General features: G+C 40.7%; 2 non-coding genes across 2 annotated transcripts; one reads left to right on the top strand and one right to left on the bottom strand.

The window, feature by feature from the left end:
- Positions 1–24604: 24604 nt before the first annotated feature.
- On the top strand, positions 24605–24711 carry LOC148846238 (small nucleolar RNA R71). Its single transcript, XR_016102707.1, has one exon. It is a non-coding gene; the product is annotated as a small nucleolar RNA R71 (small nucleolar RNA).
- An 11174-nt stretch (positions 24712–35885) lies between these two features.
- LOC148846237 (small nucleolar RNA R71) lies at positions 35886–35992 on the bottom strand. The gene has a single exon (XR_016102642.1). It is a non-coding gene; the product is annotated as a small nucleolar RNA R71 (small nucleolar RNA).
- Positions 35993–72089: the final 36097 nt, after the last annotated feature.

Below are 72089 nucleotides of genomic sequence, written 5' to 3'. Positions count from 1 at the left end.
TGCCGCGAACTTGAAGGGTAGTGCGTACTCTAGTTTCGTGCCACTTAGGTCATACAGAACGATTCCGGCTCCGCTGCCCTGCTGGTTTGACGAGCCATCTATGTGAAGGATCCAGGGCTCCTCATTCCAATTCGCACTTGGCCTAACTGGGAGAGATGCCGCACTAGTTGCAACCTCACGGTATTCCTCATCCAAGCTGGGGGCCTCGTACTCGACCGGCCTGGGGACTTTGGAGCTGAAAGTGCATTCTGCGATGAAGTCTACTAAGGCTTGGGCCTTGATAGCAGTTCATTGCTTGTATTGGAGGTCGTACTCGCTGAGCTCAACGTCCCACTTCATCAGTCTACTGGAGACCTCGGGCTTGAGTAGAACTTGCCTCAGAGGTTTGTTGGTGAGGATGATGACAGTGTGATCTTGGAAGTACGGACAGAGCTTTTGGGCTGCAATGACTAGTGCATAGGCCAACTTTTCTATCTCTGGATATCTCGTCTTTGCTCCCTGCAATACTTTACTAACATTGTAGATAGGTCATTGGACCCAATCTACCTATTTTATCAGTACCAAGCTGACCACCTCGTCACTTGCCAAGTGGTACAACTCAAAAACATCGCCCTCCTCGGGCTGGGTTAAGACCGGTATACTAGCGAGGTACTTTTTGAGCTCGTCAAATGCGAGCTGGCACTCTTCGGTCCATTCAAAACCTTTGCTTTTAATTGCCTTAAAGAAAGGCCAGCAGCGGTCTGCCGATTTGGACATGAAATGGCTCAGAGCAACCATTCGGCCATTCAGCTTCTGAACCTCCTTCAGTTTCCGGGGTGGTCTCATGTCTAGGATGGCCTTTATTTTGTTCGGGTTGGCTTTAATGCCACGCTGGTTAACACCGAAGACACACTTATTGGGGTTCAATTTCATGTTAAATTTATGCAAATTTTCAAAAACTGAATGCAAGTCTTGTACTAAATCATGCGAAAATTGGGTCTGGATGACCATGTCGTCTACATAGCATTCTATTTTTCTACCAATCAATGGCTCAAACAATTTATTCACAAGTCACTAAAAGGTTGCCGTAGCATTTTTCAACCCAAAGGGCATGACCTTGTAACAATACAGGCCGAGCTCGATTATAAAGGCAGTCTTTTCTTCATCAGCTAGGTCCATCCTGATATGGTTGTAGCCCGAATAGGCATCTAGGAAACTCAACAACTTGTGCCCTGAGGTCGCATCCACCAGACGGTCAATCCTGGGGAGTGGGAAGCAGTCCTTTGGGCAAGCTCGATTCAGGTCGGTGTAGTCGACGCACATGCGCCATTTACTGTTAGCCTTTTTTACTAGAACTGGGTTGGCCACCCAGCTCGGGTAGTGGACTTCCCTGATGAAGTCGACTGTGAGGAGCTTCTCGACCTCCTCGTCAATTGCCCTCCATCGGTCTGGGGCTAAGTTGTGTTTCTTCTGTCTAATGGGCCTAACAATTGAGATTACAGGGGCTCCTCTATGGAAGCACCAATCTAAAGTGTTCGGGTTAGATCCTCCACTGATGTCAGGATGGAGACAGTCACTTCTGTGGGTGCAACTTGCTCCTCGCACTGCTCTATAGGTCACTCCAGATCAAGGTCGTTGGCCACCTTGGCTTTCCCTTTAAGGGTGGTGACGTAGCACTTGCGAGACTCAAGCTGGTCACCTCGCACTATCCCGATTCCGAAGTCCATGGGGAACTTCATTGCCAAGTAGTAAGTGGAGACCACTGCACGTAGGGTATGGGTGATCAGCTGACCTACTATGACATTGTATGTGGAGGGGGTTGCGACCACTAAGAAGTCATGGTTGAGCCTCACAATGCTAGGCCAGGTGCTGACTTCCACAAGTATTGTAATCCTTCCCAGGGGGTCTGACTTCCTCTCCACTGAAGCCTACTAGGGGAGTGTTTGCGGGCTTCAGGTCGCTTTCTTGGAGCTAGAGCTGGTTGAATGCTGTTTTGAAGAGGATATCTACCGAGCTGCTAGAGTCGACGAGGACACGCCTGACTTCAAAGTCATTAATCTTCATTTTTATGACGAGCGCGTCTTCATGGGGGTAGTGGACCCTACGCGTGTCATCCTTGGCCTCTTCGGTGGGTTCTTTTCTTCCCTGGCAGCTTCGTGAGCTGATGTCTAAGCTACAGCTATGGTACAACCTGCGACAATCGAACCTCCAACGATTACGTGGATGGTCCCCCGAACTGGTCTCTTATGGGGGCTGCCTCTACGGTTGCTCTGCCTGCCTACTGGATTCGGGAGCATCCTTGTTCTACTCACTCCCCCTACCAACCTCTGCTGAGCTCCTCTATCTCATCGTGGAGGTTTTTACAATTTCCGGTTTTATGACCGTGGTCTTTATGGAAACTACAATACAATTTTTTTCCCTACACTAGGATCGACTTTCAGCCGAGGTGTCCACTTCACATACGGGGCATTCTTGATCGCCATAAGGATCTCGGCCCGCTTTGAGTTTAGGGGCGTGTAGTCCGTTCTTTCGGCTGCTGGAGCTCGAAAAGGTTGACTCAGCCTTGCCCTCTGATCTGGGTCTTTTTTCTTCTTACCGTCCCATTGAATCGAGGACTCGCTTTCCCTTTTTCTCTTTTCAGGTGCACTTGCGTTCTTCTGGTTGATTTTCTCCTCTGTCCCTATAAACTGATCTGCGAGCTTGAGGAACTAGGTCACAGTCTTGGGCTGGTTAACTACCACATGCCACTTGAATTCTTTATGAGTGATGCCTCGCTTGGGCACGGTGAGACAAACTGTGGGGTCCAAATGGGGTATTTGCAAACAAGCATCATTGAACCACTTGATATAACTCCGAATGGACTCCCCTTCCTTCTGGTCTATGCCAAGGAGGCATTCTTGAGTTCTTGGGCACCTCTTGCTGGTGACAAAGTGGGAGGTGAAGACTTCCATGAACTGCGCCCAGCTTCTTATCGATCCAGGCGCAAGGTTTTGGTACTTTGTGCGGGCCACCCCTTTGAAGGTGGTGGAGAAGACCACTCACATACAGGGTTCACTGGCCCTTGCCAGGTGCATCTGGGACTGAAAGGCATCCACACGGTCGTTTGGATCGAAGGATCCGTCATACTTATCCAAGGGAGGGAGCTTGAAGTCCTTTGGCATAGGGACTGCAAGAAGTTCTGATAACAGAGGGGAAGAGACTGAAAGGTGAGGAGTAGCTTTTACTTCATCTGTGCTTACCTCCTCCTTACCCTTGAGCTCAGGCAGGACACGGGTAGCGGTTCGGCGAGCTCATCGGTGCCTCCACTGCTACTTCATTGGTTCGGCATTGGTGCTGCTGGCTTCAGTACTACCGAGCTTGATGGGCTCGGACTGCTGATGATAGCTGTGAACCGAAGGGCCCTACCTATAATCTGTGGCTAGGACCTCGGACTGGTTTTCTAAAAGCGGTAGCTCGAACTAAGAGCACTGAGGTGATGCGGGCCTAATTGGCCGGGAGGCCCCCGACCTACCTGTAGGCTACGAGGCGGGGGTGACTAGTCTCTCCTTCCTGCTGTGGGATGAGGCTTGGATTTTGGAAGGATTCTAGGTTTGAGAGGCCTCTCCCCGGCGAGGATGTTCACTACAGTTGGGCCTGAGGCAGTGAAGGGAACGGCTGTTGGTACTGGTACTGAGAAACTTGATGCAGTACTTGCTGCTGGTAGAGTTGAAATTGCTGGAACAATTGTATTTGAGCTTGCATGGCTCACATCCACTGCACCAGGTCTTCAAGCTAGTGAGGCACATTCAAGTTGGGAACTCCGTCCACGGAGAGGGGGACGGTGAACTGTCCAATGCATATAGTGGGGAGCTGAGGTTGTTCCCCAGAAGCGTTCTGGTCGGCACCACGTCCGGCATTACTAGAGGAAGCCATGAATGCTGAGTTTTTGAGAGGGAGTTGTGGAGATTAGAGGAAGGCTTTTTGAAGCGGTTCCCATAGATGGTGCCAAATGATGCATGGCGATCCGGGCACTGCTAGCTGGCAGATGCTTGGCTTCTAGTTGGCAACGGATAGTACCTGAGAAGAAGGTGAAGGATTCCCGGGGAGCTCTCCCAGTGGGAATACTTTGATGCTTTATGTTAGAACACTCGAGAGAGCTGTGAAGGACGCAAAGAGAGATAAGAGTGCAGATAGCACTAGATCAATAAATTCAAGGTTAATTCAAGATACAGGATGCAAGATACCTTCGCCCCTTCGACCCTGGGACCTTTAAATGCAGATGTTCTTGTCAAATCGGGTGTAACTGCCACTAGCTCTCTATCGCAGCCATTATTTGCTAGGGCTGCATAGGTAACTGTTGTAGAGTATTGCTCAATTGGATGAGAGACACGATGCAGAAAGGACAGATACGCCACTACCTATCAAGAGACATGGGTCCAGTCTGCTAGGTTGGCAAGGACTGCACCGTCAATCAGGAGACGTGATGCAGTCTGACGGGTATTGTCTCATCAGATATCGCTTAACAGTGAGCTATCCCATAATGAGCTGCCCTGTTGCGAGCTACCCCATAGCGAGCTGCCTAGTAGCAAGCTCCTGGATGTGTCCTATGGTGATTCTGCCTGAGGTTGCCTTTGGGGTAGTCTTCTTGCCTAAGTATTGGAGCGAGCTGGTTCTCTCAGCTCGTGAGCTAGGATAGACTTGTCTTGGAGTATTCCCTTTCCACATACTGGGGTCCATGAGTTCGCCTAAGTCACGTCCACGTGTTGCCTTCTTAGGAGGTCGGGTCAAATCACCCTCCATCAACTTTGAAGTGTAGCAGATTTTGGTGGACTTAGGCAATTCGGCCGATATTCTATTTAAAGGGATTTTCGACAGGCTACAACTGAAGAAAAGATGACTTAGAGCCAACAAACACACCCTTAGTAGGATTCAACAAGGAAGAAGTCAGACCCCTTGGTTGGATCACGGTACCAATAGAGGTAGAAACGTGGTCGAACATAATGAGGCTCGGGCATACCTTTCTGGTGATCGCGACTTCGTCCCCCTATAACGCGATGAAGTTCCTAACAGATTATGGAGTAGGGGTTGTACAAGGTGACCAGCTCAAGTCCTGGAAGTGCTATGTGGCTGCATTGAAAAGAAAGACAAAACTAGCAGAACATGTCAAGCTAGATCAACTAGCGGAGTACACCGAGGAGTGAGCTGCCCCGATGGAGGAGGTAGTTCACATATCAGTTTCTGAGACCAATCCGACGAAGACACTCCAGATTAGTGCCCTAATAAGCGAACCACTTTGAACACAACTAGTAAGTTTCTTACTTAATAATTTAGTTGTTTTTGCCTAGTTCATAGAAGAAATACCCGACATCGACCCTAGTGTGATTACTCACAAGTTAAATGTGGACCCTTTAGTCAGGCCAATTAGACAAAGAAAATGCAATCTCACCTCGGAGCAATGGAGGGTAGTCAATGAGGAGGTCAGGAAGCTCCTTGCCACAGGCTTCGTTACGGAGGTCCATTACCCGAGCTGGGTGGCCAATCCTGTGCTGGTAAAGAAGGCCAATGGAAAATGGCGCATGTGCATTGACTACACCAACCTAAACAGAGTTTGCCCAAAGGACAGCTCTCTCCCTTCTTACAATAGACCACCTGGTAGACGCAACCTCGGGGCATGAGTTACTAAGCTTCATGGATGCCTACTCTGGCTACAATCAGATTAGGATGGACATAGCTGATCAGGATAAGACTGCCTTTGTAACCGAGCTCAGGCTATAGTGTTATAAAGTCATGCCCTTTGGTTTGAAGAATGCTGGAGCAATTTTCCAATGACTTGTAAATAAAATTTTTGAACCTTTGATCGGTAATAAAATAGTGTTATGTTGATGACATGGTCGTGAAGACCCAGTTTTCCAATTCTTTAATTGATGATTTAAATGCAGTTTTTCAAATTCTAAGGAAATTTAATATGAAACTTAACCCAAACAAGTGTATCTTCGGGGTCACGTCGGGCAAGTTCCTCGTTGCATAGTGAACCGATGTGGCATTGAAGCCAACCCAGATAAAATTAAGGCCATTTTAGAGATGAGGCCGACCCAAAAAATAAAGGAGGTTCAAAGACTCACTAGCCGGATAGCCACTCTCATCCGGTTTATGTCTAAAAAAGAAAGAAGATTTTGTGTGGATCGAAGAGTGCCAACTCATGTTTGATGAGCTGAAAAGGTATCTGAATACCACCCTAGGTTTTCACCCGACTTGAGGAATGAGACGAGCTGATGTTGTACCTCTCGGCGAGGGACAAGGTGGTCAGCTCGATACTAATTAAAGAAGTAGACCAAGTCCAAAAACCAGTCTACTACATAAGCAAAGTTTTGTAGGTTGCAGAAACCAGATATCCCAATATCGAGAAGCTCGCTTACGTACTAGTAGTAGCAGCTCGAAAACTACGTCCATACTTCCAAGCCCATACTATTGTCGTATTCACCAATAGACCTTTAAGGTGCATTTTGCTTAAGACCGAGGTATTAGGGAGGTTGACGAAGTGGTCAATCAAGCTAAGTGAATATGACATCCAGTTCGAGCCATGTCCAACAATCAAAGCCCAAGTCTTGGCGGACTTTGTAGCAAAGTGCATGTTTAGCACGCTAGCCCCTGAACTGACTGAGCCCACTAACACATCGGAGGCATCGACTAGTGCGGTACCGGTCCCGAGTAGGATAGGACCTACCTGGAATGAGGAGCCTTGGATCCTCCACGTAGACGGCTAGTCTAACTAGTGAGGAAGTGGTGTTGGACTGATACTGTATGGCCAGAGTAAGGTGAAAATGGAGTACACTTTGGTTTGGATTCGAGCCAACGAACAATGAGGAAGAATACGAGGCACTAATTTTTAGGCTCAACTTAGCAAAGAAAATGGGTGTGAAACACCTCGTCATGTGTAGCAACTCTTAGTTGGTAGTGAACCAAGTCAATGATGACTACGAAGCTTGCGATTCAACCAAGGCAGCTTACCTGGCTAAGGTTAGAGAAGTCCTACCACACTTTCATTCTTGCATCATCAGGTAAATACCAAGGTCCAAAAATGCTGAGGCCAGTGCCCTATCATGAATGGCAAGCACTAGTGACAACATGGTGCGAATCGTATACATAGAAGACCTACCTCGGTCTAGCATTCTCGGGGGGCTAGAAGAGGTCACTCATGTGTTACAAGCGGAACCGAGCTGGATCGACCCACTCATTAATTATCTGCTCCATAGGACCCTACCCGCTGAACAAAATGCAGCTCAAAGGGTAGAGCATCAGTCAGCTTAATACGTCCTTGTTAACGGAAAATTGTATAGGAGGTCCTTCATGCTCCCCTACCTACGTTGCTTGCGACCTTCAGAAGCTGAACTAGTACTTTGCAACATCCATGAAGGACTGTGCGGAGGACACTTGGGGGTAGAGTGCTCACCTAAAAAGCACTAAGATAGGGTTATAACTGTCCTATTGATAGCTATAAATATAACCCTAGCAAGTGCACAAGTTATCAAGTAGTATAAAAATATCGTTCCCACGAGGATTTACCAAAATAAGTATTAGAACTATAGTCTTCCCTAATTATTTGGACAATCGAATTTCAGATTTGAGAACAAGAACTAATGAAAGAACAGAAATAGAAAAACAAGAGCAGAAGTAACAATGCTGAAGTATGTAATGATTGGTTGAATTCACTAGGGCTTTTGGTCCACCTAACCATTCCAATGAATATTAATGGATGAGATTATCCAAAATAATTTGTCATTCCCATAAGCTGAAGTTTTTCAAATTTTATTTAATAATCTCTCTCAAGATATACTAAAACTACTTCTATCAGGTAACCCCTCAGTCTCTCGACTAAAGTTCTCAAGATAGAAGTGCATTAAGTCCAAGGAAAAACTATTATATTCAGATGAATCATGTGTATATACCCCTATATACCATTCAATTCACACCATGAATTATGTGGTCGGCTATGTGAATTCATCTCTCGATTCATTCACATACGCCTGATCAATTAAGAGATGGTCACTCCTAATAGCATTAAGCAAGATAATTCATAGACTATATGAAAATCACGATCTTGAATAAATCAGAATAAAAATATATTCATTGATATGATTAGGCTTTCCACAACCCTAACTACAGATAAATTAGTTCATACTGTTAGATAGTTTTGTATGCCCTTAGCTTCAATCAAAATGATGTACTTTATGAGTTTATTATAAAAGAATAAAAGTGCATATTTGATTCATGTTCCCTTGGTAGGTTTTTGTGTAATACCATTAAACTAGACACTTAATGAGACTCGTGTTAGTTTAGAATGTTCACAGCTAGTGGGATGGTCTGGGGAGACCTATCTTGACAAGGCTGACACTGTGGTGCCACCAAGTGGGTTGGGGTGGCTTGTCTCCACTACCGGGGTGAGACCCTAGGCACATACAGTGTAGGATTAATTGGATCTTTGAACTAGACCAGATTTCCAGTATTGCCCTGGACCTTGGAGATTGATGGGCAAAACTGGAAAGTTACACCCGACCCCTAGAATCGATTATGATACTGCACTAGGTGTCGAATTGGACTATCTTTGGTGTACCAATCAGTGAGATCCTTATCGGGGGTCAAAACCTGGGTATGTTGGGACAGTCTGAGAATTCATCTCACTGGGTGATCATAGTAATAGGATCAGCCCCTTTGTCGGACAAAGGTAATGATCGGGGATTCACTCTCACTGATGGAAACCAAGACTGTCGGCAGCCAATTTCAATCGTTGAGATTTTTTTTTGCAAAATATATTTTATATGAGATATAAAAGTATACATATTATGGTGTCGAAATGATTTGCAAAAGGTTTCAATTCCCGGGATCCATACAAGAGAGAGTGCAACACTGTTCTTTGCGGTCGAGGGAGAGGTCCTCTCTTGTCGGGCAGTGTATGATCATTATGGGCTGAGAAGTTAAGTTTAACACCATTGAGGATAATACCTGAGGGGCTAATCTTGCATCTGCCCACAGTCCCTGGATGTTACAAGGTGGCTTGGCCCAAGGACCACTTAGGGTAAGTGTTGGGCCCATAGAGCCCCTCAGATGGTTTTCAGGGGGTGCACTGTCCATAACAGTGTATTTGGCCAGGCCTTATAACAAAGGTTGGGCCGAACCCATGTGCCTGATGTGTAGATCAATGTTTGGGTCCCACGCCATACAAGGAAGCCCAACAGGGCAGCAGTTTGGAAGGCTAAATGAATACATAACCTTAAATGGGCCTTAAGCCCATTTCGAACTGGGCTAATTTGATTAGTCACTTAAGGGGCGAATTCTAAGATGGATCAGCTGATAGGATTAGGCCAAGACACTATCCACTTAGAGAGTCTAAGATCTAAATGAGATTTAGATCTGGAAACCTCCTAATTAGATTAGGAGATGGCAGATCTAATATGTAGATAAGGTAAGGGTTATCCCTTATCACTTAAAGGGACTTCTAATCCAAATATGATTTGGGTTAGAAACTCCTAATGGGATTAGGAGCTGATCCCTTTAAGTCTATAAAAGGAAGAGGGGGCGGCAGCCTTTAGACATGAAATGCAATCCAGAGATCCTTGTCTTCAGAGCTGAGATTATTAGAAGAGAGAATTCAGCACCCTGCAAATACTCTCTTGCCGCCTCCTACCTGTAGCCGCCGCCTACAGCAGTTCGATCTCCAGTTCTTGGGAGAAATCAAGTTTTGATCTTGATACCAATCTTTTGGAGAAAAGATTGGTGGAAGTTGTATTCATAAGCCGTCCAGTTGATTCTTGAGAAGGGTCAAGTTCTTTTGGAGAACACTGTTGATTCTACTCCACCCTGCACTGCGCCATCTTCAGTGGGAGCAGATTTTGGATCCTTCCTTGGGCATGAACACCTCGATTGGGAGATACTACTTCTCTGTATCAGGTATTATCCCTCCCTACTACTTTTGGTTCAGATCTGGTTCAGTTTATGATTCAAGAATGATCCTTGAAAATATGATTTTCTAAATGGGAAATTCGATTCCCAGTTGAAGGGAGAGAAAAATTTTTGAAATTCGCCCCCTTATTCCGCAATCTTTGGGTATCCATGTGATGGATTTTCTATCCCTTCTGTGGTATCAGAGCCATGGTTCAAATCTTGAACCATTCTGTTTCAGATCTGAACCTGCGCAAATAGGGAGAACGCGTTCTACCCAATTTGCGCAGATATGGGTTTTGGGAAATTTGTTTCCAAAATTGATGGGCAAACATTCTGAAATTAATTTTATATAAATCTGATTATTGTTTAGAATAGTTCTATATGATTTTCTTGATTTATGGGCTGTTCGTACAAGAGGAGATCGAATTCTTGATTTGCGTAGGGAGAACTGCAAGATTTGTAGTTTCTTGATTTATTTATTACATTTAGTCTATAAATAATTTTTTTTTTTATTTTTAGACTCAATGTATAGGCATTCGATCTGATGTAATTATTAATAGAAATAGGATTTCTATTTAATTTTATTTTGGATCGAAGATGGCAGCGTAGAAAGGGAGATTTCGTAGATGGGACATTCGCTATCTGCGATTTGCAGTTTGCGAAACTACAATCTGTGATCTAACCTCTGTTTTGTAGGATGGAGTGTGCGAACAGCCCTGTTTAACTGATTCTTGATTTTCTTTTATTAGTTATTTAATTTCAGATTATTTTCTTGAATTAAAGATTTAATTAAAGATCAAACCCTAGACCCATTCGAACCAAGATTGGTTCAAAACTGTTTGGACCAAAACTAGGGTTTAATCAAGGCTGAAAGTCAGCCCTTTTTTTTCCCACTAATGGGCCTGAGGATTGATGTTTAATAAAATGGTTAATTCGGCCCACCCTATAAAGGCCCAGTTTTAAATAGTTAAAACTGTTAAAAGCCCACTTCAAAGCATAAAAGCTACATGGGCCAAACTAGGTAACCCTACTTCAGCCCATATACCTAGATAATATTAATGGTTAATATTATGCATTTACAATGGGCTTCAAATGGGCCTTACAGATAATCAATTGATTGGATCAATTTATCCCTGCATGAGATGTTTGGATGTGTGATGTGTTGCGTGCATGGGCCATAAGTGCTTGGCCCATGCTCATTCGACAGTGGCTCTTGCGCACACCATGGCTGAATGCACATCATTGCCATGGTGTCCCTTTTGGTCATTGGATGACCTCCCTCAGTGGTGGGCCCCACACCTCATCAAGAGGTTACGTGCGGAACCCTAGCCGATTTAAGAACCATCAAAATCTGACTTTATGAAAGTCAATGAGAGCTACTTTGGTTTGACCTAAATCAAACTAGGGCGTAATTAACTGTTCCCTCCAACTAATATGAGTGCACGTGATAGGGAGATTCATATGATGAACTCTCTAAAGGCCTTCCATCATTAGCATGAGGATGGGTCCTTCAGTAATGAAGAAATGCACCAGAAAATGGGCTATCTATTTGCTATTGGGCTTGTCTAAGTATTTCATAAGATGACAGGGGCGTCATAGACCGATGTGGGAGGGGATTCACCAGAAAATGGGAACTCTCTCACGGTACCTTGGCGTTTACGAACATGATGGGTGAGCACTCACTGGACAGAAAGGTTTACCTGAAAATGGCTCTGAACCTTGTCTGATAGAGGCAAAAGGGAAAACTCATATGATGAGTGGATATGATCCTTCACAGAAAGGTGGTGGGGTTATGTAGCTGAAACAGTTGGCTCCATGCACCCTATGTGATTTCTCACATTTCCAGAGACCACCCGTAGTCTCCATCAGTGAGAAAGGAGGTAAATCTCAGAGATGCATAAATGGAAATGGATCATGGATTAAAATCCATATCTATGAAATGAACATGAATCAAATTAGGTTGTGGACTGATGTTTGCTCTTTTATCAGAAAAATGGAAAATAGATCATTTGCAAAGCTTCTTGACGACAACAAGCTTAAGGGCCCAAACTATGCCGACTGGTACAGGAACCTTATGTTGGTCCTAGCCTCTGAAAAGCTGGACAAAGTGGCAAAGAATCCTACCCCAAAGCGTCCAGGTGACAGGGCTTTTGAGGCCTGAAGGAGAGACTAACAGGAATGGGAGGAGAAAAACTCCCTTGCCCAGTGTTACATCATTGCCTCCTTGGACAACCCAATACAGAGGCGGTTCGATCAGATCGAACTTGCCAAGGACATATTGGACAGCCTTAGGATGATGTATGAAGAGCATAATCGTTCTACTCGACAAAAGGTCTTGAAACAGTTCATGACCGCACAAATGTCCAAGGGCCAACAAGTTCACGACCATTGTCTTCGGATGATGGGATACATCAATGAACTGGAGGCTCTTGGATCCGGGCTGGACCTTGCGACCCAGATAGATGCTATCCTTAAATCTTTGCCTCTTTCCTTTAATCCGTTCATCATGAACTATAACATGAATAAGCTGAATGTCAACTTGCAAGAGCTCAGTAATATGTTGCAAAGAGCCAAAGAACTGATTAGAAAGGATGAACCTGTAGCTATGCTTGTTGAAGATAGCAAGATGGGCAAGAGAAAGAGGAAGGCAAAGAAGCCTCAAAAGAAAGCCACTAAGGGTAAGAAGTGGAAGATAGACAAAGCATTGGATGCCTGTCACTTCTACAAGAAGACCGGCCACTGGAAAAGGAATTGTGCTGGCTACCTGGAATCCAAAAAAGGTAATTTTGAATCTTGTGTTATTGAAACCAATTTATTGGTAGCTTCTGCATCCTGGTGTATTGACTCCAGGGCTTCAACTCATGTGTGTAACTCACTGTAGGTGTTCAAGGTAAGCAGAAGGCTGAGTGAAGGAGAAGTTACACTCTACTTGGGGACTACTGCAACTGTTGCAGCCGCGGCAATAGGAATCGTGGAGTTAATTTTAAGAGAAGGAATAATTGTACTGAAAGACTGTCTTTATGTACAAAAATTAAGGAGAAATTTGATTTCTGTCTCAAAACTGTGTGCAGATGGTTATTATGTCTTCTTTAGTAATACGATTACTATTAAAAGAAATAACAGATTCATCGCATATGGGGAACTGGAGAACGGTCTCTATGTTCTACATCCTTTTCTAGAAACTAAAATAACCTAAACTATGTCGGCTGAAATCCCCAAGAAGAGAGCCCGTGATACAGTTAATCCCACGTGTCTGTGGCATTACCCACTTGGCCACATCGGTGTTGACTGAATCACAAGGTTGGTAAAGGATGGTCCTTTGGATTTTCTAACTGTAGATCTTCCCACATGTGAGACTTGCATACAAGGCAAGATGACGAAACGGCCATTTAGCGGTAAGCCTGTAAGATGTGCAGGCACACTGGACCTAATACATACTGATGTATGTGGACCCCTGAGTGTTAGGACACGGAATCAACACGTGTATTTAATCACCTTCACAGATGATTTCTCATGATATGGTTACATCTACCTAATGAGACACTGGTCTGAATCCTTTGAAAAGTTCAAAGAGTTTAGACAAGAGGTTGAGAAACAGATGGGGAGAGAAATTAAAGCCCTTCGATCTAATTGAGGTGGCGAGTATCTCTGTGACGAATTCAGGGACTACTTAAAGGACAATGTGATAGTATCACAATTAGCTCCTCCTGCTACACTACAACTTAATAGTGTTTCAGAGAGGAGGAATAGGACCTTATTGGATATGGTCCGGTCACTTCCCATACACTCAGAGTTACCCACATCCTTTTGGTGTTACGCATTAGAGACTATGATTTTCGTGCTAAATCAGGTTCCAACCAAATCGGTTCCGAACACTCCATATGAACTTTGGACCGGAAAGAAACCAAGTGTCAGACACTTGAAGATTTTGGGTTGTCCAGCACACGTTAAAAGAACGAGTGCAAACAAGTTGGAAACCAAGACCAGTCGTTGCCTACTTGTAGGCTACCCAAAAGGCTTCGTAGGTTGCCTTTTCTATGACCCAAGTGAGCAGAAAGTGTTCTGCAATCAAAATGCCCAATTCTTGGAGACCGATTACATCCTGGACACCCATCGTCAAGAAATTGTTCTTGATGAGGAGAGCTCGGGTTTCCAGGCCACCAGTCCGTTATGGTTATGACCAAGATAGTTATCTGGTGGAAACCCTGACTAGTGAGGAGGATCCTGTGACTTACGTTGAAGCTATGTTGGACATAGATTCCCAAAAGTGGGTGGAGGCCATGAGAGCAGAGATGGACTCAATTGAGAACAATGGAGTCTGGACTCTAGTCGATCCGCCCTCCTAGGTAAAAGCAATTGGTTGCAAATGGATTTACAAGAGGAAGAAGGACCCCGATGGTAGGGTTGAGACCTTCAAAGATCATCTGGTGGCAAAAGGGTACACTCAGAAAGAGGGCATCGATTATGAGGAAACCTTTTCACCTGTGGCCATGCTTAAATCCATTAGGATCCTGCTAGCTGTAGTAGCATACAATGATTATGAGATTTGGCAAATAGATGTCAAAACTGCATTCTTGAATGGAGATCTTACTAAAAATATCTATATGCAGCAACCGCAAGGCTTCATAGCTGCGGGTCAGGAAAAGATGGTATGTAAACTCAATAGATCCATTTATGGACTTAAGCAAGCTTCTAGAAGTTGGAATATCCGTTTTGACTCTGCTGTCAAATCGTTCGACTTCGAGCAGAATCCGAATGAACCCTATGAGTACAGTGGAGATAAGGTTACCTTCTTGGTTCTGTATGTAGATGACATTCTACTCATTGGGAATGATGTAGGAATGTTGACTACGGTGAAAGTATGGCTTTCACAGCTATTCTCCATGAAAGATCATGGAGAAGCCTCCTATATACTGGGTCTTTGACTCTATAGAGATAGATCGAAGCGGATAATAGGATTATCCCAATCTACCTACATTGATAAAATAGTCAAAAGATACAGCATGGAAAACTCCAAGAAAGGAAATGTTCCTTTTAGGCATGGAGTCACTCTCTCCAAGAAGACATCTCTCAAGACTTCTGAGGAGATTGATAGGGAGCATCATGTATGCCATGCTGTGCACTCGTCCTGACATTGCTCAGGTAGTGAGTGTAGTAAGTAGATTTCAGGCCAACCCAAAGCAGGAGCATTGGACTGCTATGAAAAACATGCTTAAGTGCCTTCGAAGGACAAAAGAGTTTTGTCTAGTATTCAATGGTAACTCACTACAGATCCAAGGGTATATAGATGCTGATTTCTAGTCGGATCCAGATGATAGAAAGTCTACATCTGTATATGTTTTCATGATAGCATCGTGTGTTGTTTCCTGAATGTCAGTAAACAGGGGTCCTGATTTGCAAATTAAAAGTCCACAATTGAAGCCGAACGCATTGCCGTAAGTGAGGCTGCCTTATGAATGAAGTAGTTCATTCCTGGATTTAGAATTCAGCACAACACCCATTCCACTGTTGTATGACAACACTAGACCTATGGGAGGATGATGTTAAGAGGTAGCATCAGCGGAGAATGTGGTAGACCCATTGATTAAGCCACTGTCACAGAAAGTGTTTGAGAAACACGTTGAAAGCATGGGACTCCGGCTAGTACCTGATTGGACCTAAGTGCAAGTGGGAGCTGTTAGACAATTTTGTATGCCCTTAGCTTCAATCAAAATGATGTACTTTATGAGTTTATTGCAAATAAATAAAACTGCATATTTGATTCATGTTCCCTTGGTATGTTTCTATGTAATACCCTTAAACTAGACACTTAATGAAACTTGTGTTAGTTTAGAATGTTCACAGCCAGTGGGTTGGTTTGGGTAGACCTATCCTGACAAGGCCGACACTGTGGTGCCACCAAGTCGGTTGGGGTGGTTAATCTCAACTACCGGGGTGAGACCCTAGGCACATACAGTGTAGGATTAATTGAATCTTAGAACTGGACCAGATTTCTAGTATTGCCCTAGACCTTGGAGATTGATGAGCAAAACTGGAAAGTTACACCCGACCCCTAGACTCGATTATGATATTGCACTAGGTGTCGAATTGGACTATCTTTGGTGTACCAATCAGTGAGATCCTTATCGGGGGTCAAAACCTGGGTATGTTGGAACAGTCTGAGAATTCATCTTGGGTGATCATAGTGACAGGATCAGCCCCTTTGTCGGACAAAGGTAATGATTGGGGATGCAGTCTCACTGATGGAAAACAAGACTGTCGGCAGCTGATTTTAATCGTTAAGATTTGTTTTTGCAAAATATATTTTATATGAGATATAAAAGTAGACATATTATGGTTTCAAAATGATTTGCAAAAGGTTTTAGTTCCCGTGATACATACAAGAGAGAGTGCAACACTGTTCCTTGCAGCCGAGGGAGAGATCCTCTCTTGTCGGGCAGTGTATGATCATTATGGGCTGAGAGGTTAAGTGTAAGACCATTGAGGATAATACCTGATGGGCTAATCTTGCATCTGCCCACAGTCCCTGGGTGTTACAAGGTGTCTTGGCCTAGGGACCACTTAGGGTAAGTGTTGGGCCCATAGAGCCCATCTGATGGTTTTCAGGGGGTGCATTGTCCATAACAGTGTATTCGGCCAGGCCTTGTAACAAAGGCTAGGCCGAACCCATGTGACTGATGTGTAGATCAATGTTTGGGTCCCACATCATACAAGGAAGCACAACTGGGCAGCAGTTTGGAAGGCTAAATGAATACATAACCTTAAATGGGCCTTAAGACCATTTCGAACTGGGCTAATTTGATTAGTCACTTAAGAGGCGAATTCTGAGATGGATCAGTTGATAAGATTGGGCTCAGACCCTATCCACTTAGAGAGTCCAAGATCTAAATGAGATTTAGATCTGAAAACCTCCTAATTAGATTTGGAAATGGCTGATCTAATCTGCAGATAAAAGGAAGAGGGGGCGGCAGCCTTGAGTTATAATGGGATTAGGAGCTGATCCCTTTTAAGTCTATAAAAGGAGGAGGGGGCGGCAGCCTTTAGACATGAAAGGCAATGCAATCCAGAGATCCTTGTCTTCAGAGTTGAGATTACTAGAAGAGAGAATTCTGCACCTTGCAAATACTCTCTTGCTGCCTCCTTCCTGTAGCCGCCGCCTACAGCAGTTCGATCTCCAGTTCTTGGGAGAAATCAAGATTTGGTCTTGATACCAATCTTTTGGAGAAAAGATTGGTGGGAGTTGTATTCATAAGCTGTCTAGTTGATTCTTGAGAAGGGTCAAGTTCTTTTGGAAGAACACTGCTGATTCTACTCCACCCTGCACTGCGCCATTGACGGGTTTGTCGAAGTTCTCAAAATTTGTACTAGTCCCACAATAAAATATTTGCAGTAAAAGTGATACTAGGTCGAATCCCACAGGGAGTAAATCAGTAACCTCTTAGCCAAATGGATACTATAATTGAGTGGGGAAATTTAATAACTAGAATTAAAAGAATAAGAAAGTACTTAAACAAACAAGAGAAAATTCAGTCTTACCGAATTCTGGTTCAAGGGTTTGGGTTGAATCGATTGGCCATCGATCCTAGGCACAATTCAGCATTCTTGCAATTCAAACATTTAACCTTAGATTTACTAGGATAGCCATAATAAACCTTGTGTTTTCCTAATTTAGTTGACCAAACCCAGCATTTAATCAACACTTATCACCACTCAACTGGGTACGATAGCGTTCCATGTTAAACAATGATAGCATTAAGATTTGTGAAAACGGTTAAACCAAAATAACAATAATTGAGATAGCTGCAATTATTGAATTTTGTTCCACCGATTCCTTTAAGTTAAACCATTATAAAACATTGGTCAAAGGCTATCACAAACAATTGACCGAAAAAGATATCAACCTAATTGCTACTTGTACCATTATTCGTGACAATTGCGGATCACCGAAATCATGGATAGCAATAGAAAAATCAACATTAATTCAGTTTGTCAAACTAATTAACATCAACATCCAATAAAAATATGCACAAGAATCAATGAATACTTGAATTAGAAAGCAAGAAAATAAAGTAACTACAGAACCTCACAATGACACAATCGAACCTCCCCCTTTGAACCAGAAAAAAGAAGCTTAGCTACTCATGATCTGCGCAATCTCCATGCTTTTCTTCTCCATAGCCGAACTTCTTCCTTGAGCTTCTTAGCCTCTTGATGATCTCTTGGATCTTGGAATGAGTGATGCTAGAGATGGTTCGCCCCCCTCTTTATATAGCTAAAGGAGAGGGATGTTTTCCAACTCCTTCTAGGAGATCATCTTATCTTTAAGGAGTCTTGATCTTCTTTGAACTTATCCTATCCTATCTCTTATCTAATCTCCAACCTTCTTATCCTTATAGGATTACATTCAAAGTTTAGATCTAATAAGACTCTCTCCCTCTTGGGAGATTACATTCGAATTAGGACTCTAGACTCTTGTATCCGAGTTGGGCTTCTCTGCTACTCGGGCTGCTACAGGTTCTTTTGCGAGTTGGGCTTTAGCTGTTAAATGGGCCTGGCTGCGAATTTGCTCCGACTTCGGGCCCAATTTTGTACTCGATGCGGACTGAACCAGTCAATTCCAAAAACATAAAAGTTGTGGGCCTTTCGTTCTTCTTTCTAATGCTTCTTGAATTGCCCAATTTAGAGTCCGGAATTGTGAGTTAGGCCCAGATCACTGACTATCGCCGAAACTGTACAAAATCACCCGAATTGGCATGTTTCCTTCCAATTGCCTTCTTTATTGCCCTGAATCGAAATACAAGAAATATGAGTGCATTTAAGTGTTAAAATAATGAGAAAAGATGAAAATTAGGGGACAAAAATAGGTTTTTTTTCCGTCTCATCAAATCCCCTCACACTTAAACTTTGCTCGTCCTCGGGCATGGCAAAAACTCAAGTAACACAAAAGAAACCAACCACTGATTTTCAATATTTCTTTTTCTCTACATGAGGCCTGGTTCATTGCATGCTTTAGTTCACACTTGGTAACCTTTCCCTTTTCATCTCTTTCTCCCCTTTTTCTTGTCCAAGAGTGATCGCAAATCACCATTCCTCATGGTCCAAGTTAAATCGATAGTCAAGGAGACAAGCCTTCCAGGGCTGAAACTCCTTGGACTGCACGGGTGCTCATTGCCTTTAGCAAACCAATTCATCCAGATGCAATTACTTTCCTTCGAATCAAAATAAGGTGTGCTTATTGCCATAAGCTTGCTATGTATCACATCTCCACCACTTAGTGTGAATTCCTAGGATCTGAAGGTGAGAATGGGGTTGGGGTTCTAGGGTGAGTGCATTTTATGCTCCATCTCACCCTTGCCTTCTTTTCAAGATGTGAGTGCATTTTATGCTCCATCTCACACTTGCTTTCATTTCTAGATGTGAGTGCATTTTATGCTCCATCTCACATTAGTCACGAATTTTTTTTTTTTTTGCACAAGAATCACAGGGTTTCACTGCCTGATCCATGAATTCATTGATCGTGGTCTCTATATGCCTAACACAGCAAGTTCTAGAATAATCAACCCATGTTTGACAGATAATTATGTGAAAATCAATAAAACCCTTATGCATCTTGCCTATTGATCGATTAAAATCATGAGGTACCATATGCAGCCAAGAAAGATTTAGTTAGTCATGCTTGCATCCTATCTTATCTATTCAGCCTAAGCACATGATTCTTGATAAGTTGAAATCATTCAAGGATATGCTTCCAGGGAGCAGAACTTTTAAGAAGGTAAGGTATCTCAAATTTCCATTAGATTTCCCTAATCCCCCCACACTTAAGCTATACATTGTCCCCAATGTATGTGATTATGCATAAAGTAGAAGGATTTGGGGGCACTTCCCTATTTGTCTTGTTGGGTTCCTGCAAAAAAAAAAAAAAAAATAAAATAAAAAAAAATAACGAAATTAGCTAAACACAATGGGTTGCCTCCCACAAGCGCAATTGTTTAACGTCGTTATGCTCGACGTCCTCTTTTTGTTCCTTTAATCCAATGAATACCGAGGAATGTCCAACGAGATGTCTACCATAGAGGGGACATTTGCATCCTCGTGGAACAACTTCAATCGATGTCCATTCACCTTGAAGATCTTACCTGTGTCGAGACTTTTGATCTCTACTGCACCATAGGGAAAAACATTAGTCACAATAAATGGACCCATCCACCTGGAACGCAGCTTACCTGGCATGAGTTGAAGTCGAGAATTATACAATAAGACCTTTTGTCCAATTTTAAATTGTTTTCTTAAGAGTACATTGTCATGGAACGATTTGGTCTTTTCTTTGTAGATTTTTGAATTCTTGTATGCCTCTAACCTCAACTCTTCCAGCTCTTGCAACTGGAGCTTCCTTTCCTTCCCTGCTTCTTCCATATTCATGTTGCATTGCTTGATTGCCCAATAGGCCCTATGTTCAATTTCCACCGGCAAATGGCAAGATTTGCCAAAAATTAACCTGTAAGGGGACATACCTATTGGGGTCTTGTAAGCTATCCGATATGCCCAAAGAGCATCATCTAGACGTAGGTTCCAATCCTTCCTTCCTGGATTCACCGTTTTTTCCAAGATGGACTTTACCTCTTTATTGGAAATTTCAGCTTGCCTATTAGTCTGGGGGTGATAAGCAGTGGCAATTCGATGATGCACCCCATATCTTCTCAACAATGCTTCAACTATTCTATTGCAAAAATGGGTCCCTTGATCGCTTATGATGGCTCGAGGAATGCCAAACCTACTGAAGATGTTAGACTTTATAAACCCTACAACACATTTAGAATCATCAGTTTTGGTGGCTTTGGCTTCCACCCATTTTGAGACATAATCGACTGCCAAAAGTATGTAAGAAAAACCACAAGAGGGGGGGAAGGGTCCCATGAAATCAATGCCCCAAACATCAAATATTTCACATATAAGAATGGGGGTTTGGGGCATCTCATTCCTGCGAGATAGTGTATCTGTTTATTGACATCTTCCACAGTTTTTACAAAACAAGTAGGCATCTCTAAATAGGGTGGCCCAATACAGCCCACTATCCAAGACTTTTCGAGCAGTCCTCTTTGGCCCAAAATGGCCCCCACAAGCGTAATTATGACAAAACCTTAGAATCGACATCTGCTCCTCTTCAAGGACACATCTCCTAATTATTTGGTCAGAATAAAATTTTCATAGGTAGGGTTCGTCCCATACATAATATTTTGCCTCATACCTGATTTTATTCTTTATGAGTCTACTAAGGTCATTAGGCAAAATTCCCGTGACCAAGTAATTCACAATGTTAGCATACCATGGAGTCATACCTCTCATGTGGAACAACTGCTCATCAGGAAACAACTCACAGATGGGAGAGGAGTCCTTGTCTTTCACCAACCTACTTAGGTGATCAGCCACTGAATTTTCAGCTCCCCTTCGGTCCTTGATTTCTAGATCGAACTCTTGGAGCAAGAGTATCCACCTTATCAGCCTCGGTTTCGACTCCTTTGCTAGTAGGTATCTCAAAGCTGCATGGTCAGAAAAAATAATCACCTTAGAGCCAAGCAAATATGACCTAAATTTGTCTAAAGCAAACACAATAGCTAATAGCTCTTTTTTAGTGGTTGTGTAATTGCTCTGTGCAGCATTCAACGTTTTGGAAGTATAGTGAATGACATGGCTCTTCCCATTTATTTGCTGCCCTAGAACAGCCCCTACTGCATAATTGCTTGCATCCGTCATGATTTCAAAAGGCAAGTTCCAATCGGGTGGTTGAATGATGGGTGCAATGGTTAATAAATTTTTAAGCTTGTTAAATGCTTCCTTGCACTCATCATCAAAATCGAAAGGCACATCCTTTTGCAGCAAACTGGACAATGGCAGGGCAATTTTTGAAAAATCTTTGATGAACCTACGATAAAAGCCTGCATGTCCAAGAAAAGAATGAACCTCCCTAACATTTGTAGGGTAGGGTAAACTCACAATTAAATCAATTTTTGCCTTGTCAACTTCTATTCCTCTGTCTGAAACAACATGTCCCAACACAATACCCTCCTTCACCATAAAATGACATTTTTCATAGTTTAAGACAAGATTTGTTTCCACACACCTATTCAGAATTTTACTTAAACTATTCTAGCAGTCATCAAATGATTCACCATAAACAGTAAAATCATCCATGAACACTTCAATGCATTTTTCAATAAAATCAGAAAATATGCTCATCATGCATCTTTGAAAAGTGCCCGGAGCGTTACACAAACCAAAGGGCATTCGTCTGTAGGTGAAGGTGCCGAATGGACAAGTGAATGTTGTTTTCTCTTGGTCCTCCTGCGCAATAACAATCTGATAATACCTGGAGAATCCATCGAGAAAACAGAAGAAAGCCTTACCTGCTAGCCTCTCTAGCATCTGATCAATGAAGGGTAGGGGAAAATGGTCCTTTCGAGTGGCCAAGTTGAGCCTTCGAAAATCTATTACCATTCGCCAGCCACCTTGTACCCTCATGGGAATTAGTTCATTATTTTTATTTTTTACTACAGTCATCCCAGTTTTCTTAAGCACAACATGAATAGGACTTACCCATTTGCTGTCTAAAATTGGATAAATTATCCCTTCATCTAACAGTTTAAGCACCTCTTTCATTACTACCTCTTTCATTACCGGGTTGAGTTTCCTTTGTGGTTCTCTAACCAGTTTGGCATCATCTTCCAAAAGGATCCTATGCATGCAAATCGAGGGGCTGACCCCTTTTACGTCGGCTAGGGTCTAGCCAATTGCCTCCTTATGGTCCTTTAGGACTTTGATGAGCCTCTCCTCTTGCTCCTCAGTCAACCCTTTTGCAATGATCACAGGCAGGGTCTCTTTTTCACCCAAGTAGGCATATTTTAAGTGATCAGGTAGGATCTTTAGTTCCAGCTCCAGAGCCTACAAAACAGAGGGTAGCAGCCTTGTGTGAGAATCCTTCGATTGAACATCAGAAGTACTTACCTCCTGTTCAGGTTCCGGAGTATCATAGGGTGCATTGATCTCCTCCTCCCTATCCGATTGTGCCTTATATTCCAACTCATCATCCATGTCCTCCTCTCCAAAGACTTCCTGCACAATCGAATCGATAGTATCAATAGAGCAAATCGAATGACACTCACTAGGATATTTCATTGCATCAAAAATATTAAATTTTACAATCTCTCCGTCAAACTCGACGGAGAGGGTACCCTCGTCCAAATCTATTTTGGTCTTGGCTGTTTTCATGAATGGCCGACCTAATAGAAGTGGGGCTGAACTCATGGCTGTGTCTTCTTCCATCTTTAGGATGTAAAAATCAGCTAGAAAGATCAAATTGTTAACTTGCACTAATACATCCTCAACAATCCCTTCTAGGTATGCATTAGAATGATCAGCCAATTGAATAACAACTCTAGTCTCTTTTAATGGACCTAGTCTCAATGCACAGTAAATCGAGTATGGCATGACATTAATAGCTGCACCTAAGTCCAGCATGGCACGCTTGATTCGTTTATTGCCAATCACACAGGGTAGGGTAAACATACCTGGATCAGCATGCTTTTCTGGCAGGGTCCTCTTGATCATGGCTGAAACGTTCTCTCCCACTCTTACCTTTTCATCAATTCGCAGCCTCCTCTTGTTAGTGCATAACTCTGTCAAAAATTTTGCATATTTATGGATTTATTTTATTGCATCTAGCAAGGGAATGTTGATCTCCACCTTCCTGAAGGTTTCTAACACTTCTTGTTCATATTCCTCTTTCTTTGAACTTGCCAACCTGCTAGGAAAAGGTGGTACAACATTTGTAACCTTAGGGAGAGGGGGGTCCGATTTTACCTCAATGGGGCTGTTGTTTGACCCTTGTCTTTCTTCTTCTTTGGCTGCCTTCGATGGTGAACTTGGTTGGGACTGCAACTCTCTTCCGCTTCTCAACACCACCGCACTTGCATTCTCTTTCGGATTAACTACCATTTGTGAGGGTAGTTTCCTGGAGTTCTGCGCTTCCAACTTGCTGATGGAAGTGGCTAGTTGGCTAATTTGGTTCCCCAAATTCTGAATGCTAGCTCTCGTTTCCTTCTGAAATTGTTGAGTATTAGTAGCGAGAGCCTTAACTATATCATCCAAAGACATACCTGAATTCGGGGGTTGGCTTTGTGCTGTGATGGGTGTTGAAAACTGGGGCTGTCGATTGAAAAATTGGGGCTGATATTTCTGCTGTCCTCCTTAGGTCTCATAGGTTAAGTTTGGATGATCTCTCCACCCCGGATTGTAATGATTGGAGTAAGGATCATACTTTCATTGGGGCTGGCCCGGGAATCCTCCCATGGCATTGACTTGCTACATCGGGCCATCTTGTAATGATGGACACATGTTCGTAGGATGTCCAGGGATCGAACAAATACCACACACCCTGGCAGTTTGTAACTGTCCTGCTGCGAGTTGCTTAACCAAAGCAGTTAAATTAGAAATCTGGTTTTCTAAATTTGCATGGCTTACCTCGTTAACACTTCTAATGGTACCTTCTATCCTTGTACCGAATTGCTAAGAATTTTTGGCCATATTGGAGATTAATTCCTTGGCCACTTCAGGTGTCTTGTTCACTAGAGCTCCTCCACTGGCTGCATCGACCATACTTCTATCCATGGGCTGAAGCCCTTCATAGAAGTATTGGATTAACAATTTTTCAAGAATTTGGTGGTGGGGACAACTAGCAACAAGTTGCTTAAACCTTTCCCAATATTCATATAATGTCTCACCACCAAACTGCTGAACTCCACATATTTCTTTTCTTATATTCGCAGCCCGGGACGCAGGAAAATATTTATCAAAAAATATCCTATTCATTTCATCCCATGTGCGTACAGAACTGAGAGGGAGAATATACAACCAATCCTTTGCTTTATCTCTTAAAGTAAATGGAAAGGCTATGAGTTTTACCTGGTCCTCGGCCATACCGTGGGGTTTCATGCTTGAACAGACGACATGAAATTCCTTTAGATGTTTGTGAGGGTCCTCACCTGGGAAACCATGAAACAGATATAATAATTGAATCAAACCAGATTTGAGTTCAAAGGCTACCTCAAGAGGGGGTACGTGATGCATAAGGGCTGTTGGTTCATAATTGGTGCAGCCAACTCCCTTAATGTCCTCTCTCTGTCAGCCATTCTTTCTACTTCTTTGAAGATGGGAAAATCACAAGTGGGTAGATCGATATCTGAGTTCACCCTTTTAGGTGAGCGATCATTCCTTTGCTTCGCCTCCTTCCTTAAACGACGGGTGGTCCTCTCAATTTCGGGGTTGTACTAAAGTTCACATCATTGAGAAGCATGAGTCATAAACAAGAAGATTAACAAAAGAAGGTAATAGCTAAGAAATTAACGTTGCTCCCCGGCAACGGCACCAAAATTTTGACGGGTTTGTCGAAGCCCTCAAAATTAGTACTAGTCCCACAATAAAATATTTGCAGTAAAAGTGGTACTAGGTCGAATCCCACCGGGAGTAAATCAGTAACCTCTTAGCCAAATGGATACTATAATTGAGTGGGGAAATTTAATAATTAGAATTAAAAGAATAAGAAAGCACTTAAACAAATAAGAGAAAATTCAGTCTTACCGAATTCTGGTTCAGGGTTCGGGTTGAATCAATTGGCCATCGATCCTAGGCACAATTCAGCATTCTTGCAATTCAAGCATTTAACCTTAGATTTACTAGGATAGCCATAATAAACCTTGTGTTTTCCTAATTTAGTTGACCAAACCCAGCATTCGATCAACACTTATCACCACTCAACTGGGTACGATAGCGTTCCATGTTAAACAATGATAGCATTAAGATTTGTGAAAACAGTTAAACCAAAATAACAATAATTGAGATAGCTGCAATTACTGAATTTTGTTCCATCGATTCCTTTAGGTTGAACCATGATGAACTTACAATTTATCTATAATTTTTGAGGACTTTAGCATGGATTTTTATGCCGGTTTTATTAATTTTTGCCTTAATTTAGCTTAATGCTAAGAATAAGTTCAGGGATAATCAATCCAAGAAAAGGAAGGAAAAAGGCAAGAAAAGAAGGTTCAAAAAGACCAATTTCAGTCCAGCCCGGTCGTGGAAGCAAGAGAGAGCACTTCGGCCCAAAAAGAGCAAGTGAATTCCTTGAGAAAACCCAAGAAAATAAAGCCTAGCTATGAGTAGAATTCGGCCCAGCAAGGAAGGCCCATTTTTAGCCCAAATAACAGCCTAGAGTGTAGCCCACATGAGCTCAAAAGCAAGCTAAGTTGTAGCCCAAATAGCAGCCCAAAGGGAGCTAGGGGCGGCAACTCCTATATAAGGAGGCCTTTAGGAGGGGAGAAAGTTGTTCAATTGCTTGAGAGGAAGGCTCTCCCACTCTTAGAGGTTCGGCCACCTTGAGAGAAGAGAAGAGAAAAAGGCTAGGCGCAAGGAAGAAGAAGAAGAAGGGCTGAAGGAAGTTCAAGACAAGCAAGCTAGAAGAAGAAGGTGAGTTCGAATTGAGGGTTTATGATTCAAAGATCTTTTGTAATAAATCATTTGTAGTTTCATTCTCTTTTGATTTGAATTCAGTTTCTTTGTTATATTTTCTTTCTTCTTTCTCCTTGTTTCCATTCTTCCTTGATGTATTTCAGCTTGTAAAATTTCAGTTCAGCAATCTAATTCTTTTTTATTCATTCAAATGGTCATGTATTGTACTTGAAATTTCTTGAATAAGGGTGTGATTGTAGATTAATTCGGCCAACTAACCTTCAAAACTCAGATCTGAATTCTCAGATCTGAGATTGCAAGATCTGAATTGCTTGAAAGAGAATTCAGATCTGCAATTTTCAGATTGGGCGAATTAATCTACAGCTTGGAATTCCTAGAGTGCTTGAGAGAGACTCTAGGAATTTAGATCTACTATTCAAGAATTGAATTGAGTGCAAGGTTAGAGATAACTTGCATAATTCAGTTGGTGATCAATTCAGATTTGAATTGATGCCTTAGAAGTGTTTGAAGAAATGCATGCATGGGGATTAGATTCTTGCCAGAGATAGAAGAACCGTCACTCATGCATAGGATGAACATGCGCTTGAGAGAGGCTGTTCATGACCTTGGGGTTTCACCAAACCAAGGCTCAATCATGATTTATTCGAATGATCCAAATTGATAGATTGCTGAATTCTGAGATTGACATTTACTGCTTACTCTTCTAACCTGATTTGAAGGCAATTGGGCCAATGATTTAGATAGATTTTAATTTAGGATTTCTTAGCTTTCATTAGAGTTTTGATTTATTTGTTGATCAGATAAGAAGTGCTCAATTTAGTATTGGTAATTGTTTCCTAAATCCTCGTGGGAACGATACTTCACTCACTACTTTATTACTTGAACGGCTAGTGCACTTGCTAGTGTCACAATGAGCCACACATCAAACCATGATAAAATGTTGGTCAAAGGCTGTCACAAACAATTGACCCAAAAAGATATCAACCTAATTGCTACTTGTACCATTATTCGTGACAATTGCGGATCACCGAAATCATGGATAGCAATAGGAAAATCAACATTAATTCAGTTTGTCAAACTAATTAACATCAACATCCAATAAAAATATGCACAAGAATCAATGAATACTTGAATTAGAAAGCAAAAAAATAAAGTAACTACAGAACCTCACAATGACACAATTGAACCTCCCCCTTTGAACCAGAAAAAAGAAGCTTAGCTACTCATGATCTGTGCAATCTCCATGCTTTTCTTTTCCATAGCCGAACTGCTTTCTTGAGCTTCTTGGCCTCTTGATGATCTCTTGGATCTTGGAATGAGTGATGCTAGAGCTGGTTCTCCCCCCTCTTTATATAGCCAAAGGAGAGGGCTATTTTCCAACTCCTTCTAGGAGATCATCTTATCTTTAGGGAGTCTTATCTTCTTTGAACTAATCCTATCCTATCTCTTATCTAATCTCTAACCTTCTTATCCTTATAGGATTACATTCAAAGTTTAGATCTAATAAGACTCTCTCCAGGTTCTTCTGCGAGTTGGGATTCAGCTGTTAAATGGGCCTGGCTGCGAATTTGCTCCGACTTTGGGCCCAGTTTCGTACTCGATGCGGACCGAACCAGTCAATGCCCAAAACATAAAAGTTGTGGGCCTTTCGTTCTTCTTTCTAATGCTTCTTGAATTGCCCAATTCAGTGTCCGGAATTGTGAGTTAGGCCCAAATCACTGAACTATCACCGAAACTGTGCAAAATCACCTGAATTGGCATGTTTCCTTCCAATTGCCTTCTTTATTGCCCTGAATCGAAATACAAGAGTAATGAGTGCATTTAAGTGTTAAAATAATGAAACAAAATGAAAATTAGGGGACAAAAATAGGGTTCATTTCAGTCTCATCAGCCATCTTCAGTGGGAGCAGATTTTGGATCCTTCCTTGGGCGTGAATATTTCCATTGGGAGATACTATTTCTCTGTATCAAGTATTATCCCTCCCTACTCCTTTTGGTACAGATCTGTTTTAGTTTATGGTTCAAGAAAGATCCTTGAAAATATGATTTTGTAAATGGGGAATTCAATTCCCAGTTGAAGGGACAGAAAAATTTTTGAAATTCGACCCCTTATTCCGCAATCTTTGGGTGTCCATGTGACGGATTTCCTATCCCTTCACATACTAGTAGAAATAAAACAAACAAGTGGAAAGAAAGAACTCATGGTTTTTCCCTTGGAGTTGAGATTTCCTCTTCTCCTTACCGCCACCTCCTTCTTGCAGACTTCTTGCTTGATAGCTGGATTGCTCATCTACTTCTTGATGCCTCTCTAGTCTGCCCCCTACCCCTTTATATAGCTTAAGGGGAGGGGGTGGTCTCCTACTCTTTCTTGAAGTTAATCTCTCAAAAATAGAAAGTCCTTGTCTAATCATACTCTTATCTCTTTATCTAATGAACTCAATCTCTTTATCTTTATGGTATTACGTCATAAATTTAGATCTGATAAGACTCTTATCAGTTTCTTGTTCTTGGATTCGTATTAGACCTCCTCTACGAATTGGGTTGCCGCCAGACTTTTTTGCAAGTTGGGCTTAAGCTGCAGATTGGGCCTTCCTACGAATTTTCTCCAACTTCGGGCCCAGATTTGACTTTGATGCATGCTGAATATATGAAAGCCCAAAACATGAAAGTTGTGGCATTTTCTCTTATTTATCCAGTAGGTCTTGAATTAGCCCAATCGGAGTTCAGATATGCGAGTTATGCCCAGATTACTGAATAGTGCCGAAACTATGAAAAATCATCCGATTTGCCTTTCTTTGCTCCTGATGCCTTCTTTCATGCCCTGAACCGAAATACAAGAAATATGAGTCCAATTAAGTACTAATTAACTATGCATGACAGAATATTTGGGGATAAAAATGTGATAAATTCTACTCTCATTGGTGAACCTACAATTTATCTATAATTTCTGAGGACTTTAGCATGGATTTTTATGTCAATTTTATTAATTTTTGCCTTAATTTAGCTAAATACTAAGAATAAGTTTTAGGGATAATTAATCCAAGAAAAGAAAGGAAAAATGCAAGAAAAGAATGTTCAAAAAGACCAATTTCAGCCCAGCCCGGTTGTGGAAACAAGAGAGAGCACTTCGGCTCAAGAAGAGCAAGTGGATTCCTTGAGAAAACCCAAGAAAAGAAAGCCAAGCTAAGAGTAGAATTAAGCCCAGCAAAGAAGGCCCATTCTCAGCCCAAAAGAGCAGCTCAAAGTATAGCTATCATGTGCTAAGAGAGAGCTTAAGTGCAGCCCAAATAGCAGGCTTTCAAGGGAGATCTAGAAAGTTCAAGAAAGGGATGTAATACACCCCATTCTAGAGGCTTCAAGAAGGGGCAGGAGCCCCCTTGAAAAACTATATAAGGAGGCCTCTAGGAGGGGAGAGAGGTGTTCAATTGCTTGAGAGGAAGGCTCTCCCACTCTTAGAGGTTTGGCCACCTTGAGAGAAGAGAAGAGAAGAAGGCTAAGCGCAAGGAAGAAGAAGAAGGTGAGTTCGAAATTGAGGGTTTGTGATTCAATGATCTTTCGTAATAACTCAACCGTAGTTTCATTCTCCTTTAATTTGAATTTAGTTTATTTGTTATATTTTCTTTCCTCTTTCTCCTCTTCTATTCTTTCTTGATGTATTTCAGCTTATAAAATTTCAGTTCAGCAATCAAATTCTTTTTGATTCATTCGAATGGTTATGAATTGTACTTGAAGTTTCTTGAATAGGGGTTAAATTGTAGATTAATTCGGCCAATTAACCTTAAAAACTCAGATCTGAATTCTCAGATCTGAGATTGCAAGATCTGAATTGCTTGAAAGAGAATTCAGATCTGCAAATTTTAGATTGGCCGAATGGATTTAAAGCTTGGAATTCCTAGAGTACTTGAGAGAGACTCTAGGAATTCAGATCTACTATTCAAGAACAGAATTGAGTGCAAGGTTAGAGATAACTTGCACAATTCAATTGGTGATCAATTCAGATTTGAATTGATGCCTTAGAAGCATTTGAAGAAATGCATGCATGGGGATTAGATTCTTGCTAGAGATAGAAGAACCGTCACTCATGCATAGGATGAACATGCGCTTAAGAGAGGTTGTTTATGACCTTAGAGTTTCACCAAACCAAGGCTCAATCATGATTTATTCAAATGATCCAAATTGATAGATTGCTGAATTTTGAGATTGTCATTTACTTTTTACTCTTCTAACCTGATTTGAAGGCAATTGGGCCAATGATTTGGATAGATTTTAGTTTAGGATTTTTAGCTTTCATCAAAGTTTTGATTTATTTGTTAATCAGATAAGAAGTACCCAATTTAGTATTGGTAATTGTTTCCTAAATCCTCATGGGAATGATACTTCACTCACTACTTTATTTCTTGAATGGCTAGTGCACTTGCTAGTGTCACAATGAGCCACACATCAAGTTTTTGGCACCGTTGCTGGGGATTTAGGGAAACAATATTAGGAAACATTGGGCATTCTTAATCTGTTCTCAGTCATCATTGCATTCATAGATGGTTTTAATTGCTTCATTTTACATTTTAGCTTTGAATGCAACAGTTGTACTGATTTAATTATGTTTCTTCTTTCTTCAGTAAATTACTTCATTTCCTTTTTTCAGTTTCATTTTAATAAAGATAGATTTGATTTCCTTTCAATCTTGGTGTTGTTACCTTCAAAAAGAAAAAAAAAGAAGAAAAATTCATAACAACATAAGTGTTGCAGATCTGAGTTGCATTCGGCACTTAGATCAGCAGAACTCAGACCTACAACACTCTACCGAAAAGACTTAGTTAGTTTGTGTTTCAGCCTTTTATTTTTTATTTTTTTCATTACAAAAAGAAAAAAAATATAAAGTGAAAAGGAAAAAAATAAAAAAAAAAGAGATCATATGAACAACAAGAGGGGCAATTGAGAATTCAGATCAGCACTCAGATCTGAGTTCAGATCTGAATTTTGCTACAGCAGACCTACAACAGTTCAGATCTGAGTTCCTCTTAACACAGATCTGAACTGATGCAAATTTGAGGTGAATTGGGTGTCATAACCACCCCAATTTACCCTAGGACGCTTCTGCTACTCCTCAATGGAAATTTTGTAGCAATGACTGAAGGTAAGGCAATCGAGAATTCAGATCCAAACTCAGACTTGAGTTTGGATCTAAATTCTACTGTTACAGATCTGCTCAGTTCAGATCTGAATTCCTCTGAAATCAGACCTGAACCGATGCAAGTTTGAGGTGAATTGGGTGCCATCACTATCCCAATCCACCCTATGATACATCCAACCTGCTTCAAGGGTGAATGGATAGCAAAGAATGAGAGAAATTCAAATCTGAAATGCAGTTGATATGGATAGCAAAGAACTAATTTTTAATTCTGCATCTTAGAATTCAGATTTGAATGCAGTAGCTTTATTGCTGGTTTTGTTTCCTAATGCTGAATTACTTCATCTTTGGTTCTTAATGATGAATGAGAGAAATTCAAATGAAGCTGGTCTTCTTTCCTAATGCTGAATTGCTTCATCTTTGGTTCCTGTTTTAGTTTAGGTAGTTTAGTTGATTGCTGGTTTTGTTTATCAAAAATTTCATTGCTGATTTCAATTTTGTACAAATATGCATATAGTATTTGATGAATTTACAATTTATCTATAATTTTTGAGGACTTTAGCATGGATTTTTATGCCGGTTTTATTAATTTTTGCCTTAATTTAGCTTAATGCTAAGAATAGGTTCAGGGATAATCAATCCAAGAGAAGGAAGGAAAAAGGCAAGAAAAGAAGGTTCAAAAAGACCAATTTCAGTCCAGCCTGGTCGTGGAAGCAAGATAGAGCACTTCGGCCCAAAAAGAGCAAGTGAATTCCTTGAGAAAAGCCCAGAAAATAAAGCCTAGCTATGAGGAGAATTTGGCCCAGCAAGGAAGGCCCATTTTTAGCCCAAATAATAGCCTAGAGTGTAGCCCACATGAGCTCAAAAGCAAGCTAAGTTGTAGCCCAAATAGCAGCCCAAAGGGAGCTAGGGGCGACAACTTCTAGGAGTTTCTTGAAGAGAAGGAGGGAGCACTCTAGAAGGTTCATGAGGGGTGTAATACACCCCATTCTAGAGGCTTCAAGAAGGGGCAAGAGCCCCCTTGAAAAACTATATAAGGAGGCCTCTAGGAGGGGAGAAAGTTGTTCAATTGCTTGAGAGAAAGGCTCTCCCACTCTTAGAGGTTCGGCCACCTTGAGAGAAGAGAAGAGAAGAAGGCTAGGCGCAAGGAAGAAGAAGAAGAAGGGCTGAAGGAAGTTCAAGACAAGCAAGCTAGAAGAAGAAGGTGAGTTCGAATTGAGGGATTGTGATTCAAAGATTTTTTATAATAAATCATTTGTAGTTTCATTCTCTTTTGATTTGAATTCAGTTTCTTAGTTATATGTTCTTTCTTCTTTCTCCTTGTTTCCATTCTTCCTTGATGTATTTCAGCTTGTAAAATTTCAGTTCAGCAATCTAATTCTTTTTGATTCATTCAAATGGTCATGCATTGTACTTGAAGTTTCTTGAATAAGGGTGTGATTGCAGATCAATTCGGCCAACTAACCTTCAAAACTCAGATCTGAATTCTCAGATCTGAGATTGCAAGATCTGAATTGCTTGAAAGAATTAATCTACAGCTTGAATGAATCTACAGCTTGGAATTCCTAGAGTGCTTGAGAGAGACTCTAAGAATTCAGATCTACTATTCAAGAACTGAATTGAGTGCAAGGTTAGAGATAACTTGCACAATTCAGTTGGTGATCAATTCAGAATTGAATTGATGCCTTAGAAGTGTTTGAAGAAATGCATGCATGGGGATTAGATTCTTGCTAGAGATAGAAGAACCGTCACTCATGCATAGGATGAACATGCGCTTGAGAGAGGCTGTTCATGACCTTGGGGTTTCACCAAACCAAGGCTCAATCATGATTCATTCGAATGATCCAAATTGATAGATTGCTGAATTCTGAGATTGACATTTACTGCTTACTCTTCTAACCTGAATTGAAGGCAATTGGGCCAATGATTTAGATAGATTTTAATTTAGGATTTCTTAGCTTTCATTAGAGTTTTGATTTATTTGTTGATCAGATAAGAAATGTTCAATTTAGTATTGGTAATTGTTTCCTAAATCCTCGTGGGAACGATACTTCACTCACTACTTTATTACTTGAACGGCTAGTGCACTTGCTAGTGTCACAATGAGCAACACATCAAGTTTTTGGCGCCGTTGCCGGGGATTTAGAGAAACAATATTAGGAAACATTGAGCATTCTTAATCTGATCTCATTCAGCATTGCATTCATAGTTGGGTTAATTTGCTAACTTTTTCATTTCAGCTTGGACTGCAACTGCTGTACTACTGTAGTTATGTTTCTTCTTTCTTAAGTAGATTACTTTCTTTTTTTTTTGGTTTCAGTTTCATTTTAATAAAGGCATATTTGATTTCTATTCAATCTTGATGTTGTTCCCTTCAAAAAAAAAAAAAAAAAAAAATTCACATAAACATGAGTGTTGCAGATCTGAGTTGCATTCGGCACTCAGATCAGCAGATTTCAGATCTGCAGCACTCAGCCGAAAAGAGTTGCTTGTGTTTCAGATTTTATTATTCTTTTCTTTCATTACAAAAAGAAAAAAAAAAAAAACAAATGAAAAAAAAAAGGGGGAGATCTTTTGAACAACCAGAGGAGCAATTGAGAATTCGGATCAGAACTCAGATCTGAGTTCAGATCTGAATTCTGCTATTGCAGATCTGCAACAGTTCAGATCTGAGTTCCTCTGAACTCAGACCTGAACTGATGAAATTTTGAGGGGAATTGGGTGTCATCACCACCCCAATTCACCCTAGGGCACTTCTGCTATTCCCCAAAAACAATTTGGTAGCTATAACTGAAGGTAAGGCAATTGAGAATTCAGATCCAAACTCAGACTTGAGTTCAGATCTGAATTCTGCTGTTACAGATCTGCTCAGTTCAGATCTGAATTCCTCTGAACTCAGATCTGAACCGATGCAAGTTTGAGGTGAATTGGGTGCCATCACTACCCCAATCCACACTAGGATACATCCAACCTGCCTCAAGGGTGAATGGATAGCAAGGAATGAGAGAATTCAAATCTGAAATGCAGTTGATATGATGTGAGGACTGAACTGATACAGAGCATACTATGAATTCTGGGTGGACTGAATTCTTGGCTTTACCCATTTGTAACCGAGCTACATTAGCTAAGGAGGTGTATGTTTGGATTGAATAATTGTTATGCCTCAGATATTTAAGAAAAATTAGCACTTTCCAAGTATTTCTTTTAGCATTTAGATCTGTAGCAGGGCTGCTATAGTGCAACAGTTAGCAGACCTGATTTCAGATTTCTACAAAAGTTGTATGGGCCGAATAGCTTGCAATACCAAACATTGCAGACCCAATTTTCAGGTCTTAGCAAGTGTTTGATATGCATCAGCTATACAGGTTTGAGCTTCAATTGTAGAGTTTTTAACCCAAGCCTAACTCAGGACTGGTTTTAGTTTATTTCAGATCCTTTTAATTTTTTTTTTTTTAGATCAGATCTGATTTCAGCCCTAAAGCATCATAGAATTGATTCCAACCTTAATGGATGTATATTGTAGTGTATACCAATGAGTGTGTATGAGATATCCAGCTCAGATCTGAATTATTATTTATTAATTTCTCTAGACTAACAATACCAAAGACTTGTAGATCTGAACTCAGATCTAAATTGGGTCTGAATTCAGATGTTGCAATCGATGGATGTAGATAAAGGAACCTTGAAAAAGATGATTGGTTTAAATCTGCTTTTAGTATAATCGGCTTCATTTATTCATGATAGGATGTAGGTTTTGTATTCCAATACTTCACTTTACATTTTCAGTGTGATAGGATTAGTTATTTATTTTCTTTTGTGAATATTGGCATTTTTATTGCTTTGACTTTAATAGTTTATGACAAGCAGACCTGAACTGGAAGAGATCCTTTACGACCCAGAGATTGAACGGACTCTCCGTGTCCGTTTGAGAGCTGCTAAGCAAGTCAGACAAGAAGCACAAGAAATGGCTGAACAAAGAACTATGATGGATTATGCCAAGCCTACCCTCACCGGGACTGTCTCCAGCATTATCAGGCCAACTATTGCTGCCAATAACTTCGAAATTAAACCGGCCATAATCCAAATGATACAAAATACGGTTCAGTTTTGTGGTATGGCCCATGAGAATCCGAATGCCCATATTGCTAACTTCTTGGAAATCTGTGACACCTTCAAACACAATGGGGTAAGTGATGATGCCATCCGGCTGAGGTTATTCCCATTTTCTTTGAAGGATAAAGCCAAAGCTTGGTTGAACTCATTACCGGCAGGATCTATAGCCACATGGGACGAAATGGCCAGCCGTTTTCTCTCTAAATATTTTCCCCCTTCTAAAACTGCTAAAATGAGGAATGACATCACTACTTTTTTCCAGCAAGAGGGGGAATCTTTATATGAGTCATGGGAACGATACAAGGAGCTGTTAAGGAGAGTTCCTCACCATGGCCTCCCCATTTGGCTGCAAGTGCAGACTTTCTATAATGGTCTTACTGACTCAAATAAGACCATATTAGATGCTGCAGCCGGAGGATCCATAAATAATAAAACTCCTGAGGTTGCCCACGCACTTATTGAGGAAATGGCAGCCAACAATTATCAATGGCATTCGGAAAGGACTCAAACTAGGAAGCATCAAGGCTTGCATAATGTTGACACTTATACAGCACTAGCTGCACAAATAGGAGCACTCAGTAAAAAAATAGATGAAATGCAGATAGCTGCCATGCATGTGCAGCCTCTTAATTGTGAATTGTGTGGGGGAGGCCACATCAGTACAGACTGCCAAGTTGGCAATCAGTTCAGACCATCTACTGAACAAGTTGACTATGTCAGCAATTCGTCAAGACAGCAGGGTTACCAGAGTCACCATACTTTTCATCCAAGATGGAGGGGACATTCAAACCAGTCCTAGCCAAATCAGCATATTTCCAAGCCGTTCCACCAGACTTATCATCAGCCTGAACCGAAATCCAATTTGGAGGAAGTGATGACAAAATTTATAGCAGGTGCAGAAACTAGGTTCCAGAACCAGGAAGCCTCAATCAAAAACCTGGAAAACCAAGTGGGGCAATTGGCACAATTAATCTCTTCCAGACTGCCGGGAACTCTTCCAAGCAACACTGAAGTGAATCCACGAGAGCAGGTGCAAGCTATTACCTTAAGAAGTGGAAAAGAGTTGCCTGAGGTAGAAAAGAAGAATTGGGCTGAACCCAAGGCAGAAACAAGCCTTGGAACCAGACAACAGAAGACGGAACAACCAGAAGCACAACAAGGGATGCACCAACAACCACAAGTTCCATTCCCTAACAGGCTGAAGCAACAAAAATTGGAGAAGGAATTTGGTAAGTTTCTTGAAATATTTAAAAGTTTACATATTAATATTCCTTTTGCTGATGCTTTAGCCCAGATGCCACACTATGCAAGGTTTTTGAAGGAATTATTGGCAAACAAAAGGAAACTGGGAGATGTGGCTACAGTTGCATTAAATGAGGAATGTTCTGCTATCCTTCTGAACAAGCTGCCTCAGAAACTCAAAGATCCAGGGAGTTTCACTATTCCTTGTACCATTGGCAGTTTAAAAATTGAAAAAGCTTTATGTGACCTGGGAGCTAGCATCAATTTAATGCCATATTCTATCTTCAAGAAATTGGGGTTGAATGAACCCCAACCCACTAGAGTGGCATTACAATTGGCTGAAAGATCCATTAGACATCCTAGGGGGATCATAGAAGATGTGTTAGTTAAAGTTGACAAATTCTTTTTTCCAGTTGATTTCATTGTGTTAGACATGCAAGAAGATGTGGAGGTCCCGCTTATCCTAGGGAGACCTTTCCTGGCTACCGGGAAAGCAATGATTGATGTCCAACAAGGACAACTCAGCCTTAGGATACAAGATGAGGAGATAATTTTTAAAATGTCTGATGCTATGAAACATGCACCCTCTAGTGATGATTCTTGTTTTATGATTGATGCCATTGAATTGACAATTGATGAATGCTTCCAGGTAAGTAGAATAACTGATCCTCTTGAACTCTGCCTCCAGCAAGGAGAACTTGAAGAAATAGAAAATGAAAAAATAAACCTCATGATAGCATACCTGAATGATAAGCCTCAATTCAAGGGAAAGGGGTTTCTTAAATTAGAGAACTTAGGCAAATTGCCCGGACCATCAGGTAAGCCATCACCCCAAGAACCCCCCACCCTTGAACTGAAGCAATTACCATCCCATTTAGAGTATGCTTTCCTTGAGGAACCATCAGATCTCCCCGTGATAATTTCCGCAGCACTGAATCCCTTACAAAGAGAAAAATTATTAAGAGTGCTGCGGGAACACAAAAATGCTATAGCTTGGAAGGTAGAAGATATCAAAGGCATTAATCCATCAATCTGCACTCACAGAATTTTGATGGAAGAGGACAGCAAGCCTTCCGTTCAGCCCCAAAGGCGCCTGAATCCCAACATGAAAGAAGTGGTAAAGGCTGAAATAATTAAGTTGTTAGATGCTGGGATCATTTATCCTATTTCTGATAGTTCTTGGGTAAGCCCTATGCAAGTTGTGCCCAAAAAAGGGGGTACGACTGTTGTTCCAAATGAGAAAAATGAACTCATCCCTACTAGAACCATTACCGGATGGCGTGTGTGTATTGACTATAGAAAATTAAATGAAGCCACCCGGAAGGACCATTTCCCTCTCCCATTTATGGATCAAATGTTGGAGAGGCTAGTCGGGCATGAGTATTATTGTTTCTTGGATGGATATTTAGGGTATAACCAGATACCAATTGCACCAGAAGATCAAGAAAAGACCACTTTTACTTGCCCATATGGAACCTTTGCATACCGAAGGATGCCCTTTGGGTTATGCAATGCCCCAGCAACCTTTCAGCGATGTATGATGTCTATATTTTCTGATATGGTTGAAAAATTTATTGAGATCTTCATGGATGATTTTTCAGTTTTTGGCTCTTCATTTGATGCATGTTTGAATAATCTGGAACAAGTGCTTACTAGATGTAAAGAAACACATCTTGTGTTGAATTGGGAGAAATGTCATTTTATGGTGCAAGAAGGCATAGTGCTTGGACACAAGATCTCTCAAAGAGGTATAGAAGTCGACAAGGCCAAGGTGGAGGCAATTGAAAAATTACCAACCCCAACATCTATTCGTTCTTTGAGAAGTTTCTTAGGACATGTCGGATTCTATAGAAGGTTTATTAAAGATTTCTCAAAAATTTTCAAGCCATTATCTACCTTGCTTTAGAAAGAAGTGCCTTTTGAATTTTCAACTGAATGTCTTCATGCTTTCAACATCTTGAAAGACAAATTGATCCATGCACCTATCATGATAGCACCAGATTGGACCCTCCCATTTGAATTGATGTGTGATGCGAGTGATTTTGCTATAGGAGCTGTTTTAGGACAAAGAATGAACAAACATTTTCAGCCAATTTACTATGCTAGCAGAACCTTGACTGGACCCCAACTCAATTACACCACCACAGAAAAGGAGCTGTTAGCAGTAATATTTGCACTTGATAAGTTTCGTTCATATCTGATATTATCCAAGGTTGTTGTCCACACAGATCACTCGGCATTAAGGCACTTGCTTACCAAGCAAAACTCAAAACCAAGACTGATCAGGTGGATCCTTTTATTGCAAGAGTTTGACATTGAGATTAGAGACCTGAAGGGTGCTGCAAACCTGGCTGCTGACCATCTCTCCCGGTTGGACACGGTAAGCTCAAAAGAGGAGATAACCAGCAACATTCGAGAAGAATTTCCGGATGAGCAGTTGTACTCAATACAGAAATACTCATATCCTTGGTATGCTGATTTTGCTAATTATCTAGCTGCACAAGTCCTTCCTCCTAACCTTTCATATCAACAGAAAAAGAAATTCTTTTCTGATGTAAAATACTATCTGTGGGAGGAACCCTTTTTGTATAAATTGTGTGCAGATCAGATCATAAGGAGATGTGTCCCCGAGGAGGAGATGGAGTCGGTACTCCAATTTTGCCATGATAAAGAAGCAGGAGGTCATTTTGGAGCTAGTCGCACGGCAGCCAAGGTTTTGCAATCAGGTTTTTATTGGCCCACACTCTTCAAAGATGCCCATAAGAACTTGCTGAGACGGGACTTTGATGAACTTACAATTTATCTATAATTTTTGAGGACTTTAGCATGGATTTTTATGCCGGTTTTATTAATTTTTGCCTTAATTTAGCTTAATGCTAAGAATAGGTTCAGGGATAATCAATCCAAGAAAAGGAAGGAAAAAGGCAAAAAAAAGAAGGTTCAAAAAGACCAATTTCAGTCCAGCCCGGTCGTGGAAGCAAGAGAGAGCACTTCGGCCCAAAAAGAGCAAGTGAATTCCTTGAGAAAACCCAAGAAAATAAAGCCTAGCTATGAGGAGAATTCGGCCCAACAAGGAAGGCCCATTTTTAGCCCAAATAACAGCCTAGAGTGTAGCCCACATGAGCTCAAAAGCAAGCTAAGTTGTAGCCCAAATAGCAGCCCAAAGGGAGCTAGGGGCGGCAACTTCTAGGAGTTTCTTGAAGAGAAGGAGGGAGCACTCTAGAAGGTTCATGAGGGGTGTAATACACCCCATTCTAGAGGCTTCAAGAAGGGGCAAGAGCCCCTTTGAAAAACTATATAAGGAGGCCTCTTGGAGGGGAGAAAGTGGTTCAATTGCTTGAGAGAAAGGCTCTCCCACTCTTAGAGGTTCAGCCACCTTGAGAGAAGAGAAGAGAAGAAGGCTAGGCGCAAGGAAGAAGAAGAAGAAGGGCTGAAGGAAGTTCAAGACAAGCAAGCTAGAAGAAGAAGGTGAGTTCGAATTGAGGGATTGTGATTCAAAGATTTTTTGTAATAAATCATTTGTAGTTTCATTCTCTTTTGATTTGAATTCAGTTTCTTAGTTATATGTTCTTTCTTCTTTCTCCTTGTTTCCATTCTTCCTTGATGTATTTCAGCTTGTAAAATTTCAGTTCAGCAATCTAATTCTTTTTGATTCATTCAAATGATCATGCATTGTACTTGAAGTTTCTTGAATAAGGGTGTGATTGCAGATCAATTCGGCCAGCTAACCTTCAAAACTCAGATCTGAATTCTCAGATCTAAGATTGCAAGATCTGAATTGCTTGAAAGAGAATTCAGATCTGCAAATTTCAGATTGGGCGAATTAATCTACAGCTTGGAATTCCTAGAGTGCTTGAGAGAGACTCTAGGAATTCAGATCTACTATTCAAGAACTGAATTGAGTGCAAAGTTAGAGATAACTTGCACAATTCAGTTGGTGATCAATTCAGATTTGAATTGATGCCTTAGAAGTGTTTGAAGAAATGCATGCATGGGGATTAGATTCTTGCTAGAGATAGAAGAACCGTCACTCATGCATAGGATGAACATGCGCTTGAGAGAGGCTGTTCATGACCTTGGGGTTTCACCAAACCAAGGCTCAATCATGATTCATTCGAATGATCCAAATTGATAGATTGCTGAATTCTGAGATTGACATTTACTGCTTACTCTTCTAACCTGAATTGAAGGCAATTGGACCAATGATTTAGATAGATTTTAATTTAGGATTTCTTAGCTTTCATTAGAGTTTTGATTTATTTGTTGATCAGATAAGAAATGTTCAATTTAGTATTGGTAATTGTTTCCTAAATCCTCGTGGGAACGATACTTCACTCACTACTTTATTAATTGAACGGCTAGTGCACTTGCTAGTGTCACAATGAGCCACACATCAAGTTTTTGGCGCCGTTGCCGGGGACTTAGAGAAACAATATTAGGAAACATTGAGCATTCTTAATCTGATCTCATTCAGCATTGCATTCATAGTTGGGTTAATTTGCTAACTTTTTCATTTCAGCTTGGACTGCAACTGCTGTACTACTGTAGTTATGTTTCTTCTTTCTTAAGTAGATTACTTTCTTTATTTGGTTTCAGTTTCATTTTAATAAAGGCATATTTGATTTCTATTCAATCTTGGTGTTGTTCCCTTCAAAAAGAAAAAAAAAAAAATTTCACATAAACATGAGTGTTGCAGATCTGAGTTGCATTCGGCACTCAGATCAGCAGATTTCAGATCTGCAGCACTCAACCGAAAAGAGTTGCTTGTGTTTCAGATTTTATTATTCTTTTCTTTCATTACAAAAAGAAAAAAAAAAAAAACAAATGAAAAAAAAAAGGGGGAGATATTTTGAACAACCAGAGGAGCAATTGAGAATTCGGATCAGAACTCAGATCTGAGTTCAGATCTGAATTCTGCTATTGCAGATCTGCAATAGTTCAGATCTGAGTTCCTCTGAACTCAGACCTGAACTGAGGAAATTTTGAGGGGAATTGGGTGTCATCACCACCCCAATTCACCCTAGGGCACTTCTGCTATTCCCCAAAAACAATTTGGTAGCAATAACTGAAGGTAAGGCAATTGAGAATTCAGATCCAAACTCAGACTTGAGTTCAGATCTGAATTCTGCTGTTACAGATCTGCTCAGTTCAGATCTGAATTCCTCTGAACTCAGATCTGAACCGATGCAAGTTTGAGGTGAATTTGGTGCCATCACTACCCCAATCCACCCTATGATACATCCTACCTGCCTCAAGGGTGAATGGATAGCAAGGAATGAGAGAAATTCAAATCTGAAATGCAGTTGATATAATGTGAGGACTGAACTGATACAGAGCATTCTCTGAATTCTGGGTGGACTGAATTCTTGGCTTTACCCACTTGTACCCAATCTAAATTTGCTGAGGATGTGTGTTTGGATTGAATAATTGTGATGCCTCACATATTCAATAAAAGCAGTAGTGCATTCCACTAGCATTCAGAGCTGTAGCAGGGCTGCTACAGTACAGCAATTAGCATGAAACTCCACTGCTGATCTAGTTAGCTCTCTTTCCCATTGTTGACCTACTTCATATTTGATTGTTGATTTAGTGTAGCTGGTAGATGTAATTCTTCAGCATTGCATTCATAGTTGGTTTAATTTGCTTAATTTTTCATTTTTGCTTTGAATGCAACTGCTGTATTACTGTAGTTATGCATCTTTTCTCTTTAGTAGATTACTTTATTTTCCTTGTTTCAGTTTAATTTTAACAAAAGGAGACCTGTTTTGCTTTCTATCTTGAAGTTATTACCCTCTAAAAGAAAAACAAAATCACAAAATCATGAGTGTTGCAGATCTGAGTTGCATTCGGCACTCAGATCTACTATAGCAGAACTGCAGCACTCAACCGAAAAAAAAAAAATTTAAAATGAGTTCAGATCTGAATTGCATTCATCAATCAGACCTGCACTCATCCAAAAAGATTTTGGTTGCATTGCTGTATTTTGTTTTAGATTTATAAAAAAAAAAAGAAAAAAAAAGATAAAGAAAATAAAAAGAAAACAATGAAAAAATAGCATGTGAGTTTTCAAATCTGAAACTCAGATTTGAAGTTCAGATCTGAGTTCAGCCGGTTGCAGGACTGCATTCTGCTTGGTTCAGATTTGAGTTCATCTGAACTCAGACCTGAACCCACTCTATTTTGATGTGAATTTGGGTAGTGACAGCACCCAATTCATAATTTGATGCATCAGACTTGCCTCATTGATGAAAATTTAAGCCATGAATGGTAAAATCAGTTCTGAAGTGCATGAGAATTTGAGGCAGTATAAGTACATGATCTGAAATTTTTGTGAACTTGATGTTTTGTTATCTTTTAAATCACTTGCACCCGATCTGAATTGGCTGTGGATTGATGTTTGGATTGGATTAGGACTGATGTTTGTGAGGCCTGAAAAGTCCAAAAAGAGCTTCATATTTTTGATGTAATGGTATTCAGATCTAAATCAAGGCTGCTTTCATTATAAAATTGCAGATCTGATTTCAGGTCTGAGGCATACAAGACATTTAAGTTGGGACTTGAAAGAGAAGTCTTAAGCTCTTGGGATCAAACTTATTTCAGACCTAACTGCAACAGATTTTAGACCTACTTATTGATATTAGGTTTGGAGTTTTTGTAAGTGACTGTTCTCAAAAGTCAAGTTCTAACCAAAAAAAAAAAAAAAAAAAAAAAATAATCAAATAACTTTGGTAGTGTGCTGATTTCAAGAACTCTTAGACTTCTAGGCTAGTTTCAATCTTGTAAATCACTTGTTTATCACTTGCATATCAGATTCCAAGAGATATTTATATTGGCTTTTGATCTTGTTTTTTTTTAAAATTTATTTATTTATTTATTTTGTTAGATAGAATTCAAACTTCTTGGCCTTGTAAGTTTCTGTTGTGTATTATAGACTGGTTAAATTATTTACATTGTTTGGAATTGTGTATAGTAGTCTTTTTATTATTTGGTTTAAATTATTTTTAGTTAGAACAAAACTCTTGATCTCTCTTGCAAGTAAATTCTAGCAGAAGAGGCTCCCACCAAAAGAACTCTTGCATATCTGGAAATTAATCTTCAGGAAGTCCTCTATACACCCTTCTCTTTACTTGGAATTTCTCTTGTTGGTTTTATTGTGACTCCCTAACACTAGGAACATTGAGGACAATGTTCATCTTAAGTGTGGGGGAGTGAGCCTGAGACTAGGGTATGGGGGCTGAAACCATGCACCTCATTCACTCCAACACACATATGCAGGCAATGACATCACAAAAAAAAAAAAAGATTGGAACCCCTCAAGTTCATTACTATTTATTTGATGATTTTTTTTTTTAAGAAGGAACTCAATGAGTTGAGGGAGACTGATGTACTTGTTAAGTTTTTATTCTTGTGAATGACCCAATTTGATATATGCATGAGAAAAGGGGAGCTGAATATGCTTTTCAGCATGACTTGCCCTAACTTCCTTCATGAGTATGGAAGCCCTTGATTTCATTGTTAATGGTCAAGAAAGCTAAGTGCACATCTGAAATGTTGATTCTTGAGGTTCAATAATTGCAAAGAAGGACAAAAGCCCAAATTGACTCCGCTATTCTGAGCTGAATAGTAAAACTAGCAGCTTAGAACATGAGTCCTATTTACCTACCTCAAACAAGTGACCAGTGTGAGATGGAGCATAAGATGCACTCACACCGAAAAAAAAAAAAAAAAAAAAAAAAAAAAAAAAAAAAAAAAAAAAAAAAAAAAAAAAAAAGAAGAGAAAAGTGTGAGATGGAGCATAAAATGCACTCACACCGAAAAGAAAAAAAAAGGTGAGATGGAGCATAAAATGCACTCACCCTTAGAAATAAGTAATTGTGGTGACAACCGAGGTTCAAAGGGGCACTCTAAAGTTGAACTCTCATTGAGATTTAGTTACAGATGTGAAACTTAGTGAAATTTGATTATTAACCTTGACAATTAAGGAGCTGATTTATATATGAATTAGGAGTGAAGGCTAGACTATGATGAAATTCATATTCTCCTTTCCTCGGATCTGATACATATCTTAAATGGTAATTTACAAGAATAAGAGTTGAGCACTTACAAAAGTTCTCCGACTACTCAATGCATTTCTATCTTAAAAAGTTCACCAGGTAAATGGTGAGAATAGAAGGGGGGAATGTTAAGTTTATGGCTGATGTCTTTGCTTGAGGACAAGCAAAAGCTTAAGTGTGGGGGTATTTGATGAACTTACAATTTATCTATAATTTTTGAGGACTTTAGCATGGATTTTTATGCCGGTTTTATTAATTTTTGCCTTAATTTAGCTTAATGCTAAGAATAGGTTCAGGGATAATCAATCCAAGAAAAGGAAGGAAAAAGGCAAAAAAAAGAAGGTTCAAAAAGACCAATTTCAGTCCAGCCCGGTCGTGGAAGCAAGAGAGAGCACTTCGGCCCAAAAAGAGCAAGTGAATTCCTTGAGAAAACCCAAGAAAATAAAGCCTAGCTATGAGGAGAATTCGGCCCAACAAGGAAGGCCCATTTTTAGCCCAAATAACAGCCTAGAGTGTAGCCCACATGAGCTCAAAAGCAAGCTAAGTTGTAGCCCAAATAGCAGCCCAAAGGGAGCTAGGGGCGGCAACTTCTAAGAGTTTCTTGAAGAGAAGGAGGGAGCACTCTAGAAGGTTCATGAGGGGTGTAATACACCCCATTCTAGAGGCTTCAAGAAGGGGCAAGAGCCCCTTTGAAAAACTATATAAGGAGGCCTCTAGGAGGGGAGAAAGTGGTTCAATTGCTTGAGAGAAAGGCTCTCCCACTCTTAGAGGTTCAGCCACCTTGAGAGAAGAGAAGAGAAGAAGGCTAGGCGCAAGGAAGAAGAAGAAGAAGGGCTGAAGGAAGTTCAAGACAAGCAAGCTAGAAGAAGAAGGTGAGTTCGAATTGAGGGATTGTGATTCAAAGATTTTTTGTAATAAATCATTTGTAGTTTCATTCTCTTTTGATTTGAATTCAGTTTCTTAGTTATATGTTCTTTCTTCTTTCTCCTTGTTTCCATTCTTCCTTGATGTATTTCAGCTTGTAAAATTTCAGTTCAGCAATCTAATTCTTTTTGATTCATTCAAATGATCATGCATTGTACTTGAAGTTTCTTGAATAAGGGTGTGATTGCAGATCAATTCGGCCAACTAACCTTCAAAACTCAGATCTGAATTCTCAGATCTGAGATTGCAAGATCTGAATTGCTTGAAAGAGAATTCAGATCTGCAAATTTCAGATTGGGCGAATTAATCTACAGCTTGGAATTCCTAGAGTGCTTGAGAGAGACTCTAGGAATTCAGATCTACTATTCAAGAACTGAATTGAGTGCAAGGTTAGAGATAACTTGCACAATTCAGTTGGTGATCAATTCAGATTTGAATTGATGCCTTAGAAGTGTTTGAAGAAATGCATGCATGGGGATTAGATTCTTGCTAGAGATAGAAGAACCGTCACTCATGCATAGGATGAACATGCGCTTGAGAGAGGCTGTTCATGACCTTGGGGTTTCACCAAACCAAGGCTCAATCATGATTCATTCGAATGATCCAAATTGATAGATTGCTGAATTCTGAGATTGACATTTACTGCTTACTCTTCTAACCTGAATTGAAGGCAATTGGACCAATGATTTAGATAGATTTTAATTTAGGATTTCTTAGCTTTCATTAGAGTTTTGATTTATTTGTTGATCAGATAAGAAATGTTCAATTTAGTATTGGTAATTGTTTCCTAAATCCTCGTGGGAACGATACTTCACTCACTACTTTATTACTTGAACGGCTAGTGCACTTGCTAGTGTCACAATGAGCCACACATCAGGAGATTTCAGAGCTGATCTCAATTTTGTGTAGAACTGATGTCTGAATTGCTATCTCACAATCCTTTGTACACTGATTTCAGTTCTGTGTATTGACCTTCAATAGCGCAGAATAGCCTTTTAATATGAAGCTCAGACCTGAACACAATCACTGCTGATTTGCATTTGGCTGTCCTCAGTAGCTACTAACATTTCAGATCTGATTTCAGAACTGTATATTACTATTCTTAGTAGCTACTGAGATTTCAGCTCTCAGCAGTTCAGATCTGTGTAATTAAATCTCGTCCCTAATTTCAGCAATATAAAGAAAAGGAATTTGTAAACTGTTCTTCTACTCAGAGATTACTGAATTCAGACCTGTTTGTAAATTACTACTGAATTCAGTATATTGAATAAGATGTTGGTTCAGATCTGCTTTTAGTTTGCTATATTTATTTATTTTAGGATGTAGGCTTTTGTATTCCAATAATTCACTTGACATTTTCAGTTTTGATAAGGTTAGTTATTTATATTCTTATGTGTTATTTTGTTTACTGCCTTGACTTTCACAGTTTCAGACAAGCAGAGTCGAGCTGGAGGAAATCCTCTATGACCCGGAGATTGAAAGAACCCTCCATGTCTGTCTAAGAGCAGCCAGGCAAATCCATCAAAAAGATCAAGAAGCTCAAGAAACTCAAGAAGCTCAAGAAAATGGCTGAGCAGAGGACTATGATGGATTATGCCAAACCAACACTCACTGGAGCTGCCTCTAGCATTATCAGGCCCAATATTGCTACTAACAACTTTGAAATCAAACCGGCCATCATACAAATGATTCAAAACACGGTGCAATTCTGTGGTTTGGCCCACAAAGATCCCAATGCACATATTTCCAACTTTTTTTAGAAATATGTAACACCTTCAAACACAATGGGGTAAGTGATGATGCCATTAGGCTAAGGTTATTCCCATTTTCTTTGAAGGATAAAGCCAAAGTATGGCTGAATTCATTACCGGCAGGATCAATAGCTACGTGGGATGAAATGGCTGGCCGTTTTCTCTCTAAATATTTTCCCCCCTTCTAAAACTGCTAAAATGAAGAATGTGAAGGGATAGGATATCCATCACATGGGCGCCCAAAGATTGCGGATTAAGGGGGCGAATTTCAAAAATTTTTCCCTCCCTTCAACTGGTAATCGAATTCCCTATTTAGAAAATCATATTTTCAAGGATCATTCTTGAACCATAAACTGAACCAGATCTGAACCAAAAGGAGTAGGGATGAATAATACCTGATACAGAGAAGTAGTATCTCCCAATGGAGGTGTTCATGCCCAAGGATCCAAAATCTGCTCCCACTGAAGATGGCGCAGTGCAGGGTGGAGCAGAATCAACAGTGTTCTTCCAAAAGAACTTGACCCTTCTCAAGAATCAATTGGATGGCTTATGAATACAACTCCCACCAATCTTTTCTCCAAAAGATTGGCATCAAGACCAAATCTTGATTTCTCCCAAGAACTGGAGATCGAATTGCTGTAGGTGGCGGCTACAGGAAGGAGGTGGCAAGAGAGTATTTGTAGGGTGCAGAATTCTCTCTTCTAATAATCTCAGCTCTGAAGACAAGGATCTCTGGATTTCATTGCCTTTCATGTATAAAGGCTGCTGCCCCCTCCTCCTTTTATAGACTTAAAAGGGATCAGCTCCTAATCACATTAGGAGTTGCTAACCCAAATCATATTTGGATTAGAAGTCCCTTTAAGTGATAAGGGATAACCCTTATTCTTATCTGCAGATTAGATCAGCCATCTCCTAATCTAATTAGGAGGTTTTCAGATCTAAATCTCATTTAGATCTTGGACTCTCTAAGTGGATAGGGTCTGGGCCCAATCTTATTAGCTGATCAATCTCAGAATTCGCCCCTTAAGTGACTAATCAAATTAGCCCAGTTCGAAATGGGCTTAAGGCCCATTTAAGGTTATGTATTCATTTAGCCTTTCAAACTGCTGCCCGGTTGGGCTTCCTTGTATGACGTGGGACCCAAACATTGATCTACACATCAGCCACATGGGTTCGGCCCAACCTTTGTTACATGGCCTGGCAGAATACACTATTATGGATAGTGCACCCCCTGAAAACCATTCAGATGGGCTCTACGGGCCCAACACTTACCCTAAGTGGTCCCTGGGCCAAGCCACTTTGTAACACCCAGGGACTATGGGCAGATGCAAGATTAGCCCATCAGGTATTATCCTCAATGGTCTTACACTTAACCTCTCAGCCCATAATGATCATACACTGCCCGACAAGAGAGGACCTCTCCCTCGACTGCAAGGAATAGTGTTGCACTCTCTCTTGTATGGATCCTAGGATTTAAAACCCTTTGCAAATCATTTCGAAACCATAATATGTATACTTTTATATCACATATAAAATATATTTTGCAAAAACAAATCTCAACGATTGAAATCAGCTACCGACAATCTTGGTTTCCCATCAGTGAGAATGCATCCCCGATCATTACCTTTGTCCGACAAAGTGGCTGATCTTGTCACTATGATCACCCACTCAGATGAATTATCAGACAGTCCCAACATACCCAGGTTTTGACCCCCGCTAAGGATCTCACTGATTGGTACATCAAAGACAGCCAATCCGACACCTAGTGTAGTATCATAATCGAGTCTAGGGGTTGGGTGTAACTTTCCAGTTTTGCCCATCAATCTCCAAGGTCCAGGGCAATACTGGAAATTTGTTCCAGTTCAAAGATTCAATTAATCCTACACTGTATGTGCCTAGGGTCTCACCCCGGTAGCTGAGACAAGCCACCCCAACCGACTTGGTGGCACCACAGTGTCAGCCTTGTCAGGATAGGTCTCCCCAGACTGACCCACTGGCTGTGAACATTCTAAACTAACACGAGTCTCATTAAGTGTCCAGTTTAAGGGTATTACACAGAAACATACCAAGGGAACATGAATCAAATATGCACTTTCATTTATTTACAATAAAGTCATAAAGTACATCGTTTTGATTGAAGCTAAGGGCATACAAAATTGTCTAACAGCTCCCACTTGCACTTAGGTCCAATCAGGTACTAACCGGAGTCCCATCCTTTCAACGTGCTTCTCAAACACTTTCTGTGATAGTGGCATAGTCAATGGGTCTACCACATTCTCCGCTGATGCTACCTCTTAACATCATCCTCCCATAGGTCCAGTGTTGTCATACAACTGTGGAATGGGTGATGTGCTGAATTCTAATTCTAGGAATGAACTCCTTCATTCATAAGGCAGCCTCACTTACGGCAATGCGTTCGGCTTCAGTTGTGGACTTTTAATTTGCAACTCAGGACCCCTGTTTACTGTCATTCAGGAAACAACATACGATCCTATCATGAAAAGATATATAGATGTAGACTTTCTATCATCGGGATCCGACCGGAAATCGACATCTATATACCCTTGGATCTGTAGTGACTTTTCATCGAATACTAGACAAAACTATTTTGTCCTTCGAAGGCACTTAAGTATGTTTTTCACAGCAGTCCAGTGCTTCTGCCCTGGGTTGGCCTGAAACCTGCTTACTACACTCATTGCCTGAGCAATGTTAGGACGAGTGCACAGCATGGCATACATGATGCTCCCTATGGTAGAAGCATAGGGAATGCTTTTCATGCCATCAATCTCCTCAAAAGTCTTGAGAGACATCTTCTTGGAGAGAGTGACTCCGTGCCTAAAATGATCATTTCCTTTCTTGGAGTTTTCCATGCTATATCTTTTGACTATTTTGTCAATGTAGGCAGATTGGGATAATCCTATTATCCGCTTTATCTCTATAGAGTCAAAGACCCAGTATATTGGAGGCTTCTCCAAGATCTTTCATGGAGAATTGCTATGAAAGCCATACTTTCACCATAGTCAACATTCCTACATCATTCCCAAAGAATAGAATGTCATCTACATACAGAACCAAGAAGGTAACATTATCTCCACTGTACTTTCTGTAAACACAGGGTTCATCCAGAATCTGCTCGAAGTCGAAAGATTTGACAGCAGAGTCAAAACGGATATTCCAACTTCTAGAAGCTTGCTTAAGTCCATAAATAGATCTATTGAGTTTACATACCATTTTTTCCTGACCCGCAGCTATGAAGCCTTGCGGTTGCTGCATATAGATATCTTCAGTAAGATCTCCATTCAGGAATGCAGTTTTGACATCCATCTGCCAAATCTCATAATCATGGTATGCTGCTATAGCTAGCAGTATCCTAATGGATTTAAGTATGGCCACAGGTGAAAAGGTTTCCTCATAATTGATGCCCTCTTTCTGAGTGTACTCTTTCACCATGAGATGAGCTTTGAAGGTCTCAACCCTACCATCGGGGCCCTTCTTCTTCCTGTAAATCCATTTGCAACCGATTGCTTTTACCCCGGAGGGCAGATCTACTAGAGTCTAGACTACATTGGTCTCCATTGAGTCCATCTGTACTCTCATGGCCTCCACCCACTTCTGGAAATCTATGTCCAACATAGCTTCTGCGTAAGTCACGGGATCCTCCTCACTAGTCAAGGTTTCCACCAGGTAACTATCCTGGTCATAACCATAATGGACTGGGGGCCTGGATACCCGAGTGGGTCTTCTAGGTTGGTCATTACCTGGAACTTGTGGGACATCTCCCACTGCTCCTGAGCTCTCCTCATCAAGAACAATTTCCTAACGATGGGTGTCCAGGATGTAATCGGTCTCCAAGAATTGGGCATTTTGACTACAGAACACTTTCTGCTCACTTGGGTCAAAGAAAAGGTAACCTACAGAGCCTTTTGGGTAGCCTACAAATAGGCAACGGTTGGTCTTGGATTTCAACTTGTCTGCACTCGTTCTTTTAACGTGTGCTGGACAACCCCAAATCTTCAAGTGTTTGACACTTGGTTTTTTTTCTGTCCAAAGTTCATATGGAGTGTTCAGAACAAATTTGGTTGGAACCCGATTCAGCACGTAAATCACAATCTCTAATGCGTAACCCCAAAAGGATATGGGTAACTCTGAGTGTATGAGAAGTAGCCGGACCATATCCAATAAGGTCCTATTCCACCTCTCTGAAACACCGTTACATTGTGGTGTAGCAGGAGGAGCTAATTGTGATACTATCCCATTGTCCTTTAAGTAGTCCCTGAATTCATCAGAGAGATGCTCGTCACCTCAATCAAATTGAAGGGTTTTAATCTCTCTCCCCAACTGTTTCTCAACCTCTTGTCTAAACTCTTTGAACTTTTCAAAGGATTCAGACTTGTATCTCATTAGGTACACGTAACCATATTGTGAGAAATCATCTATGGAGGTGATGAAATACACGTGTTGATTCCGTGTCCCTACACTCAGGGGACCACATACATCAGTATGTATTAGGTCAAGTGTTCCTGTACATCTTTCAGGCTTACCGTCAAATGGTCATTTCATCATCTTGCCTTGTAGGCAAGGCTCACAGGTGGAAAGATCTTCTACAGTTAGAAAATCCAAAGGACCATCCTTTACCAACCTTGTGATTCGGTCAACACCGATGTGGTCAAGTCGGTAATGCCACAGACACGTGGGATTAATTGTATCATGGGCTCTCTTCTTGGGGATTTCAGGCGACGTAGTTTCGGTTATGTTAGTTTCTAGAAAATGATGTAGAACATAGAGACCGTTCTCCAATTCCCCGTATGCGATGAATCTGTTATTTCTTTTAATAGTAATCGTATTACTAAAGAAGACAGAATAACCATCTGCACACAGTTTTGAAACAGAAATCAAATGTCTTCTTAAATTTTGTACATAAAGACAATCTTTCAGTACAATTATTCATTCTCTAAAAATTAACTCCACGGTTCCTATTGCCGCGGTTGCAACAGTTGCAGTAGTCCCAAAGTAGAGTATAACTTCTCCTTCACTCTGCCTTCTGCTTACCTTGAACCCCTGCAGTGAGTTACATGCATGAGTTGAAGCCCCGGAGTCAATACACCAGGACACAAAAGCTACCGATAAATTGGTTTCTATAACACAAGATTCGAAATTACCTTTCTTGGATTCCAGGTAGGCAGGACAATTCCTTTTCCAGTGGCTGGTCTTCTTGTAGAAGTGACAGGCATCCGATGCTTTGTCTTTCTTCTGCTTCTTACCCTTAGTGGCTTTTCTTCTGAGGCTTCTTTGCCTTCCTCTTTCTCTTGCCCGTCTTGCTAGCTTCAACCAGCATAGCTATAGTTCCATCCCTTCTAATCAGTTCTTCAGCTCTTTGCAACATATTGCTGAGCTCTTGCAAGCTGACATTCTGCTTGTTCATGTTATAGTTCATGATGAACGGATTAAAGGAAGGAGGCAAAGAATTAAGGACAGCATCTATCTGGGTTGCAAGGTCTAGCCCGGATCCAAGAGCCACCAGTTCATTGATGTCTCCCATCATCCGAAAACAATGGTCGTGAACTTGTTGGCCCTTGGAAATTTGTGCGGTCATGAACTGTTTCAAGAACTTTTGTCGAGTAGAATGATTTTTCTCTTCATTCATCATCCTGAGACTGTCCAATATGTCATTGGCAAGTTCGATCGGATCGAACTGCCTCTGTATTGGGTTGTCCAAGGAGGCAATGATGTAATACCAGGCAAGGGAGATTTTCTCCTCCCATTCCTGATAGTCTCTCCTTCGGGCCTCAGAAGCCCTATCACCCGGATGCTCCAGGGCAGGATTCTTTGCCACTTTGTCCAGCTTTTCAGAAGCTAGGACCAGCATAAGGTTCCTGTACCTGTCGGCATAGTTTGGGCCTTAAGCTTGTTGTTGTCAAGAAGCTTTGCAAATGATCCATTTTACATTTTCTGATAAAAGAGCAAACATCAGTCCACAACCTAATTTGATTCATGTTCATTTCATAGATATGGATTTTAATCTACGATCCATTTCCATTTATGCATCTCTGAGATTTCAATCATTTCTCAGTGATGAAGACTACGGGTTGTCTCTGGAAATGTGAGAAATCACATAGGGTGCATGGAGCCAACTATTTCAGCTGCATAACCCCACCACCTTTCTGTGAAGGATCATATCCACTCATCATATGAGTTTTCCCTTTGGCCTTTGTCAGACAAGGTTCAGAGCCGTTTTCAGGTAAACCTTTCTGTCCAGTGAGTGCTCACCCATCATGTTCGTGAACGCCAAAGTACCGTGAGAGAGTTCCCATTTTCTGGTGAAGCCCTTCCCACATTGGTCTATGATGCCCCTATCATCTTATGAAACACTTAGACAAGCCCAATAGCAAATGGATAGCCCATTTTCTGGTGCGTTTCCTCATTACTGAAGGACCCATCCTCATTCTAATGATGGAAGGCCCTTAGAGAGTTCATCATATGAATCTCCCTATCACGTGCACTCATATTAGCTAGAGGGAACAGTTAATTATGCCCTAGTTTGATTTAGGTCAAACCAAAGTGGCTCCCACTGACTTTCATAAAGTCAGATTTCGGTGGGCCTTTAGATCGGCTAGGGTTCTGCATGTAACCTCTTGATGAGGTGTGGGGCCCACCACTAAGGGAGGTCATCCAATGACTAAAAGGGACACCATGGCAATGATGTGCATTTAGCCATGGTGTGCACAAGAGCCACTATCGAATGAGCATGGGCCAAGCACTTATGGCCCATGCACGCAGCACATCACACATCCAAACATCTCTTGCAGGGATAAATTGATCCAATCAATTAATTATCTGTAAGGCCCATTGGAAGCCCATTTTAAATCCACAATATTAACCATTAATATTATCTAGGTATATGGGCTGAAGTAGGGTTACCCAGTTCGGCCCATATAGCTTTTATCCTTTGGAGTGGGCTTTTAGCAGTTTTAACTATTTAAAACTAGGCCTTTACATGTTGGGCTGAATTAACCATTTAATTAAACATCAATACTCAGGCCCATTAGTGGGAAAAATAGGGCTGACTTTCAGCCTTGATTAAACCCTAGTTTTGGTCCAAACAGTTTTGAACCAATCTTGGTTCGAATGGGTCTAGGGTTTGATTTTTAATTAAATTTTTAATTAAATTTTTAATTCAAGAAAATAATCTGAAATTAAATAACTGATAAAAGAAAATCAAGAATGAGTTAAACAGGGTTGTTCACACACTCCATCCTGCAAAACAAAGGTTAGATCACAGATTGCATTTTCACAAACTGCAAATCGCAAATAGCGAATGTCCCATCTGCGAAATCTCCTTCTCTGCGAATTCTCCCATTCTGCACCGCCATCTTCGATCCAAAATAAAATTAAATAGAAATCCTATTTCTATTAATAATTACATCAGATTGAATGCCTTTACATTGAGTATAAAAATAAAAAAAAATTATTTATAGACCAAATGTAATAAATAAATCAAGAAACTACAAATCTTGTAGTTCTCCCTGCACAAATCAAGAATTCGATCTCCTCTTGTACGAACAACCCATAAATCAAGAAAATTATATAGAACTATTCTAAACAATAATCAGATTTATATAAAATTAATTTCAGATTATTTGCCCATCAATTTTGGGAACAAATTTCCCAAAACTCATATCTGCGCAAATTGAGTAGAACGCCTTCTCCCTATTTGCGTAGGTTCAGATCTGAAACATGATGGTTCAAGATTTAAACCATGGCTCTGATACTACTGAAGGGATAGGATATCCATCACATGGACGCCCAAAGATTGCGGATTAAGGGGGTGAATTTCAAAAATTTTTCTCTCCCTTCAACTAGGAATCAAATTCCTTATTTAGAAAATCATATTTTCAAGGATCATTCTTGAACCATAAACTGAACCAGATCTGAACCAAAAGGAGTGGGGAGGATAATACATGATACAAAGAAGCAGTATCTTCCAATGGAGGTGTTCATGCCCAAGGAAGGATCCAAAATCTGCTCCCACTGAAGATGGCGTAGTGCAGGGTGAAGCAGAATCAGTAGTGTTCTTCCAAAAAAACCTGACCCTTCTCAAGAATCAACTGGACGGCTTATGAATACAACTCCCACTAATCTTTTCTCCAAAAGATTGGTATCAAGATCAAATCTTGATTTCTCCCAAGAACAGGAGATCGAACTGCTGTAGGCGGTGGCTACAAGAAGGAACAGTGTTGCACTCTCTCTTGTATGGATCCCGGGAATTAAAACCTTTTGCAAATCATTTTGAAACCATAATATGTATACTTTTATATCTCATATAAAATATGTTTTGCAAAAACAAATCTCAACGATTGAAATTGGTTGCCGGCAGTTTTAGTTTCCATCAGTGAGAGTGCATCCCCGATCATTACCTTTGTCCGACAAAGGGGCTGATCCTGTCACTATGATCACCCTCTGAGATGAATTCTCAGACTATCCCAATATACCTAGGTTTTGACCCCCGCAAAGGATCTCACTGATTGGTACATCAAAGACAGTCCAATCCTACACCTAGTGCAGTATCATAATCAAGTCTATGGGTCGGGTGTAACTTTCCAGTTTTTCCCATCAATCTCCAAGGTTTAGGGCAATACTGGAAATCTGGTCCAGTTCAAAGATTCAATTAATCCTACACTGTATGTGCCTAGGGTCTCACACTGGTAGCTGAGACAAGCCACCCCAACTGACTTGGTGGCACCACAGTGTCAACATTGTCAAGATAGGTCTCCCCAGACTGACCCATTGGCTGTGAACATTCTAAACTAACACGAGTCTCATTAAGTGTCCAGTTTAAGGGTATTACACAAAAACATACCAAGGGAACATGAATCAAATATGCACTTTTATTCATTTACAATAAAATCATAAAGTACATCATTTTGATTAAAGCTAAGGGCATACAAAACTGTCTAACAGAATGACATCACCACTTTTTTCCAGCAAGAGGGGGAATCTTTATATGAGTCATGCGAACGATACAAGGAGATGTTGAGGAGAGTTCCTCATCATGGCCTTCCCATATGGCTGCAAGTGCAGACTTTCTATCATGGTCTTACCGACTCAAATAAGACCATATTAGATGCTGCAGCCAGAGGGTCCATAAATAATAAAACTCCTGAAGTTGCCCATGCACTTATTGAGGAAATGGCAGCCAACAACTATCAATGGCATTCTGAAAGGACTCAAACTAAGAAGCAGCATAGCCTGCATAATGTTGATACTTATATAGCACTATCTGCACAAATAAGAGCACTCAGTAAGAAAATTGATGAAATGCAGATAGCTGCCATGCATTTACAGCCTCTTACTTGTGAATTGTGTGGGGGGGCCACATCAGCACTGACTGCCAAGTTGGCAATCAGTTCAGGCCATCTACTGAACAAGTCAACTTTGTCAATAATTCGTCAAGACAGCAAGGTTACCAAAGTCACCATACCTTTCACCCAGGATGGAGGGGACATTCAAATCAGCCCTGGCCAAGTCAGCATACTTCAAAGCCTTTCCACCAGACTTATCATCAGCCCGAACCAAAATGCAATTTGGAGGAACTGATGACAAAATTTATAACAAGTGCGGAAACCAGGTTCCAAAACCAGGAAGCCTCAATCAAAAACCTAGAACTCCAAGTGAGGCACTTGGCACAATTGATCTCTTCCAGAATGCCGGGAACTCTTCAGGCAACACTAAAGTGAATCCACGAGAGCAGGTGCAAGCTATTACCCTAAGAAGTGGAAAAGAGTTGCCCGATGTAGAAAAGAAGAATTGGGTTGAAACCAAGGTAGAAACAAGTCTTGGGACTGGACAACGAAAGAAGGAACAACCAGAAGCACAACAAGGGATGCACCAGCAGCCACAACTTCCATTCCCTAGCAGGCTGAAGCAACAGAAATTGGAGAAGGAATTTGGTAAGTTTCTTGAAATTTTTAAAAGTTTACACATTAATATCCCTTTTGCTGATGCTTTAGCCCAGATGCCACACTATGCAAGGTTTTTGAAAGAATTATTGTCAAACAAAAGGAAACTGTGAGATGTGGCTACAGTTGCTTTAAATGAGGAATGTTCTACTATCCTTCTGAACAAGCTACCTCAAAAACTTAAGGATCCAAGGAGTTTCACTATTCCTTGTATTATAGACTGTCTCAAAATTGAAAAAGCTTTATGTGACCTAGGAGCAAGTACTTACTAGATGTGAAGAAACACATCTTGTGTTGAATTGGGAGAAATGTCATTTTATGGTGCAAAAAGGCATAGTTCTTGGCCACAAGATCTCTCAAAGAGGTATAAAAGTCAACAAGGCCAAGGTGGAAGAAATTGAAAAATTGCCACCCCCAACATCTGTTCGTTCTTTGAGAAGTTTCTTAGGACATGTTGGACTCTATAGGAGGTTTATTAAGGATTTCTCAAAAATTGCTAAGCCATTATCTACCTTGCTTCAAAAAGAAGTGACTTTTGAATTATCAATTGGATGCCTTCATGCTTTCAACATCTTGAAAGACAAATTGATCCATGCACCTATCATGGTAGCACCCCATTGGACCCTCCCATTTGAATTAATGTGTGACGCAAGTGATTTTGCAATAGGAGTTGTTTTAGGACAAAGAATGAATAAACATTTTCAGCCAATTTACTATGCTAGTAGAACCTTGAATGGACCCCAACTCAATTACACCACTACCGAAAAAGAGCTGCTAGCAGTAATATTTGCACTTGAAAAGTTTCATTCGTATCTGATATTGTCCAAGGTTGTTGTCTACACATATCACTCAGCATTAAGGCACTTGCTTACCAAGAAAAACTCAAAACCAAGACTGATCAGGTGGATCCTTTTTTTGCAAGAGTTTGACATTGAGATTAGAGACATGAAGGGTGTTGCAAACCTGGCTGCTGACCATCTCTCCCGGTTGGACAAGGTAAGCTCAAAAGAGGAAATAACTAGAAACATTCAGGAGGAATTTCCGGATGAATAGTTGTACTCAATCCAGGAATACTCATCTCCTTGGTATGCTGATTTTGCTAATTATCTAGCTGCACAAGTCTTTCCTCCTAACCTTTCATATCAACAGAAAAAAAATTCCTTTCTGATGTAAAATACTATCTGTGGGAGGAACCATTTTTGTATAAATTGTGTGCAGATCAGATCATAAGGAGATGTGTCCCCGTGGAGGAGATGGAGTCAGTACTCCACTTTTTCCATGATAAAGAAGCAGGAGGTCATTTTGGAGCTAGCCGCACTGCAGCCAAGGTTTTTCAATCAGGTTTTTATTGGCCTGCACTTTTCAAAGATGCCCATAGGTACGTGTTCACATATGACAAATGCCAAAGATCGGGAAATATTTCCCGATGGAATGAAATGCCCCTTTTCAATATCTTGATCTGTGAAATCTTTGATGTTTGGGGTATAGATTTCATGGGACCTTTTCTGAATTCTTTTGGTAATAAGTACATCCTCATTGCAGTTGACTATGTATCCAAATGGGTAGAAGCCATGGCTTTACCCACAAATGACTCAAGGAGGGTGGTACACTTCCTAAAGAAGCTATTCTCCTGATTTGGCACTTCGTGAGCCATAATTAGTGATAGGGGAACTCACTTCTGCAATAGCCAATTTGAGAGGTTAATGCAGAAATATGGAATTACACATAAATTAGCTACCACTTATCACCCTCAAACTAGTGGCCAAGTGGAATTGACTAACAAGGAACTCAAAAGAATTCTAGAAAAGACCATAGCATCTGCCAGAAAAGATTGGTCCATCAAACTAGATGATGCATTGTGGGCATACAAAATTGCATTTAAGACACCCATTGGCATGTCCCCCTACAAATTGGTCTTTGGTAAAGCATGCCATTTACTAGTTGAATTAGAACACAAGGCCTATTGGACTCTTAAATTTTTAAATTTTGACATTCAAGCCATAGGGGCTAAAAGGCGGTTGCAATTGAATGAATTTGATGAATTTAGACTTGCTGCCTATGAGAATACCAAAGTTTATAAAGAAAGAACCAAAAACTAGCATGATAAGAACTTGCTGAGACGGGACTTTTATGTAGGCCAACAGGTATTGTTATATAATTCCCGTCTCTGCTTGTTTCCGGGTAAGCTGAGATCCAGGTGGTCTGGACCCTTTATCATTTCGTAGGTTTTTCCCCATGGGGCTATAGAAATCACCCACCCGGTTCAGGGCACATTCAAAGTAAATGGTCAGCGCCTGAAACCATATTTAATGAGAGGTACTGTAAACCCTCCATCCACTGTTTATCTTGATAACCAATAATCTTCTTTGCTTGATCCAGAACAGGTTAAGGCATCTCTATGTCATTTACCCTTTTAGAATATTAGTTAGAAAAATAAAGATCTTCTTCTCAAAATTCCAATTCTTTAAGGACACTATTCATCATTTTCTTTTCTTCAGTTTGTTCTAGAAAGAGTTACTCCCTAACACTACGAACATTGAGGACAATGTTCATCTTAAGTGTGGGGGAGTGAGCCCGAGGCTAGGGTATGGGGGCTGAAACCATGCACCTCATTCACCCCAACACACATATGCATGCAATGACATAACAAAAAAACACTGGAACCCCTCAAGTTCATTACTATTTATTTGATGATTTTTAAGAAGGAATTCAATGAGTTGAGGGAGATTGATGTACTTGTTAAGTTTTTATTCTTGTGAATGACCCAATTTGATATATGCATTAGAAAAGAGGGAGCTGAATATGCTTTTCAGCATGAGTAGCCCTAATTATCTTCATGTGTATGGAAGTCCTTGATTTCATGGTTAATGGTCAAGAGAGCTAGTGCACATCTGAAGTGCTGATTCTTGAGGTTCAATAAATAAAAAGAAGGACAAGAGCCCAAATTGACTCCGCTATTTTGAGCTAAATGGTAAAACTAGCAGCTCAGAACATGAGTCCTATTTACCTACCTCAAGTAAGTGACTAGTGTGAGATGGAGCATAAGATGCACTCACACAAAAAAAAAAAAAGAGAGAGAGAGAAAAGTGTGTGAGATGGAGCATAAGATGCACTCATCCTTAGAAATAAGTAATTGCTATAAGGGGGCGAATTTCAAAAATTTTTCTCTCCCTTCAACTGGGAATCGAATTCCCTATTTAGAAAACCATATTTTCAAGGATCATTCCTGAATCATAAACTGAACCAGATATGAACCAAAAGGAGTAGGGAGAGATAATACCTGAAACAGAGAAGTAGTATCTCCCAGTGGAGGTGTTCATGCCCAAGGAAGGATCCAAAATCTGCTCCCATTGAAGATGGCGTAGTGCAGGGTGGAGCAGAATCAACAGTCTTCTTCCAAAAGAACTTGATCCTTCTCAAGAATCACCTAGATGGCTTGTGAATACAACTCCCACCAATCTTTTCTCCAAAAGATTGGAATCAAGATCCAATCTTGATTTCTCCCAAGAACTGGAGATCGAACTGCTGTAGGTGACGGCTGCAGGAAGGAGGCGGCAAGAGAGTATATTTGTAGGATACAGATTTTCTCTTCTGTGATTTCAGCTCTGAAGACAAGACTATCTGTTGCTTGCTTGTGATTGATGTCTAAAGGCTGCCGCCCCCTCTTCCTTTTATAGACTTAAAGGTATCAGCTCCTAATCCCATTATGAGTTGCTAACCCAAATCATATCTGGATTAGAAGTCCCTTAAAGATAAGGGATAACCCTTATCTTTTCTGCAGATTAGATCAGCTATCTCCTAATCTAATTAGGAAGTTTCCAGATCTAAATCTTATTTATATCTTGGACTCTCTAAGTGGATAGGGTGTGGGCCCAATCCTATCAGCTGATCCATCTCAGAATTCGCCCCTTAAGTGACTAATCAGATTAGCCCAGTTCGAAATGGGCTCAAGGCCCATTTAAGGTTATGTATTCATTTAGCCTTCCAAACTGCTGCCCAATTGGGCTTCCTTGTATGGCGTGGAACCCAAATATGCAATTACACAGAAACATACCAAGGGAACATGAATCAAATATGCACTTTTGCTCATTTACAATAAACTCATAAAGTACATCATTTTGATTGAAGCTAAGGGCATACAATATTGTCTAACAGCTCCCACTTGCACTTAGGTTCAATCAGGTACTAGCCGAGTCCCATGCTTTCCACGTATTTCTCAAACACTTTCTGTGATCATGGCTTTGTCAATGGGTCTGCTACATTTTCTGCTGACGCTACCTTCTGAATCAGGACGTCCACTCTACCAACAATCTCCCTTAGTACATGGTACTTCTTCTCGATGTGCTTTGACTTCGAGTGGGCTCGTGGCTCCTTAGCCTGAGCAATAGCTCCATTGTTGTCACACAACAATGGGATGGGTGATGTGCTGGACGGAACTACTCCCAACTCGTGAACGAATTTCTTCATCCACACGGCTTCTTTGGTAGCCTCACTTGCGGCAATGTACTCGGCCTCGATCATGGAGTCTATAGTGGACCCCTATTTGCTGCTTTTCTAGGAAACAACACATGAACCTATCGTGAAAACATATCCAGATGTAGACTTTCTATCATCTGGATCTGACTGGAAATCGGCATCTGTATACCCTTGGATCTGTAGTGAATTACCATCGAATACTAGACAAAACTCTTTTGTCCTTCGAAGGTACTTTAGTATCTTTTTCACAGCAGTCCAGTGCTCTTGCCCTGGGTTGGCCTGAAATCTGCTTATTATACTCATTGCCTGAGCAATGTCAGGGCGAGTGCACAGCATGACATACATGATGCTCCCTATGGCAGAGGCATAGGGAATGTCTTTCATGCCATCAATCTCCTCAGAAGTCTTGGGAGACATCTTCTTGGAGAGAGTGACTCCGTGCCTGAATGGAACATTTCCTTTCTTGGAGTTTTCCATGCTGTGTCTCTTAACTATTTTGTCAATGTAGGCAGATTGGGATAGTCTGATTATCTGCTTCGATCTATCTCTATAGAGTCGAAGACTTAGTATATAGGAGGCTTCTCCAAGATCTTTCATGGAGAATTGCTGTGAAAGCCATACTTTCACCATAGTCAACATTCCTACATCATTCCCAATGAGTAGAATGTCATCTACATCTAGAAGCAAGAAGGTAACCTTATCTCCACTATACTTCCTATAAACACAGGGTTCATCAGGATTCTGCTTGAAGTCAAACGATTTAACAGTAGAGTCAAAACGGATGTTCCAACTTCTAGAAGCTTGCTTAAGTCCATAAATGGATCTATTAAGTTTACATAGCATGTTTTCCTGATCTACAGCAATGAAGCCTTGTGGCTGCTGCATATAGATATCTTTAGTAAGATCTCCATTCAGGAATGCAGTTTTGAAATCCATCTGCCAAATCTCATAATCATGGTATGCTGCTACAGCTAGCAGGATTCTAATGAATTTAAGCATGGCCACAGGTGAAAAGGTTTCCTCATAATCGATGCCCTCTTTCTGAGTGTACCCTTTCGCCACCAGACGAGCTTTGAAGGTCTCAATCCTTCCATCGGGGCCCTTCTTCCTCTTGTAAATCCATTTGCAACCGATTGCTTTTACCCCAGAGGGTGGATCTACTAGAGTCTAGACTCCATTTGTCTCCATTGTGTCCATCTCTGCTCTCATGGCCTCCACCCACATCAGGGAATCTATGTCCAACATAGCTTCCGCGTAAGTCACGGGATCCTCCTCACTAGTCAAGGTTTCCACCAGGTAACTATCCTGGTCATAACCACAATGGACTGGTGGCCTGGATACCCGAGTGGATCTTCTAGGTTGGTCACTACCTGGAACTTGTGGGACATCTTCCACTGCTCCTTAGCTCTCCTCATAAAGAACAATTTCCTGACGATGGGTGTCCAGGATGTAATCGGTCTCCAAGAATTGGGCATTTCGACTACAGAACACTTTCTGCTCACTTGGGTCATAGAAAAGGTAACCTACAAAGCCTTTTGGGTAGCTTACAAATAGGCAACGGCTGGTTTTGGATTCCAATTTGTCTGCACTCGTTCTTTTAACGTGTGCTGGACAACCCCAAATCTTCAAGTGTCTGACACTTTGTTTCTTTCCGGTCCAAAGTTCATATGGAGTGTTCGGAACCAATTTGGTTGGAACCCGACTCAGCACGTAAATCATAGTCTCTAATGCATAACCCCAAAAGGATGTGGGTAACTCTGAGTGTATGAGAAGTGACCGGACCATATCCAATAAGGTCCTATTCCTCCTCTTTGAAACACCATTAAGTTGTGGTGTAGCAGGAGGAGCTAATTGTGATACTATCCCATTGTCCTTTATGTAGTCCCTGAATTTGTCAGAGAGATACTCGCCACTTCGATCAGATCGAAGGGCATTAATTTCTCTCCCCAACTATTTCTCGACCTCTTGTCTAAACTCTTTGAACTTTTCAAAGGATTCAGACTTGTGTCTCATTAGGTACACGTAACCATATCGTGAGAAATCATCTATGAAGGTGATGAAATACACGTGTTGGTTCCGTGTCCTAACACTCAGGGGACCTCATGCATCCGTATGTATTAGGTCAAGTGTGCTTGTACATCTTTCAGGCTTACCGTCAAATGGTCGTTTCATCATCTTGGCTTGTAGGCAAGGCTCACAGGTGGAAAGATCTTCTACAGTTAGAAAATCCAAAGGACCATCCTTTACCAACCTTGTGATTCAGTCAACACCGATGTGGTCAAGTCGGTAATGCCACAGACACGTGGGATTAATTGTATCATGGGCTCTCTTCTTGGGGATTTTAGGCGACGTAGTTTCGGTTATGTTAGTTTCTAGAAAAGGATGTAGAACATAGAGACCGTTCTCCAATTCCCCATATGCGATGAATCTGTTATTTCTTTTAATAGTAATCGTATTACTAAAGAAGACAGAATAACCATCTGCACACAGTTTTGAAACAGAAATCAAATGTCTTCTTAAATTTTGTACATAAAGACAATCTTTCAGTACAATTTTTCCTTCTCTAAAAATTAATTCCACGGTTCCTATTGCCACGGCTGCAACAGCTGCAGTAGTACCCAAGTAGATAGTGACTTCTCCTTCACTTAGCCTTCTGCTTACCTTGAGCCCCTGCAGTGAGTTACACGCATGAGTTGAAGCCCTAGAGTCAATACACCAGGACACAGAAGCTACCAATAAATTGATTTCTATAACACAAGATTCAAAATTACCTTTCTTGGATTCCAAGTAGGTAGGACAATTCCTTTTTTAGTGGCTGGTTTTCTTGCAGAAGTGACAGGCATCCGATGCTTTGTCTTTCTTCTGCTTTGTCTTTGTCTTGTCCGTCTTGCTAGCTTCAACAAGCATAGCTACAGGCTCATCCTTTCTAATCAGTTCTTCGGCTCTTTGCAACATATTGCTGAGCTCTTGCAAGCTGACATTCAGCTTGTTCATGTTATAGTTCATGATGAATGGATTAAATGAAGGAGGCAAAGAATTAAGGATAGCATCTATCTGGGTCGCAAGGTCCAGCCCGGATCCAAGAGCCTCCAGTTTGTTGATGTAACCCATCATCCGAAGACAATGGTCATGAACTTGTTGGCCCTTGGACATTTGTGTGGTCATGAACTGTTTCTAGACCTTTTGTCGAGTAGAACGATTCTGCTCTTCATACATCAATATGTCCTTGGCAAGTTCGATCTCATCGAACTGCCTCTGAATTGGGTTGTCCAAGGAGGCAATGATGTAACACCGGGCAAGGGAGTTTTTTTCCTCCCATTCCTGATAGTCTCTCCTTCGGGCCTCAGAAGCCCTGTCACCCGGACGCTCTGAGTCAGGATTCTTTGCCACTTTGTCCAGCTTTTCAGAAGCTAGGACCAGCATAAGGTTCCTGTACCAGTCGGCATAGTTTGAACCTTTAAGCTTGTTGTCATCAAGAAGCTTTGCATAAGATTCGTTTTCCATTTTCTGATAAAAGAGCAAACATCAGTCCACAACCTAATTTGATTCGTGTTCATTTCAGTGATATGGATTTTAATCTATGATCCATTTCCATTTATTCATCTCTGAGATTTCCCTCCTTTCTCAGTGACGGAGACTACGGATTGTCTCTGGAAATGTAGAAATCACATAGGGTGCATGGGGGCCAACTGTTTCAGCTGCATAACCCCGCCACCTTTCTGTGAAGGATCATATCCACTCATCATATGAGTTTTCCCTTTGGCCTCTGTCAGACAAGGTTCAGAGCCGTTTTCAGGTAAAACTTTCTATCCAGTGAGTGCTTATCCATCATATTCGTGAACGCCAAGGTACCATGAGAGAGTTCCCATTTTCTGGTGAAGCCCCTCCCACATCAGTCTATGACGCCCCTATCATCTTATGAAACACTAAAACAAGCCCAACAACAAATGGACAACCCATTTTCTGGTGCGTTTCCTCATTACTGAAGGACCCATCCTCATGCTAATGATGGAAGGCCTTTAGAGAGTTCATAATATGAATCTCCCTATCACTTGCACTCATATTAGCTAGAAGGAACAATTAATTACGCCCTAGTTTGATTTAGGTCAAACCAAAGTGGCTCCCACTAACTTTCATAAAGTCAGATTTCGGTGGGCCTTAATCGGCTAGGGTTCCGCACGTAACCTCTCGATGAGGTATGGGGCCAACCACTGAGGGCAGTCATCCAATGACCAAAAGGGACACCATGTCAATGATGTGCAATGAGCCATGGTGTACGTAAGAGCCACTCTCGAATGAGCATGGGCCAAGCGCTTATGGACCATGTACGCAGCACATCACACATCCAAACATCTCATGCAGGGATAAATTGATCCAATCAATTAATTATCTGTAAAGCCCATTGGAAGCCCATTAAAATTCCATAATATTAACCATTAATATTATCTAGGTATATGGACTGAATCAGGGTTACCCAGTTCGGCCCATATAGCTTTATCCTTTGAAGTGGACTTTTAGTAGTTTTAACTATTTAAAACTGGGCCATTGCAGGTTGGGCCGATTTAACCATTTAGTTAAATATCAATCCTCAGGCCCATTAGTGGGAAAATTAGGGCTGACTTTCAACCTTGATTAAACCCTAGATTTGGTCCAAACAGTTTTGAACCAATCTTGGTTCGAATGGGTCTAGGGTTTGATCTTTAATTAAATCCTTAATTCAAGAAAATAATCTGAAATTAAATAACTGATAATATAAAATCAAGAATCAGTTAATCAGGGTTGTTCGCACACTCCTTCCTACAAATCGCAGATAGCAAATGTCCTATCTGTGAAATCTCCTTCTCTGCGCCGCCATCTTCGATCCAAAATAAAATTAAAGAAAAATCCTATTTCTATTAATAATTACATCAGAACGAATGCCTATACATTGAGTCTGGATAGATAAGAGAAAAATCCACAACTTTCATGTTTTGATATTTCACATATGCAGCCTGCATCGAAGTCAAATCTAGGCCCAAAGTCGGGAAAAATTCGTAGGAAGGTCCAACCCGCAGCTTAAGCCCAATTTGCAGAAAAGCATGGTAGCAACCCAATTCGTAGAGGAGGTCTAATTCGAATCCAAGAACAAGAAACTGAGAAGAGTCTTATCAGATCTAAATTTATGATGTAATCCCATAAAGATAAAGAGATTGAGTTCATTAGATAAAGAGATAAGAGTAGGATTAGACTAGGACTTTCTAATTTTTAGAGATTAGCTTCAAGAAAGAGTAGGAGACCACCCCCTCCCCTTAAGCTATATAAAGGGGTAGGGGGCAGACTAGAGAGCCATCAATAAGCAGATGAGCAATCCAGCTATCAAAGCAAGAAGTCTAGAAGAAGGAGGTAGCGGCAAGGAGAAGAGGAGATCTCAACTCCAAGGGCGAAACCATAAGTTCTTTCTTTCCTCTTGTTTGTTTTATTTCTGCTAGTATGAACTAATTTATCTGTAGTTAGTTAGGGTTGTGGAAAGCCTAATCATATCAATGAATATATTTTTATTCTGATTTATTCAAGATCATGATTTCCATATAGTCTATGAATTATCTTCCTTAATGCTATTAGGAGTGACCATCTCTTAATTGATCAGGCGTATGTGAATGAATCGAGAGAGGAATTCACATATCTAACCACATAATTCATGGTGTGAATTGAATGGTATATAGGGGTATATACACATGATTCATTTGAATATAATAGTTTTTCCTTATACTTAATGCGCTTCTATCTTGAGAACTCTAGTCGAGAGATCGAGGGGTTACCTGATAGAAGTAGTTTTAGTATATCTCGAGAGAGAATATTAAATAAAATTGGAAAAATTTTAGCTTATGGGAATGACAAATTATCTTGGATAATCTCATCCATTAATATTCATTGGAATGGTTAGGTGGACCAAAAGCTCTAGCGAATTCAACCAATCATTACATACTTCAGCATTGTTACTTCTCTTGTTTTCCTATTTTTGTTCTTTCATTAGTTCTTGTTCTCAAATCTGAAATTCGATTGTCCAAATAATTAGGAAAGGCTGTAGTTCTAATACTTATTTTGTTAAATCCTCATGGGAGTGATATTTTTATACTACTTGATAACTAGTGCACTTGCTAGGGTTATATTTATAGCTATCAAGTTTTTGGCATCATTTCCGGGGAATTAATCCTAAAATAATATTAGAACTTGTTAACCTTGGTTAATTTGGATTTTCCTCTTTATTTAAATAGATGCTTAGGTAGTATCCTCACCATGGAATACCAGTTTGGCATCAAATTCAAACTTTTTATAATGGTATTACTCCATCTAATTGCTCCATTGTTGATGTAGATTTAGGAGGCACAATTATGAGAAAAGCTCCAGAGGAAGTCTATGATCTTGTGGAAGAAATGGTATCAAACAGCTTGTAATGGAGTAATGACCGAACCAATCAAAAGGGAGTACACCATATCGATCCCTTTGCAGCCATATCTGCTCAACTTGCTAACTTGAATAAGAAATTGGATACTTTTAATATTGCAGCAATTAATACATCTTCTAGCACCCCATGTGATTTTTGTGGTCAAATAGGACATACTAATTTTGGTTGTCATTAAGTAGTCCTTTTACTTCACATGAGAATGCTAATTTTATCTCTCATGCTGGCAGGTCGAATTTCACTCCCTACTCAAACACATGCAACCCAGGGTGGAGGAATCATCCAAACTTTTCATGGAGCAACAATCAACAAAAGGCACCCATGGGATTCCAACAATAGCCGCTCCCACAAGAAAAAAAGTGTAATTTGGAAGAGATGATTTCTAAGTTCATTAATGCTACTGAAGCAAAATTCCAAGAACATGAAGCATCGATCAAAAACTTAGAAGTTCTAATAGGAAAAATTGTAAATCTGTTGTCGGAAAGAAAAGAGCGATGGCTTCCCAGCAACACGGAGAAGAATCCCAGAGAGCAAGTAAACACATAGCCTTAAGAAGTGGGAAGACAATTGGCGAGACCCAGAATGATAACAAGGAAGTTGAGGTAGTCGATTCTCAAATAGAGATTGAAGGGAGTACACCTAAACTGAGTTTAGATGCTATTAAACTTCCTCTCCCTTACCTTGAAAGAGTTTTGAAAGATAACTTGGATGAGGAAGTTAAGGAGGTTTCGAACAATTTGGAGGCCGGTCAAGAAGGGTCCAAGTCAAGATAAGGTAATGCTCATTATATGATTTTGTCAATTTCTAATAATAAACCATTACCCTCTCTTTTGCAGGCCTTGTTCCATATTTAAACCCACCCATGATGGATGGAAGGGTAGCACACTGAAAGTTGCGACCACGAGAGTTAGAGGATCTGATTCATGTTTATTAAAGATAGGGGAGTTTGTTTTTCCTTTTTTCTTTTTGTTCTTACATTTCTAGTTTAGTTTTCCTGCCCGTTCTTTGCATTTAACCTCACACTAGCAATGAGGTACGATCATGGGGTTCGTGAATTATCTAAAGCCATTTCTGTTAGATAGTTTTGTATGCCCTTAACTTCAATCAAAATGATGTACTTTATGAGTTTATTGTAAATGAATAAAAGTGCATATTTGATTCATGTTCCCTTGGTATGTTTCTATGTAATACACTTAAACTGGACACTTAATGAGACTCGTGTTAGTTTAGAATGTTCACAGCCAGTGGGTCGGTCTGGGGAGACCTATCCTGACAAGATTGACACTGTGGTGCCACCAAGTCGGTTGGGGTGGCTTGTCTCCGCTACCGGGGTGAGACCCTATGCACATACAGTGTAGGATTAATTGGATCTTTGAACTGGACCAGATTTCTATTATTGCCCTGGACCTTGGAGATTAATGGGAAAAACTGGAAAGGTACACCCGATGCCTAGACTCGATTATGATACAGCAATAGGTGTCGGATTGGGCTATCTTTGATGTACCAATCAGTGAGATCCTTAGCGGGGGTCAAAACCTGGGTATGTTGGGACAGTCTGAGAATTCATCTGAGTGGGGGATCATAGTGACAGGATCAGCCCCTTTGTCGGACATAGGTAATGATCGGGGATGCACTCTCACTGATGGAAACCAAGACTGCCGGCAGCTGATTTCAATCATTGAGATTTGTTTTGCAAAATATATTTTATATGGGGTATAAAAGTAGATACGTTATGGTTTCAAAATGATTTGCAAAAGGTTTTAATTCCCGGGATCCATATAAGAGAGAGTGCAACACTGTTCCTTGCAGCCGAGGGAGAGGTCCTCTCTTGTCGGGCAGTGTATGATCATTATGGGCTGAGAGGTTAAGTGTAAGACCATTGCGGATAATACCTGATGGGCTAATCTTGCATCTACCCACAGTCCCTGGGTGTTACAAGGTGGCTTGGCCCAAGGACCACTTAGGGTAAGTGTTGGGCCCATAGAGCCCATCTGATGGGTTTCACGGGGTGCACTATACATAACAGTGTATTCGGCTAGGCCTTGTAACAAAGGCTGGGCAGAACCCATCTGGCTGATGTGTAGATCAATGTTTGGGTCCCACGCCATACAAGGAAGCCCAATTGGGCAGCAGTTTGGAAGGCTAAATGAATACATAACCTTAAATGGGCCTTGAGCCCATTTCGAACTGGGCTAATCTGATTAGTCACTTAAGGGGCGAATTCTGAGATGGATCAGCTGATAGGATTGGGCCCACACCCTATCCACTTAGAGAGTCCAAGATCTAAATAAGATTTAGATCTGCAAACTTCCTAATTAGATTAGGAGATAGCTGATCTAATATGCAGAAAAGATAAGGGTTATCCCTTATCTTTAAGGGACTTCTAATCCAGATATGATTTGGGTTAGCAACTCATAATGGGATTAGGAGCTGATACCTTTAAGTCTATAAAAGGAAGAGGGGGTGGCAGCCTTTAGACATCAATCACAAGAAAACAACAGATAGTCTTGTCTTTAGAGCTGAAATCACAGAAGAGATAATCTGCATCCTACAAATACTCTCTTGCCGCCTCCTTTCTACAGCCGCCACCTACAGCGGTTCGATCTCCAGTTCTTGGGAGAAATCAAGATTCGATCTTGATTCCAATCTTTTGGAGAAAAGACTGGTGGGAGTTGTATTCACAAGCCATCCAGGTGATTCTTGCGAAGGATCTAGTTCTTTTAGAAGAACACTGCTGATTCTGCTCCACCTTACACTGCGCCATCTTCAGTGGGAGCAGATTTTGGATCTTTCCTTGGGCATGAACACCTCCATTGGGAGATACTATTTCTCTGTATCAGGTATTATCTCTCCCTACTTCTTTTGGTTCAGATCTGGTTCAGTTTATGATTCAAGAATGATCCTTGAAAATATGATTTTCTAAATAGGGAATTCGATTCCCAGTTGAAGGGAGAGAAAAATTTTTGAAATTTGCCCCCTTATTCCACAAATTTTGGGCGTCCATGTGATGGATTTCCTATACCTTCAGTGGTATCAGAGCCATGGTCCAAATCTTGAACCATTCTGTTTCAGATCTGAACCTGCACAAATAGGAAGAAGGCGTTCTACCCAATTTGCGCAGATATGGGTTTTGGGAAATTTGTTCCCAAAATTGATGGGCAAATAATTTTAAGTTAATTTTATATAAATTTAATTCTTATTTAGAATAGTTCTATATGATTTTCTTGATTTATGGGCTGTTCGTACAAAAGGAGATCGAATTCTTGGTTTGCGTAGGGAGAACTGCAAGATTTGCAGGTTCTTGAATTTATTTATTACATTTGGTTTGTAAATAATTTTTTTTTTATTTTTAGGGTCTTGAATTAGCCCAATCGGATTCGGATATGCGAGTTAGGTCCAGATTACTGAACAGTGCCGAAACTATGAAAAATCATCCGATTTGCCTTTATTTGCTCCTGATGCCTTCTTTCATGCCCTGAACCGAAATACAAGAAATATGAGTTCAATTAAGTATTAATTAAGTATGCAAGACAGAATATTTGGGGATAAAAATGTGATAAATTCTACTCTCAACTCTCCTTCATCTTT

This window comes from Nelumbo lutea, chromosome 7 (genome assembly GCF_056320005.1).
Source record: "Nelumbo lutea isolate HS-2025 chromosome 7, American lotus-T2T, whole genome shotgun sequence".
Classification (NCBI taxonomy): domain Eukaryota; kingdom Viridiplantae; phylum Streptophyta; class Magnoliopsida; order Proteales; family Nelumbonaceae; genus Nelumbo; species Nelumbo lutea.
This window is presented reverse-complemented; position numbering and strand designations above follow the sequence as displayed.